This window comes from Amphibalanus amphitrite, unplaced genomic scaffold (genome assembly GCF_019059575.1).
Source record: "Amphibalanus amphitrite isolate SeventyFive unplaced genomic scaffold, NRLGWU_Aamphi_draft 000948F_arrow, whole genome shotgun sequence".
Classification (NCBI taxonomy): domain Eukaryota; kingdom Metazoa; phylum Arthropoda; class Thecostraca; order Balanomorpha; family Balanidae; genus Amphibalanus; species Amphibalanus amphitrite.
The window spans coordinates 149241-216629 of NW_024882442.1; the positions used below are offsets into that span (position 1 = coordinate 149241).

Here is a 67389-nt window from a genome sequence, read left to right on the forward strand (position 1 = left end):
TTGCTACATATGATATGATATACCAGCTCATGATCAGTGACGCATTCTGGGCAATATGTTCTAAAATGAAGTAACTGAAGTTACAGCTTAAAAGCTTAAAAAAACAGCTTAAAAAAACACAGACACATTCGATAGCTTATGAGAATAACATGCCTTGTGTGCTTAATGCAGGAAAATATTTTTTCACTTTTTTAGAAACAGCAAGAGTTGTCAACAAGCCATGTCAACTATCTAAACAATTTTTATGGAAACTGCTCTAGCTAGCTTAAAGTTCCACAACGTTTCCGGAGCACCGTACCCAAACTCAGTTCATGTTACAAGAAAAAACAGTAATAATGCCTCCTAATTTTGAATGAAATATAGGTATGAGTAATTTGATTTGGAAAGCAACAAATTTCCGCACATCATTTTAGCAAAATTACTATTTTCTTCAGCCATCAGGTTACACAAAACTATAGTAAACTTTATGATCTAGTTTACACAAAACCAAAGCCCCGATTTTAACAAATGTAGATAAAATTTAAACAATTTTGAAAAATGTATCGTGGAGAAAATGAAAAGTGTAGATTTGTAAAGCCGGGATATTTCAATTTCACGGATTAGGCACTTAAAGAAATATCTTCACCTTTCTTTGAGCCACCAGCCTTCACCCAAGTTTTACACGAATGTAGTGAAGCAGACAATGTGGCAACTCAAAATTGTGATGGTTTGAGATAATTATGACGGTAAAAGAAAAAGCAACACAAGGTTCCTTACCCTCGTTTTTTTCACATGGGTTCAGATGAGGCTTCAACTGTTGCCGACCTGGGGACTTGAGCTTTCCAAAACTCAATTTCTAAGGGCACTGAGCAGTGTTTGGCTTTCACACGAATGCGATAGTAAGTTATATGAAGTTGACAAAGCAAGCAAAGCAAAGCATGATGCCCCGCGCGTCCGCCCGCGACCACGCCCCGCGTCCGACTCCCGACCGCCGCGTGACCCCAGGCGCCCGGCGGTCACGTGACCTACCGGCCGGGACTGCAAACGGCCTTCACCACCATTCTTGTATGACGTCATATCCTACTGAGGTGCTGATTGGTCGGAATTAGATACCTGAAGGTAATTATCTGCCGTAGTTATTTTTGTTTCATTGTTTTGCGTGTTTTCTTATATGAAATGTAATTAAAAAATTTGTCATATTTTAATCACCATTAAAACATAACTGAATAGGTATAAAAGAGAACTCGATATATACTTTCCTTGTTTTTAAGAATTCCGGAATTAGATACCCGAGGGAGCAAAGAGGGAGCAAGTTGCCACGCTGATTTAATACCTCATAGTCGAAAGGTGGGCTACTAGAACTAAAAATTGCTGTGTTTGTAAATAAATAAGTGATTTGAGGGCAAAAAATGCCCGGATTTAAACTTCTAAAATTATTTTGAACATAAAATATTTCAGTTTGAGGGATGTTAAGGCCTCTAAGGGTAGGTACTTTTTAGGTATCAAATAAGTTCCTCTGCGAAAGTTCCGTCGTGAAAACGGCCTATATGAACAATAAATGCACACACTAAAATCGTTATTACTGATAGGCTCATCCAATCAAGTTTCGATAAACCCGTTCATCATCATCTCCTGCGGTTTCGAACACGCCTGTTAGGTGGCTTCTGCTCATACTTTGTGTTGCGGTGGTGGTGCGTCGGGCCGCGCGCTCTGACTTCGGCCAAGCAAAATGCGTCAGCTGATCATTGTCATTTCTGCCACTTTCGTGTGGTGAGATGGGGTCATAACTTAAGAGACGGCTGTTTCATATCAATTATTTTATATAAAATCATATTTTAAACCATAAATTAATGTTCGACAGCCAAATTAAAGAAACAATACCTACCAATACAGGCTTATTGTTTAAGTTCGACATTGTGTTGTCTACGATTAGACAGCTGATAACTCATTCCCGTACGTCGTAACTCTATAATGACCTTTGCTTATTGTCACATGTGCGCCGCATTCGCGATTGTTGCCGACGCCTGTTTGCAGGTCAGCCCACTACAGTTGTTATACATATCGAAAAACCGATAAACTTTTAGGCGAAAATAGCACTATTCCAGGCCCATTTTTGATTTTTTTTGCGATATTAGATAAAAACAGAAGCTTCTTATCCTAGGAAAAATAAAATGGGAAATCATTGGAAGGTGGCACACTACCTTTAAGTTGTTGGTACATTATTCTGCTGCCTGCAATCACATATTATCCCATCTCGTGCACGGTCTCCGAGTGTCACCCCCCCCCCCCCCCATCGGTCGGCGGCGGCCGGGCAGATGTTTCTCGCCACATCGACAGCGACGATCGATACCGACCGACGCCCGACGAATGAACGGCCCATAACGGCACCGACGGGGCGGCGACGTCGGAAGGAAAGCAGGCCGGATTTCTCGGAGTTGAGAGGGAAACCACCCTCTCGGTGTGAACTGTGTGGATGCACCCTTCGGGGTTATACTTCCAGAGCTGTGTGTTAGCCCTACAGGAGCTCTGTCGTGCATACGCGCCTCTCCCCTTCCCCTCCCCGAGTGTATTCTTTCACTTAGTGATCCCCCTCTCCCGCATCGTCCCCCATCCCGGTCTGGCCTGCCCCTCTCCCCACGGAGGGACGTCACTTTTCGTGTGAAACTCTCCTCAGTACCTTATCAGATTGTGGAAAGCGGCGTCATGGCTGGTTACTAGAGCCCTCAGACGCCTATGGGGGACTCCTTTTGAAGTGCAATTCTTAGGCACGGTGACTCAAAGTTCACATGAATATGTTAACGACTAAAAACACGAGAGGGCTGCGGGCTGGATTTCTTCAATCGCAGCGCGGAATATGCCTTAGTCAGCCACTTACCATGTCCCAGCTTATCAATCGCGGTAAGCGGCTTATCAGTGCGTTCAGAGGGGAGAATATCCTTCGGCACCTGATGCATTATCAGCAGCCGTGCAGAGCAGAACATTAAAGGGACCCTCCCACCTTCAAAAAAGTTAATGAATTGGCATGAAAATGATGTCGCTCGGTTCAGAAAGAGCAAAAACGAATATCTACCAAATTTCATCGAAAAATATTCACCGGTTTTCAAGATATTAGACTTTTACTTTTGTTTACTTTTTGGGATCTCCGCTGTTCCTAGCGACTTTATTTGAAAGTGCGGCATTTATTGCGCGCAAAGCAGCATATACCACCGCGTGCTACAAAACGTTTTAGTCAAACATTTAACGGACGTTCGAAAGCCTGATGACGTCATCAGATTCCCGTAATGGTTAAGAGATAGGGACCAAGCTGGTCCCACCCTGCAAGTAAAGGGAAGAAATTTCTTGAGCACCATAAAGCTGCGGGGGTTGCGACAAGGATAAATGGTGGTTTCTGAGCCTGGCCGCAAACTTGGCTATCTCAACTCAAAACTAATGTTAAGGTGGGAGGGTCCCTTTAAAGAGTGCGCTTACTAAAATGATTTTTGCTGATAAAAATGAGTTGTTTTGAAAAAGCACTTCGCATTATTTCATGACACTTTCCATAGGTATACCTACCGTCATTTACACATATGCCATAGCCCTCGCCGGCCGAGGGGGGGGGGGGGGTGCCGCCCCCCATAGGTTTTTTTCACGATAGCTCCGAACACGCTGGCGATAGAGAGCTGAAACTTGGCATACCCGACCTTTGATTCAAGCCGGATCTTTTGACATCAACCGCATTTTCGGGTCAGGTCAGGTCACTGACCTATGACGTCATAAGTGAGCCTCTGCACGGTCTTCAGATGTCGCAACTTCGCAACGCCCTCATTGCCAGAGGAGCTTTCACAGGGAAATGAACCTTGCAGGATCTAGTATACATTACGAGTCTCACAACATGTATATCTCTGATTTTTCCTAAAGGTCATATGAGGTCAGGTCATTTTCGTGACCTAACCATTATATAAGTCGATGGGGACAATGAAAACTGCTATTCCGGCGCCGAGAGCGATCTCCAACTATCTCAAGCACACAGAATCGTGATTTGATGCACTTCTTGCAAGGTTAGATACGTCACTTTTGCAATGCTGACCTTGTGTGACGTCATTTATGACGTCATCAAGGTTATATTAGTTTTTCGTCTACAGTCAATAACTCCCGATCAAATTGAGCTAGCGAGTCGGGAAAGCAACCAATGGACTCAGGAAGACCAGCCAAATCGAATGATATGCGACATGACCTCTTTCGACCAACTTAATGACCTGGGGGCGCTGACCTGATCTTGACCTGAGGTCAATGCCCTAAGTTGACCTAACCCAAGCAAAAAGTATATCATTCGACGCGCCTGAGGGAGGCGAACACGATGCTGCCAAAATTGGCGCTCTGCGGCCGTTTTTTGTGAAGTTATTCACCAAAAACTGAACCGTACCTTGGGCACTTGACCTGACCTCAGAGGTCACCGGTTGACCTTGAAACCGGCATGACCTTAAAATCGGATACCAATCTCTGCGTCTCGTAACGGCGCACACGCTCGTTTTTTTCGCGACTCGCTAGTTCCACCAGGGGCGAAATGGCGAGGGGGCCGGTCGTACCCACCCCCCCCCCCCTCGGCCGGCGCGTATGTAGAAAACCAATAGGTCCGGCGAGGGATAAGTCCTCGTTTTTAGTTATGGACGAAGAGGCCTAGGAACAATCTAAAATAGGCATAGACCCAACTAAAAGTACTGTAGCTGCTCATTATACGTACGTACTGTTTCCATGCATTATGGCTATACTCCGTGCAGCTTCCATTGACGGCTGCCCTGAAATCAACATCACCCCTCAACCATTTGCCATTCAGACGCGGCTTCTCAACAAATTGCCTTAATTTTCTATGTTTTTTTTTCTTAGTGTACGTACTGTCCAGCTGTGTCGACTCTCGCTCTGCCGTCGGCGGTCGTTCGTCGCCATCGACGCAGAGTCGACGCATCGTCCGACCGGCCGACAGAGCCTCTCAGCCGCAGCTGTGGACCTGATTACTGAGGCGGCCCGGCCGCCGACACCGCAGGAGGTGACGGTCAGCGGCTCTAAGGGACAAGACAAAGAGCACTGACCGGGGATAGCGGCAGGACAGAGAGCACTGACCGCGGACAGCAGCAGGACAGAGAGCACTGAGCGAGGACAGTAGCAGGACAGAGAGCACTGACCGCGGACAGCAGCAGGACAGACAGCACTGACCGAGGACAGTAGCAAGGCAGAGAGCACTGAGCGAGGACAGCAGCAGGACAGAGAGCACTGACCTAGGACAGTAGCAGGACAGAGAGCACTGACTGAGGACAGCAGCAGGACAGAGAGCACTGACCGCGGACAGCAGCAGGACAGAGAGCACTGACTGAGGACAGTAGCAGGACAGAGAGCACTGCACTGGCCGAGGACAGCAGCAGGACAGAGAGCACTGACTGAGGACAGTAGCAGGACAGAGAGCACTGCACTGGCCGAGGACAGTAGCAGGACAGAGAGCACTGAGCGAGGACACTACAGCAGGACAGAGAGCACTGAGCGAGGACAGTAGCAGGACAGAGAGCACTGACTGAGGATAGCGGCAGGACAGAGAGCACTGACCGAGGACAGTAGCAGGACAGAGAGCACTGACTGAGGATAGCGGCAGGACAGAGAGCACTGACCGAGGACAGTAGCAGGACAGAGAGCACTGACTGAGGACAGTAGCAGGACAGAGAGCACTGCACTGGCCGAGGACAGCAGCAGGACAGAGAGCACTGACTGAGAACAGTAGCAGGACAGAGAGCACTGCACTGGCCGAGGACAGTAGCAGGACAGAGAGCACTGAGCGAGGACACTACAGCAGGACAGAGAGCACTGACCGAGGACAGCAGCAGGACAGAGAGCACTGACCGCGGACAGCAGCAGGACAGAGAGCACTGCACTGACCGAGGACACTACAGCAGGTCACGGGGACACGACAGCAGATGTAAGCTCCATGTTTATCATTCAGCGGTTCACCACATGAGTAGCCTGCTAAATGAAGTACTTTACGATATGCTCGTATACCTAATATGTTCGTATATTCTTACTTTAACTATGTTTCAAGGCTACTGTAGCGAAACCTGGCCCAATTTAGAGTAGTTGAAAACGAAAATGGGATATCTTACGTTGATCACAATGAAGCAAAGTTCGGCTTTCTTTCCATGGTTCTCCTATAGCCCTGTTATTAGTGCCTACGGCTTTTTGAATATGGTACTTATTCTCGTCAGCCAATTGTGGTTTTTGCTTGTCTGCACGGTGATGAAAGCTTATGACAGCAGATGTCGAGTCTGCTTTCATGTTTGATATATGCTAATCCTAATTATTTGGGATTGAAACGTCGTAAACGGATTACTGAATAGCCCAGATGTTCAATTTAATAACTATTTCATTTGCATGTTTAGTAGCCTGGACTAGCCCTGCAGGGATGGAATGTGCATTGGGACTACGCCCAAACTACTGTTTTAGGCGGAATTGCCAGCACTGACCAAAGTACATTTAAATCCTTTTTTATTCACCGATGAGGCAGCAAAATGATCTAGTTATCCAACATAACATATTCATTTAGTATTGATTGTAATGTCACCATAGTATACCTAAGGAAAGTCCATCCTAAAACAGGCACTTGCATATGAAGTGACGAAGTATGTTGAGTTATTACATAAAATTCGTAAGCCCATTCAATACCCATTCTTTAGTGAAGCACATTCCACACCATTCACCGATCTCACTTCACTTACAGAAGAGCCAACAGACTGCAGTTTTAAACTAGGCTCCCCGTCCCCAGCAGCGAAGCATTCTGTCTGCTTTGGACGTTCTTCCGTCCCACTAGTACCACTGGGAACGATTCCCGCTCACACTCTAAATCCCAAACTTGACCCGTTTCTCCAGCTGTCTGAGAACATGTCAGCGGCACAACTTAGGAGGCAGATCTCTCGGCAATTTATCGTGGATAGCGCAGTCTCTCTCAGGGTGGGAAGTTCTCTACACGACTGCAAACTTCCATTTAGTGCCAGTCGCCAGAGTAGGCTATAAACAATCCTAACTCACATGCAGGATGGTAACACAGTCGAAATTATTTTAAGTTGAGCATCTTAGATAATACTCACTGCCTTTGGTTTGTGGAATAGCCACACATGTGCGGACTGCGGATCGGACTGAAAACGAAAATAAGTAGCAATACCTCAATAAAAACCTTCCTTTCAAATTTAAATATTTCATTAGTTTTTATGAATGCAGTCACAAACTCTTCGACCTCTCCTTTTACCTAGCTTCGAATATAGGGTGTTTCACTAAAAGTGTCAAAAAGTAAAAGGCCCTTATGCACATAATAACAATGTTTTCTATGGACATTTGCACATCATTCCATCCGCGATTGTTGGACATTTGAATATATGAAAATGATATCACCGTCACTCAAACCTATTCCACATATCCGCCGCTTCTTTTGATGCACCGTTTCGGCACGTGTCCGGAGGTGCCTCACAGCCCGTTTTCATCTTCAGCGTCCAGACTGTCGGCAAAGCCTTGCATTGTGCTCTTCAGCTCCAAAAGTGATGCGACTTAAGTCTTCCTCAGCTCTGCGAGAGCTACTGACCAAAACCAGAAGGCTAGCGGTGACAGATCGGGGCCTCGCGCTGGCCAGGGGCGGGCGGTGAGGCAGCTGATTATTCGGTCCGGGAACGGAACTTCTGGTCCAGCCAGTTCTTACAGTGGTTGTTTCTGATAAATTGGGGGCTTGGCTATTTCTGATGTTTAAATAAGCTTCTTGTTATCTTAAAAGGCCCTAAAAAGACCCTGACCTTTTCAAAGATTTCCGCCGAGAGGTGGGGGCGACCCGCCTTTTTTGGACTGGAACCGGCATCAAAGGAACCCTTTTAAACCTCTCAAGAAGCCCTTTGAAACTTTTATAATCTGGGTCGTAGCGAGGTGAGAGAGTGAAACGTTTCCTGAAAAGTCGGCGTACGGTTTCAATGTTTCTGACAGCACCAAATGTAAGTGTAATCCACCGCTCCCGTTGCGGTGTAAATAACCTGTTCTTGTTCTGCATAAGGAAAAAAAACGACTAGTAACTTTGGCCTCCTGCCCTCGCTCCGTATGAGTGTAAACTGTAAAATATATCTTAAGTGGCCAAAGCATAAATGTCCAAAAATTTGCAACAAAGCCACGTGCGCAACCACGTGCTTTGCGTATTTTATATATCTTTAATAAGCATTTTCTTTTTGACACTTTTAGTGAAACACCCTGTAGTTATGAGTTATGACACAGTGCTTGCAAATATTTGTAAGTTATCTTAAAAATACCTTGAAAATATATCTTGAAAATAAATGGTATATTCACTCAGTCGAGACATTCCGACCCATTCTACACCTGACTTTCATGCAAACATTCCGTTGCTAGTAAGTTCGTAACCACACCACTGGCGGTCGCAGGGGGGGGGGGGCCACGGGGGCCATGGCCCCCCCTTTGGTGCTGAAAGGTGGGGCCATACTATCCTTTGGCCCCACCTTTCAGATCGAACAAAAGTCCTAGAAAAGCTTTTCGTATGTTTCATTTTCTTTCTTGCGCCATCAAAGGACGTAAATTTCACTCATGATGAGTGGGCTCAGTTTCGCATTCTGTCAATTTGGCGGTCAGCGTCGCTGGCACCGGTTCACGAGTATGGCCGGATCTTATATGGAATATCAGCGCGGGTTTACTTGAGGCTCTCGTAGGCCCAGCATTCAGCAATGGCTGGCATGAGACCCTCTTCGGCAGTGGCGGGTGGGCCCTGCTAAAGGAGATTGGCTCCAAGACACTAAAGTAAGACCTCATGGGTTGGTGCTGTGCACCTCAGAAGCCCGGTGGTGACGCCGTATGCCGGCTTGGTTTCTTAAGGATTAGCGTGGAACCTCCGGGGCCTGCATAGAGTTTGCATGAGCTATGTAATCTCAGAGGCATGTGTGTAATGTGTACCTACACAGTGGCGGTCGCGGGGGGCCGGGGGGGGGCATCAGGGCCATGCCCCCAAAGGTCAATAAAGGGGGCCATCATATCATTTGCCCCCCCCCCCCTCAAACAACCAATGGGCCCCCATATAGGTGTATGGGGCCCTGGCAATTATTCGATCGTCACGAGGCTAAAAAAAAACCACGCCCAGCTATCAATATAGCTCCCACACCGGTCTTTGAACGTCCTACACTGACCTCTGAGGGAACTTCAGTGGCGGTCAAGCGCCCACGTTGACCGCTAAGAGCCTACATCAACCTCTGAGGCCCCACATCTGGCCTATGAGGGCCCCTAACCGGCCTCAGGGGTCCCAACCGGCGTCTGAGGGTCTCACACCGGTCTCTGGTGGCCTTATTTCTGTCTCTGGTGTCCCAAGACGAACCTTTAGGTGCCAATAAGGGCCCCGCACTGGCTGCTGAAGACCCGATGCCGGCCTCTAAGGGTCTGCATTGGCCTCTGAGGAGGGCCCATCTTGGCCTTTGAGGGCCCTCTGCTGGCCTCTGGGGTCCAACGACGGCTCATGCCGGTCTTTTAGGGCCCCACGCTGACCTCTGAGGGCCCATGCTGGCCTGTAATGAGTAAGGACCCACATTAGCCTCTGAGAGCCCAACTCGGTCTCTGATGGTCTCAAACTACTGGCCTTTGTAGTTTGCAGGCCCTGTACTGGTCTCTGAGGGCCCTAAACTAGTCTCTACATGAAAACATACATGGGTGGGTTTCCGAAGATCAGAGGGCTCACGCAGTCTCCGGCACAGCCTTACGTTGGTCCTGATCGAGATTGCTTTACGTCCTGATGGTCCCGCGCTGATTCCCTCATATTTCGAGGTCGGGACCCCATGAGCCGGTGTGGGTCCTGGGGCTGGCAGAGACTGATGAAGTCCTTAGGGCTCAGGGCCAGTCTTTTTAGCAGTAGGACTAGGCAGGTTGAGTGAGCCCCAACAGAGCCGTTGCGAAGCCCCGCAGGAGTCGCGCGCGGCCCTCAGATGCCAATTCCATGAAAGCTCGGAACCTGTGGGGGTCTCCAGAGGCCGGTGTACCTACTCTCTCCCGCCGCCACACAACTAGGTACCTATATGGGTAAATGTCATAGTCTAAAAATGCTCTCTGGGTTTCACATGCTTGTTCAAAGCAAGAGGTATCTGTACTTTTTAGCAAGATGTATCTGCACTTTTCCGAATTGTTTTATAGTGGTAAGATCATGAATCCGCGTGCCTAACCTTCCAGTATACCTATGCTACACCGATCCGTCGTCATGGACGGTGCAGCGGCCCGACCGGTGGGCACACCGTGAGACGGTAAATGGAACCGTTGATTTTGCCTTAAATTGAGCTCAAAGATTTCACGCAAGAATGAGATGGATGAAGCATAAGTAATGCCAACTGTGCGGCGCCTCGTGGACGTAAAAAATTAGCCGATCACCCCCCCCCCCCCTCCCGGTGATGGATAAATGTTATGTCCCGCGAGTGTGACTTTGGCCCCCCCTTTTGCTAGCGGCTGCGACCGCCAGTGAACCACACGACACAAAGATCCTCATCCTTCCAACTGTAATCCGAAGACTTGTATCTGCACTTTTGGCATTCCAGGGTGTCGACAGTGACGAGTTAATACATCACGACTGTCAGTTTCCAACACAGTACATTCAAGAAGTGTCATGCATTAAACGTGGCATCAGCAAACCTCACGTTTGCCGGCTGTCGAATTGACTGTGCTGACAAATAGGGATCAGCCTAGGCTTACGGAGATCGTAACTCATGGTACGAGTAAGATCAGAGCCATCGGTTATCCGCAGCATCACTGACCTTCTCGACGGTTTTCACCCAAGATTGACAAGCATACCACAAGCAAACTGAAGTATAAGACTTGGTCAATTGTCAGCTCAAATTCGGTGTTTGGAGCTTCCACTTAACTTTATCACCCACCGCCGCCCCTGATTGGCCGACGGGACCGTGACGACACTGGGCGCTGGGCTTGCAGCGGAGGCCGGCGGCTGCTCGAACACGGGCCAGTGACGGCCGCGCCGCCGAGGGGGGAGTGCGGGGAGGGCACGGACCTCGTGCGGCAGAGCACTGGGAAAATGTGAGCCCCAGTGTGACCAGTGTGGTGGGACGGGGTGCTGACGGAGAGGGCGAGAGAGCTGACGTGAGATGAAGGTGGTCGCGGATAACTGTAAGGTGAGTTGTACCTTCTTTTTAACTTCAACCAGCATGTCACCTCGGTTTATACGTTTTTTCCTAGCCAAGCTCACAACATTAGCATTCCCCATTTGTTAATATGTCAACATTTGATGTCAGTAACCAGGGTTCCAATGTTTAATATTCCTCTTTAATCCTTTAATCTTTAATCCTCAGGAGGACAGCTGAACACAATAGGCTGTTTTGGAGTAGCCTCTGGTTTCAATCGGGACTTTGGCTGAGCCAGTTCCAGCTCAATTATAGACCACTTACACTGGCTCAGCAGTCAGCATTCACTGAAATAATATTCCTTTCGTTCAGGTGTATATATATAACCTGCAATATAATCAGCTAATGCTTGCACAATGCACAATGTATAGTACATGTCACGGATGGAATGTCACAATGTGCACATGATGTGTCCGCTGCTATCATTTTCGGCCATTATACTGGCACTCCTAAATGCAACTTGCGCCAGGTCACTTCACTGTCGTACCTTTTCATCCTCGCTCTTACATTCACGGCTGGCGTGACCTGCTATTTTTGCACTGCATAGTGTTTCAACGAAAATCAGTGTGGCGTTATAAAGTGACCATCCCACCTTAAGTGACCATCCCACCTTAAGAAATAAGTGACTATTATCTGCGAAATAGAAGTCCGGTATTTGTATGCTTTCTCGATGCACGGAAGGCTTTTGACCGAGTCAACCACTGGAAGTTATTTGCTATACTTCTAGAGAGGAAAATTGATGTGAGTCTTGTGAAGTTTCTTTCTTCGTGGTACGAGACTCAACAATTTTATGTTTTATGGGGTGGCTTGTTATCCGAAGGGTTTACGGTGACAAACGGGGTAAGGCAAGGTGGGATATTATCTCCATATCTGTTTAATGCGTACACTGATGGTCTATCGACGCTTCTTGATCGGAGTGGTGTTGGGTGTCATTTTCAAGGTAGTGTAAATCATTTATATTATGCTGATGACATGGTCCTGCTATCCCCTTCATCATATGGACTGCAGAAAATGTTGAATGTCTGTGATTCCTATACAATTGAGCATGATATCAAATTCAACACTAGAAAGACTGTTTGCATGAAAATATGTCCTAAGTTATTTCGTGATCTCTATGTTCTTACTATCTCGCTTGGTGGCTGTGCTTTGAAATTCGTTGACTCTTACAAGTATCTTGGGTATCAACTCAGCAATGTGGGCTCTAGAGTCGATGACTTAGAAATCCGACAGCAATATCGTAATCTTTGTTGCCGTGCTAATACGATCAGTCGCAAATTTGCCATATGTTCATACTCGGTTAAGAAATATTTGTATGATGCCTATTGTTCAAATGTCAGTGGCATGCATTTGTGGCACTCGTTTCATGTGTCTGTTCTGAAGAAATTTAAAGTGTGTTTTAACAATGCTGCTAGGACGTTATTTGGCTACGACAGGTTCTGCAGTGCTTCGAACATGTTCGTTCAAGAATGCTTGCCCGGCTTTGATGCCTTGTGCCGAAAATCAGTGTGGAACTTTATGACGCGCCTTCAGTGTTCCTCTAATCAAATCATATTTACATTGTTCAACAGTGACCTGGCTGTGACTTCCTCGATAAGGAAGGCATGGCGGCAATGTCTGTATTTAAAGGGACCCTCCCACCTTCAAAAAAGTTTATGAATTGGCATGAAAGTGATGTCGCTCGGTTCAGAAAGAGCGAAAACGAATATCTACCAAATTTCACCGAAAAATATTCACCGGTTTTCAAGATATTAGACTTTTACTTTTGTTTACTTTTTTGGGATCTCCGCTGTTTCTAGCGACTTTATTTTAGAAGTGCGGCGTTTGCGGCAGATGTTGCGCGCAAATAGCATATATCACACCGCGTGCTACAAAACGTTTTAGTCAAACATTTAAAAATCGTTAGATCTCTGCGCTGACGTCACACATTCAGAGGGGTATTCCTAAGCATTAGCCCCTCTGAATCAAAATGCTGCAATTTTGAAATTCAATATTTCAGATTTAAGGCATTTCTCGATGTTGTGAGTGCCGAAACCGGTAATTGTGAGCCAGGGACCCCATTTTGGCTATCTCAACTCAAATCTAATGTTAAGGTGGGAGGGTCCCTTTAAGTTGAGGGTCTTATGACCTCTCATGATTCTTTATGGACCTAGAGTCTGCTAATAAAGGGATCTCTCTCTCTCTCTCTCTCTCTCTCTCTCTCTCTCTCTCTCTCTCTCTCTCTCTCTCTCTCTCTCTCTCTCTCTCTCTCTCTCTCTCTCTCTCTCTCTCTCTCTCTCTCTCTCTTAACATTACTTTTGAGTTGAGATAGCCAAATTGGGGTACCTGGCTTGCACTTACCGGTTTGGGCACTCACACAACATCGCACGACATCGAGAATTGCTTTAATTCGTAGATATTTAATTTCAAACTTACAGTTTTCAGATTCTAAGAGGCCAATGCATTTGAATGCCGCCTTAGAATTTGTGACGTCAGCGGAGATCTAACGATTTTTAAATCTTACACTAAAGCCATCGTTACAACGTGGTGGTATATACTGTTTTGCGCGTAACGTCTGCCGCACTTCGAGACTGCCAAATTATTGCTTCCAAATACCTAAGTCGCTAGGAACAGCGGATGCCCCAAAAAGTAAAGAAAGGTAAAAGTCTGATGTCTTGAAAATCAGTAAACATTTTTCGGTGAAATTTGGTTGATCTTTCCGAGCCTCGGGACATCGCTTTTATGCCAATTCATTAACTTTTTTGAAGGTGCGATTTAAGGCACGGCATAGCAGCTTCCAAGATTAGCAAGCTTACATATATACACCTGTTACCTCTGTTTATATATCACGTCAAACTTGTCCAGAGATTTACACATACAGTGACGACTGTAGGGGTTTAACGGGTAATTATATACCTTACCCTGCATAAATTATGCTGTAACGTTTTACCAGTTTGATGAAAATGTTATCAGTATTTATGAAATACAAAAGCCTTAACAGATCTGAGACACCCACTTACATTGTTCACAATTCATGGCGTGCCTCGGGGGGATCCGATGTAAGCTTTGTCATGCAAATGCTGTGAAATCATGAGGTCTATCTGGTTAATCCAGCGATTAATGACTCTCCTACGTAACTGTCAGGCAACATGGGAAGGACACGGCTAAAGTGACATACCGAGCACTTCACACTACTTGTAAATGCACGCGGTGGACGGTGGACGGTGGACGGTGGACGATGGACGGTGGACGGTGGACGGTGGACGGTGGACGGTGGACGGTGGACGGTGGACGGTGGACGGTGGACGGTGGACGGTGGACGGCGGAAGGTGATTTCTCGATGGGTATTCACTATTTCTCTGTCAATGGGACCGTGACATCGAGAGGTCACGCTGCAGGCTCCTGTCGAACAGACCCTCGGTCTCCAAACAAGACCCGATCCCTACGGCCGTCCTACGCACGCGCCGACCTTGATGGCTGAACTGATCGGGCAGGCCGGCGGGAGCGACGCAGCTCCTCGACATCACGCACTGAATACTGATGGTATCGGGGTAACGGATATCGCCCATCTTTGAGCCGAGAGCGGCCTGATAAGTCCACGACACGGTTGCCCTGCTCGAGGCATTGCAAACGGCCGAGTAGCTCAGGCTGTCGAACGGAACAGCTAGAGTACGATGTGAACGAGGACGGTACATGATTAATGAAGCATTATGTACGATCGGCTACATTTCTATGTAGTACTGGACTGCAGAGCAGAAGACAAGGTGCTGGTTGTAGGGTGCACTTTGTAGCGTTGCCTTTTTGTCACTGCACTGTAAACTCATTTTGACAAGGGGTTGTCGTACAACGAGCGTTTGTCAAAAATACTAATAAAGGTTATGTCGAACGACGAATATCTTGTCATAGTTGGTTGAATTCAACAGGGCAAATATTAGTATCAGCCCCAGCACCCAGTCGACCATTCATAAAATTGACGAGGATTATGGAGGCTATTGTGAAAACTACCAGGGTCTTATTCGTAATATGGAACATAGATTTGCTTATGATTTGTAATTTATATCCTTGTCGAAAGAACCAGCTACACCATTGCAACAATACTGATACATACTTATGTAATCTATGTCCTTGTCAAAGGTATCAGCTACACCTTTGCAACACGGACTTAGTTACGCTAGTTAGACGTGTTAGTAGTAACATATACAAAGCTGTTACTTGTTATATAGGTGGCGCCAAAAACGTTTCCGGCCGTTTCATTTTGAAAGTTTCAGTTGCGCGCCAACCGCCGTGCAGTGATGTGGCCTCCTGCGCACTTCCGTGAAAATGGTAGGTGATAACAGTGTTCGGTCGTTTTTGTCATTTTTTAATGAAATGTATGTCTTTCAACTGATAGTAATGCAGATTGAATCAGAGAAATTTGCTAAATAAGTGCGTGATGTATGGAAGCAAGCACAATGTGTTCTGCTCCAGGCCATATTGTTCTGCATATGCTATAATATAGCGATGCTTTCTTTCAGGCTTTCATCAGGAGCGAAAGCTCTAGCTTGCAAGCAAGGGTCGCTACACTGAAGACAGCAAACTGCAGAAACTCAAGAATTCTAAAAATAAAAAAGCACCTGAATTCCAAGGGGCTAATGAATTTGAATGCCCCTTAGATTTGAATGGGTACAGTGTACTCGGTAAGTGATGACGCTCATTGCTTTTTCGCATGCGCTATTGCCCTTGCCCCCATGGGTCATGAGTGTTATCAACATTGTGTGTGTAATGTGTATGTACCATTTTAAATACATGACCTACTTTCAGTAATGCTGTTTTGCTGTAATAATGAGACTGCAGAGCGGCGACCTGCGATTTGTGGAGAAAACTGACGAATACAAGGGAGGTCTTTGTAAAACGTTACAAACCTGAGACTAGTAGATTGCTTACAAGTACAGGTTTGCTGCACGTAGACATTACTATGCTTACTAAGATTTGCATTGATTTGACTTAACAAGTACACGGCTCAGCCCTGTTAAATGGAAACATACGCAGGTCTTTACCTGGTAGCCGCATGATTATAACTAGGAAAACAGTCGTTCACACAACAATGACAAAGCAAACTTTGGTAGCTAGTCTAACGAACTACATGTGAGTGGGTTGTAAGAAAAACTACCATGACAAACAATAGGGTCGTTCGATGACATGGCAAAGGGTGCGGGGATTTGCGCTAAATAATTTTCCTTGTAAAAGTAACACACGTTTGTTGAAATGAGTTTACAGTGTGGCGTAACCAGAGAGAGTCTGACAACAGTCTTGCTTTGAGCTTGTATTCATATTTACTGATATTAAAGTTTTATAGTACTTGTATTTGAGCAGCCCCTGCAGGTATGATTATCTACTGTTGATATTTCAGTGCTTTACTTTTGTCGAGCTCTGATTCTTTCGTAATCCCGAGGGTTTTTCCTCTTAGGACTTGCATCATGCACAATTGCACACCATACAGCATCAACCCGATATCGGGCATCTGATATCTATTGCTGAAGCCGGATTAAGTCTATTTAAGTGGTGGTCCAAAAATCATCGCCTAAACGGCTTTTAACGATGAGCCATCTCGGTTGATAATACCTATATATAGAACAGCTCCTCTAAGCGGCTCGGGCGACGATTAATGGCTCGATCTTGTGCTGACATCTGCTACAATACGATGCCGTTTATCCGTTCATATTCGGAAGGATTAGGAAAAACTGATGACTGTTGAGTATTTAGCATAATATGAAAGCTTATGATGACGCATTAATACCTCCTTAGAACAACATTAATTTATTGTTGACTGGCGCACTATTACATACACTCGCGTACACTCTTCTCAAATCACGAGACAGGTATTTTCTGAGTCTGCAGCCGTCTGACATTCTGCCCCTCTCCTGTCATTGTTTGGCGACCTCGCATCTATTTAACTCAATTCTTCATAGCGCCGAATTTCTACTATGCTCCCCCCCCCCCCTCCCCCACCGACGCGCCTGGAGCAATTGACGCACAGATAGTGCGGACCGGGCCCGAGAGGTGCTCGAGGGAGCCCTCCTTCACACGCACGGACTGTCGGCTCGCTTTGATCGCGTCGACTCCAGACAGGTCGCCGCACCCCGCGCTCAGCTCTCCACTGCGGGAGGACCTCTCGAGGGCCCTCGGAGACTTCCGGACTCGCCCGGGGCGCCGGGTCACGTGACCTGCTCTCTGCACCGGGAGGGAAGCGGGGGAGCTTATGTTGAGCTTGTAGAGCAGGTGAGGTGGCAGACACTCGGATTTGATCAATGGGAATACACTGTAAACCAAATTGACAAGTCTTGTGTAATATAACCAATAATCTCTTGGTATGCTTACCAACTGATACTTTTTAAACAAGCCGTTGTCTGGTGCATTGCTTGTCAGGTGACAACTACGAGTCAATAGTTACTATGCACACCAACTTCTCAGTATCCAGACCAACTCTACATTTGTTTCAACGTTTGTTTCTTAACCAGTTTTGGAAACTTGTTGCCGCATGGTTATTTAACCGGCGCCTAACTTGTACTGGTCAGCTGGTCAGCATACACATGGTCAGCTGCGCGGACTTGGCGGACCAATCAGCGGTCGCCGCCAGCCGTTAGCGGGCCCCGGCGCGGCGGTTTCGAACCAGCAGTTGTCGCGCGGCCGCCGTGCAGCCTGGAGCAGCGACGAGGGCTGTTCCAGCATTTGTGCAGTAAAAAGTGAAATCTGTAAACTGCGTGTTCGTACTGTGAGTGAGGCCCCCTCTGGCCTGCGGGACGCACTAATCGTGCCTATACCCGCGGTCGAGACGCCTCCCTTCCCCTGCGCGCGCAATGTAAGTGGACCAGACCTGTGCATGCACATGTGAGCAGATGTTTTGCGGTCGGTGTTTTTTTTTATATAAATACATTTATTTGCCTTTAATTCAACTCTTTGTATTTTTAACTTAACTGATGGACATATATGGGCTGTAAAAGCTAATCTGGTTGGCGATCATGATTTATTCGAATTATCTGCGTGATCGTGCAACTGCCATGATTGTTATGCTTAATGTTCAGGAAATATTCGTCATACGGGCATGTTATACTTCTGGCTTGATGCGGTGCACAAAACCATGTTCTTCCACATATAATTTTCGGAATTGTCTCCAGTCAATAGTATTAATTACGTGACCGTAATAAATACTAATGCTTCCAGAAACTTCCGAATGGATGTGTTGTATGCATTTATTCACATTCATAAATTATATAACCCATCAGTATTTCGTTTCTTGTCAGCGCAAGCCTTTGAGCATGAGCAATAACTGATGCCAGTCATGGTTTTGTGCACCACTTCCAGCCAAAAAATAACCTGTCCGTATAGAAAATATTTCCTGAATCAGTATCGTGGCAATTGAAAACGAACGCGAATCGTAAGTTCTTAAGGTTATCAAGTATCAACGCAAACAAAGCGATTGTAAGGAAGAGCAAGTTCGAACAGAGTGTTAGTACACTTACTTGTTGACAATTTGTAAGCTAGCAATGCCCAGTCAAAGGCTAGGCTAGTTCATCAACAAACCAGGGATTGGTGAACCGACAAGGAAACGACTATGCCTATCCAGAAGTTGGTAGGTCCACAAGGCCCAGACTAGTACTCAACAAGGTGACGCCTATGCGAATTGGAACCAAACTTGTAGACAAACTGTTAGTTTGTTGGCCAACAAGCCTGGGGTTGGTGAATCGACAAGGTATCGACAAGGTGACGCCTATGCGAATTGGAACCAAACTTGTAGACAAACTGTTAGTTTGATGGCCAACAAGCCTGGGGTTGGTGAATCGACAAGGTATCGACAAGGTGACGCCTATGCGAATTGGAACTAAACTTGTAACAAGGAGCCAACTTGTAGATTTGGTTTACAGTGTACCGGCACCAGCAGTTACTGTACCAGCCGCATCTTCATCAGATTACTATATTTATGAACTCACATATTATTGAAAAGTTGTTTAGCATACATGCATTGCACATGTGTAATGTACATTGTGTAATTACGAGCGAGCGAGCGCAGCGAGCGAAGCGAAGTCTTTTCAATATAACGGAAAAATCTCAGTATGAGCGGCCCGGCCCGGCCCGGCCTGTAACGCTTTTGAGAGGCTTATATCTCAGCAACCGCTGGACCGAATGGCCTGCGGTCTTTTTTGCTGGGTAGCCCCATCCCTTCTACCCCGTAATTAACTACTTTTGATACATCTCAGTTTGCATCTCAGTGACCGCCGTGGCACGTGCCACGTGAAAAGTCAAGGGTGTTCAAGCAGTTTTGCAAAAGTAATGATTTTGAGAGGCCCATATCTCAGCAGCGGCTTGAGCGATTGTCTTGCGGTCATTTTTATAGGGTAGCTGCATCCCTTCTACCAAAGGTCGGATACTCTTCATCTATGTGAGTGACCCCCACTGCACGTGCAAAATACAACAATAAGAGGTGCCAAATTTGTTCCCATTTCAGTAACTCGGTAATTACTGGGGCGATTTCGCTGAAACTTGGCATACAGTTAGGCACCCACCAGCCAATGCATTCTCATGTGTTGCGGTTAGGGTGCTACTGCACGTGCGCACGTGCAGGGGGCGTTTCCAGATCTCGAGAACGGCTGGGCCGATTGCGCTCAAATTTGGTACACGGTTGGGGACCAGTTAGTAGGGTGCCGTGCAAAAGTCATTTTGGACCCCGTTTGCACGTGCGCACGTGCAGAATGCCGCTTCCAGATCTCAGGAACGGCTGGGCCGATTGCGTTCAAATTTGGTACACCGCTAGCGACCGGTTAGAAGGGTGCTTTGCACAAGCCCGTTGGAAGTACCCTCTCGCCCTTCTGCACGTGCAGGGCTCACTATCTCGCTCGCTCGTTCTTCGTCCAACAGGCGTTTTACTGGTAATAATAAGAACGGAACTAGTTATAATTTCGACGCAATATTTAGCTAGGGGTGGGGATGATTCTCAATCAACTCAACCAGCTTTAGGTATTCGCCAGTTCACAAGCCCAGTCACCGCGACTCCTGTGCCTATGCCGGGTGAGCTGTGCTCGTTCGATGCACAACGATCACGACCGGTCCCCGGCTGCCGACCCTGCTTTGTATAGGTACCGCTGTTCCCGGGACCTGAGCCCGTATCGGACACAATCCGCTGTCCAGCCGCCCCACGATACCGCCGGCTCACCGCGGTCGGGTCTATGAGGTAGGTGGAGGAGATATGTCGCACAAGGAGGGACTACATGTAGCTCAAGAGGGGGGGGGTGCATGTCGCACAAGGAGGAATCCTGTCGCACAGGGGGGGGGGGGGGGCTCGGCGCTTAGTAACCGACTGGGAACTTCATGCGACAAGCAACTGACCGATAGTGACTAAAATAAAACCGGTGACTGCATCCAAAAACTGCATTCCGAGTCCTGATACCACTGTAAAGGGCTGTGAGTCACAAGTTAAAATGTAGGCATGCCGTACAGTTTTTGATGGTATGCACGATAAAGTGGATCCTGCATTGTTTGGGACAATTTAGAGATTAAAAAATGTTACTTACCACATGTCGTGAATATCAGCACAGTAATGAAGCTGCACGGCAGCACTCTTTATCAAAGCATCATCAAAGCATGATTGTGGACTGGTGGTGCCAATCGGAACTTGGACCTTCGGAATTCCGTTTTTCCAATGTCCACTTCGGAACCTGGTTTGACAAAGGCAGCAGGCCTTGGACAACATTGGACAATCACATGCTACACCTCACATGCTAGTTTTTTATAGGTATATAAAGTAATCGTGTGTAGCATATATTGGCGAAAAGAAAGCCCACCTCAGCGCTCGATATGATAAACATTTTCGGGCTGGTGTTGGTACATTAAAAGCAAATAAAATGACAATGGTTGGTGTTAATTATTGTATAATTTATGGAAAGTCTTGGACAAATGGCTGGCTTGAACAATGAACATTTTTGGACGGAGGGTCGAAAAAATGCCTTAGGACGACCATTGGACATACATTTTCTGCAATAGGCATCATATTGTGGAATTCCTTTCGCGACATAACAATGTTATTTGCGTTGCATTGATCAAATAGGTACTTAGAATTGTACATAACACATCCTGAACAAGACTAAATGACCAAATCTACAATAAGAAGAATGTTTGCAATTTACAAGGTATATGCTGCATGTGCAATATGACAGTACGTTATGTCACCAGTCTTTTATGCCAATCGAGGTGAGCGAATCGCTGTTGGCAGTGTCACAAAACTGATCGGCACGGGCCTGTCAATGAAGCAGGAGATAGAGAGGCATTCGTCCGTCTACGAACCAGGGTGGAGGGTAAGCTTGGGGACCTGTAGACGATGCTCGAATGGGAATATGAAAGCCGAGCATTACAAAAGCATAATACATACAACAAAATCCGGTTAATGTGGATAGAGGCATAGAAGTCAGTCGAATGATATGATAATAGTTGTGATGACTTTGTTCAGCCGGTCCGATCCGACATCTACATATATCATATAGCCAATGTCCACCGATAATCAATGTAAGTCGGCCACCCGCCAGCCTACCTCCCCAGCCTCCCGTTTCCGATTTGCGTGTGTCGGCTGTATAACGCAGGCTGCCGTCTGATCGGATAGTTAATCACAGACGCACACAATAGAGGGTCGGTTTGACGGCGCGAGTGGTTCCGGTCCGACGAGTGGACCATTAATCCCGACCCGGCGCCGATCTGTGGCGGGACGCTGAAATCCTCCCCTCCCCCTTTTCTCCTTTCCCTCCCCTCCCCTCGTCCTACCATCCCCTTTTACTTTATTTACTTTATGTGGGAGGGGATTGTATGTGTGTAGGGGGAGGGCAGAGCGGGTTGAATGCCTGAGGGGGTGGGATGGGAAATTTTATTGCGACTGCAGCCTTAATGTGGGCCTCGGCCTGTGGTTGTTATGAAATAAATAAACAAATAAACAAAATCCCCGTCAGCAGTGGCTGTGGAGCAGGAGACCAGGCTTCGAACGCAGAACACACAGAAGAGCTGCTGCTTTGCGAGCACCATGCTGCAATTCAGGTTTCGGTTGTCCATCAGCTCATTGTTTACGAGTACTGCAGCAGTGGCACTAGAATGCAATCATTTGCAGTTATGGGATGATGATTGTCCTCGCTGACAGCGTGCTCAAGGAAAACGCTTGGATGGAATATCTGTTCTTGTGTAACTATTTGATTGTTAATTTGTTGTATGTAACGCTTCCATAGCAACCATGAATCATCTGACTTTGAAAAGTTGTCGTCAATATTGCAGATGTAGCAAGCAACACTGATCCTAACTGAATACCAGGGCATGTTTTCTGCTAGTGTGATAAGAGCAAAAGCTGTCTCAAATGACGATTGACTTTATGTCCTTACACACACAAGAATCTATCAGCACAGCTGCAATAAACGATGTTTTACAGCGTGAGCCAAGGACGACTGAGCTGGTTTTCATCCCCCTCGTTCACTGTGGACGAAGGCCGAGCCTTTTCATCTGCACCTCCTACAACAAGCTGTCTGACAGAGTCGAGGGTAGCTCGGTCCTTCTCTCTGTATGTATGTGTGGGTGTGCTGATGTGAGTGTGAGTGGGTGTAGGTGTGTGTATTTGGGCTAATGCGGGGCTCGCGTGCTGTCCCACTACCACCCACCGTCTCTGACTGCCACCGGCTGAATAAGACGTCTGATAGGAAGGACGGGAGGTAGCAGAACATTTACGGCACCAGGCGGCACGGAACCGAAACAACGAAAGAAGTGCACGGGCTTCAGACAGAAAATAGGAAATCCATTGTTACTCTCGTATAGATAGGATATAGGTAAATGTACCTAGATCGTGTGATATATCGTGATCATATACCTAGGTCGTACTGGTCGTACTCACGTAGCAGCCCATAAGGCCATCTATCGAAAAAAATCATTAGATTTCAAGTGGTCGAAAAACGGTTTCCAAACGTTTGGATATGTGAGACGGGGTCGATACGAGTATGTGCATCGCTGGCTGTCATGAACCCAAATGCACATGAGTTGGGTGGAGGGCCACGTCTGTCACAGCTGGGCTTGGCCTTGTTGTCAACTACTGTCGTTAGCATGTCCTGCTCACAGAATCCGTCACGTCAGCTAATTCCTTGAACGCCGCAGTGTGGCTGGTGAACACGGCTCCGGCGGTGCAGTGCACGTGTTGACGACATGCACATTGTATGCTAATACTGGCGCATTCCAGCCGCTCACGTGTCCATGAAACAATGCCTCTGTGAGACTATCATGACTGGACACGGACAGTGGACACCTCTCCTTCCGACCCTCCCGAGAGCCGCGAAACTAAAACCTTCTAACCAGCAATGTGTCTTAACCAGCAGTTTAGCATAGAACAAGTAAGGTCCACACCCAATTTCGAATGTCAGAATGCAGCGTTAACCAGCACGTCTCATTTCTCAGGGAGGCTGGTTAATGGTTTAACTGATCAATGAATTATTAAGAGCTCTACCGAGGAATGATTTTTTTTTTTTTAGCTTTATGTTACCTATTTGAGTTTTATTTTTTATTTAACTCCTCAATTTTATTGAGAAGGTTACCGTAGCTTTTGAATAGATTATTTGGTGTTTCCCTTAATCTGAGAGCATAATAATCATTTACGTACACATGGTTCATTTATCCTCCCCAAAGCATAGCGATTCTGGCTGGTTCAATCTGTTCATTTGGCATTTAAAACTGCTATCTTTCTTAGCACCTTCATGGAAGCTCCGAAACAGAGTGAAAATTGCAATCGTGGCCATTGTACGGCATGAGCTGAGTCATCCTTCTGTAATATAAAACTCCTGTGAACATGTAATTGTCTAAAGACTTTTCAGTTAACACACAAACCACCATAGGAATAAAAACTTCAAACTTGGCCGGCGGACACAATACGGCTAACTTTGTAAAAGACGTAGGTATAATTATGTACCTTAGTTGTTGTTGTTGTTTTTAGGTGCCATACTTCACCAAAAACGAAGTAATTCACGATTAAATTAGCTCTGCATTAGCTCATTTACACATCTGGTAAAAAGCGGTGGCGTCAGCATTATCTGCAGGTCACAGCAGTGCTTACCCAGCAGTCTAATTATCCCAACTACCAGCCTCGATCAGGCAGTGCCATTAACGTTAATATTGTAGCGTTGCACAGTCGTCCCGGCACCAAGGTGAGCTATGTCTTCGATTAGACAGCGCGGAGCCGTGCTGAAAACACCATCCATCCTGCCGGTGGTCGCCGCTGTCGGTCTGTCCCGGTCGATGGTGATCACATTCCGTCCCGCGGACGACCTCGTGTCGGCACAATCAACACTCCGGAGTTTTTATACAGGATAGAGGACAACAAGAGTACGAGGAACCAATGTAAAAACTCCGAGTGGTGCGGCTCTTGTCATGCAGGTGTCACTCTAATCTACTCTAATCAGGCTTTGATAGAGAGGGTGAACACAAAAATCACTTCATTACAGCATGAGCCTGCAAAAAGCGCCAAACCCCCATTCTATTGCAGTATGCTCCTGCGGTGTAACATAATGCCTAAGAACTGATGTTTGAACTGATGGAGCATGTTTGATGCTCCATCGATCCAAGCTGGAGCATCAAACATAGCGACGAACCCAATGAGACGTGGAAGCCGAGTTTTTTGGGTCCATACAAACCGCGCAGTATGTGGGACTGCATCCCGCTGCGCCCCTGAATGAAACCGATGCCGCGGACGAAAGGAACTCGTTGACGCGACAGAATCCTGCATTGACAGCAGCGGCGGACTCAGCACTCTCGAAATGGAAGGCTGCCGACGGTTCTTTATCGGCCTATATCCGATAGCGGCACGAATGATCCCACGTCAGTAGCTATAAGGGAAAGAGACGAATGTAGCGTGTCTGAGATATGACTATGGAGGTACTTCAAGTACAAAGGTCTGTCGACGGCTAGCATAAGTGTGATCTTAGGTGACCAACAGAGGGTTCTATGCAATTTTCACTTTCCCTTATCATCCTATATTTACAAGAATTACGGGGTTTGTCGGTGGCAATGACACCCAAAGACCGTGCTTCAATGGCTCCAGCATATGTGTCGCACTGCTCTATCCCCAACTGACGCTGTCCCATCTGTGTTTCCCAGGCGCGCTGCGGGGCGGTGTGATGCCTGCTCCCGTCTGGGTCGGACTGCTGCCGTTGGCGGCGCTGCTGTCCCTCTCCGCCGGGCTCTGTCCGCCGCGCTGCGTCTGTGACGACACCGCCCTGCAGGCCGACTGCTCCGGCGCCCAGCTGGACAGCTTCCCCATCTCTCTGAACCCGCGCCTGCGGACACTGCTGCTGGCCAAGAACGGCATCCTCAGACTGGATCGCAGCATGATGGTCTCCTCCTATAAGGAACTCGAGCACCTGGACCTGAGCGATAACCGGCTAGAGAGCGTGGAACCGGGCAGTTTCGCGCAGCAGGGCCGACTGCACGAGCTGCGACTGGGTAACAACCGGCTGGCGCAGCTGGAGGGCAGCGAGCTGCAGGGGCTGCTCCAGCTGCGCGTGCTGGATCTCAGCGGTAATCAGCTGCAGGAGCTGCCGGCCGGCCTGCTGGAGCCGGTGTCGCTGCTGGAGGAGCTCAATCTGGCCGAGAACCAGTTGCAGTGGCTGCCGGCGGCGAGTGTGGCCGGCGCCGTCAGTCTGCGCCGACTGAGACTGGCCGATAATCAGCTGCAGCAGCTGCCGGCCGCGGCGCTGGCGCAGCTGCCGCAGCTGCTCTCGCTGGACCTCTCGTTTAACCAGCTGCGGCGGCTGCGCGCAGGGGAGCTGGCTCAGACCCGGGCCGGTCTGGTACAGCTGAATCTGGAGGGGAACCGGCTGGAACAGCTGGAGGAGGGCGCGTTCGACGGTCTGGGCCAGCTGCGGCGGCTGGTTCTCTCTCAGACCGGGCTGCGCCAGCTGGAAGGCGTGCTGTCGGCCTCACTGACCAGTCTGGAGGAGCTGTATCTGAACCGCAACCCGCTGAGCTCGCTGGGCGCTGCGCCGCTGCGTCTGGTGCCCGGCCTGCGCCTGCTCTCCGTCAGCTCGTGCCATCTGCTGGGCTCCGTGGACGCTGACGCGTTCAGCGGGTCCTCCAGCCTGGAGGAGCTGCTGCTGGAGGACAACCAGCAGCTGTCGCAGCTCCCCTCGGGGGTGTTCTTGCCGCCGCCGCGTCTGCGCCGCCTCAGCCTGCGCGGCTGCGCGCTCACCTCCCTCCCTGCCGACGTCTACCCCTGGCGAACGGTGCGCGCCGACCTCTCCGAGAACCCGTGGCGGTGCGACTGCGAGCTGCGCTGGCTGGCGGAGCTGCCGGCCAACGTCAGCACGGAGGGTGCTGTGTGCTCCGCGCCCGCGCCCCTCCGTGGGCACCCCGTGCGCGAACTGACGGTCGGCCAGCTGGGCTGTGAGAGCCGCAGTGACGCCGCGGAGATGGCGCTTACGATCGCCCTACCGTGTGTTCTGGCCTCGCTGACGCTGGCGCTGACGGCAGTGCTCGTCTGGAGGAGCCGACGCCGGCTCGGGAAGCGGCTGGACGTGTTTGGCTGGCGGACACGGCTGTCTCTGAGGCCGAGCAAGCCGCCGCCGCCGCCCGTCGGGGCCACCTCGACGTACTACTACAGGGAAAGGTTCAGCTCGGGTGGCGACGGCAGTGGCAGACTGGTGCCCGTCACAGAACTGTGAGAGAACACCGCGCTCAGAGGGACTGGAACAGTGATCAGCGATCTGGGTCGGAACTCAGGCAGTGGATCTGTGTATCAAAAGGTCGCTTGATTGGGTGAAATTTGTCATTTTTATTGACAATGTATCGGAGCAAGTGACCTAATCATCCTTAGAGGGCGACCCTTTGATCTTTTATACATGCTAGCGACTTACGAGTAGTCGGCGCCTGGCTCACTGCCCAGTGGATGTTTGGACTGACTTTGTGGTGATCTTTTAGTGATGTGCTGGTGACCTGGTGGTGATGTGTCTTGTGCTGTCCCGTCAGCAGCCACAAGTGAGAGGACCGACCTTTGGTAGACCAACGTAATGAGCTAGAGTGTGATGCTGGTGAATTTCGTTTATAGTTGACTCGCGCTATCGAATTATTAAGAATGAAGGCTCAGCTCATAATTCTAGCTTCAATAATGTGAGCAATCTTAACTTTTATGATGCAATTTATAATAGCCAGCTGAAAGTCGGGCCAGAAAGGAAACCATTAAAAGCCATTATAACTATCGAAAAGTGATGATGGATGAGATCTGAGCTAGAGCTTCAAACAACAAATGAAATAGAAGTCGTCTAACACTGCAGGCGCGTTCTGAGTCATCAAATGTACCCGGCAGCTGAGGCAAGTAGCGATATCGCGTCCCCATGGTATCAGTGAAGGACGTGGGGACGATCTCCAACTTGGTGATCTGTATGATATTGATACGGACAAGTGGCCAGTGAGTGTTGTGATACGATCTCTGAATCAGTTCCGTGAACTTGTATCGATAAGCATCTGATGAGTGGTGTGGGCGCAGTACGCTAGGTTAGCTTGTGCGTGATTTAAGCCAACGTGTTTTTATGTCCGTGGGCGCCGTTTTATTTTACAAAGATGTCGCAACGTCCCCGGAAGTGTTTTGAAATCTGTCGTAAATAAGTAACATCCATCCCTCAAAGTGTCTCTATTCTGATCTGGAAAATTTGGTCCATTAATTCAGCGGTTACTTATTGGCGTGATACATGTGTCCATGAGAGTCCAATGCGGATGTCTCAGCGAGTCTAAGAATGCATCGCAGTCAGTCTGAGTTGGACAAATGCCAGCCTGGCTCTAATTACTCTGGTGCTCGAGCACATAGGCATGACATGCATGCAGCCAGGCACTATGAAGGTTAGAAAATGGATGAACAAACGAACTCTAAGTCGTATGACTCCAAGGGCGTGATAGAAGTTCGTAAAATCGGAGACATTTGCTAGCAATACCTATGTTATGAAAAGTGCATGGCATGCAACGCTCCTTGCATGGTAAAGTGAGGACGATTGGTGAGCAGCTCATGCTACCCATCCCTCGTCATTAGCCGCGTTTACATAGGGCTAGTTGCCAGATAGTGGAATTCCACTAACGAGACATTTTTTCCACTAACGAGACATTTCAGGCACCTTCAGATAATTCTGACGACCTATCCGGCCAGAAGGACCAAACCGATTGACAAAAATAAATACATCGTGGCGGATGAACACTAAAGAGGTACTTCAGGCCTAGACATAGTATAGATGTCGCAACTCGCGGCCTTCCCGGCAGTAAGGGCGAGGTATAGATGACGCTTCTGCAGCAAGTCACTGGAACGTGCGAGTCGTGGAATGGAACGGAAGATACGGAACGGGGGCTTCTTAACGGAAGCTTATTCGTTTTATTTTCATTTAAGAATTGATTTCGTGCGCTAGGGAAAGAACATTGTCTTCTTTTTTCTTACGTCTGCACCCCCCCCCCGTCCCTTCCATCCTTTGAATCAGCCAGTGTGCAGCAAGAGGGTTCATCGGAGAAAAACAACAAAGAGCAATCCTCCCTGAGCCTGTCAGGTCAGAAATAACCTGAGCATAGGCGGCGGAATGGGAAGGGCACCGGGGCACCGTGCCCCCCTTTGATTTTGGCATTTTAACATTAGCCCTATGGGCGCTGCATGGAAAGAATGGGACCAAAAGTCGGCGGTGCCCCCCCCCCCTTAATTGAAGGTGCTCCGCGGCTACTGAACCTGATGACCGTTCGTTATGCCCTACTGCCCACGCTTCTTAAAATTTCAGTAGTAGTCAGTTATCTGGCCAATGTTTCCGTATAGGGGTTGGCAAACACAACTGAGCCTCGTGAGTGGGATGAGTACTGGACACAGAAGTGGACAATCTGTTGGCAAGGAGCCCGCAAGGATAATATCTCGAAACTCAGGACTACGTATACAAACACTTTAAAAGCATCTAAATCTATACTATAATCGAAAGCCGCATTGTTGTGAACTACCGGCACGTGCGTCCAATCACCATCAAGAACGGAAGTCCGACCTACAGCAAGCACGACAGTCCGATCATAGATGTATTGAAAAATAACTAGCAACTTTAAACATCGCCTTCCTCAGCCACGCTCTACACCGCATCACATAAGAAAACCGCCAATATCGATTACAAAACACACATAAAGGAATTTCGTAGGTAGAGATCAGAGGAATACTTCACCTCCTTTATCTGGCGCGTCAATAGGTATAAAGTAATCTTTGGCGTCTACGCACTAGCAACATCTATAATGCAAACAGCAGTTCAGAAACCATCCACTAAAATTGCAACAAGGCAAGGGTTGGTCAAAATAAATTATAGTCACCGTGATAAATAGCAAACGAAATACAGAACAAGCAAGCACAACAAAGCATTCCACACTCGTTTAGACTGTACCTACAATATGCCTACATAAGACATTGCAGCAGTGTACAAGGGAAACATTCTTTAACCCTATTCCTGGCGGGGGGCCTCAGGAGCCCCCCCCCCTGAGGTTTTTTGGTTATATCTCCCAAACGCGTTGAGCTAGGAAGCTCAAATTTTCTGACTTTTCCTAAAAGGCTTCTACGCAACATGTCTGAAAATTTTGAGTTGATCTGACCTCAGGTCAGGTCACCAGAGGCGGTTTGGTGACGCTACCTCAGAAAAGTTTGCAATCACGCCAGAGCTAGAGTTTTTGACCGATCAATTTCTTCTCTTCAGGGTTTAGTTAGGGTACCAGTATGTGCAATTTGTATATCTCGGAATTTTGATATCGGTGACCTAAGGTCAGGTCAATTTCGCGACCTCCCCATTATAAGTCAATGGGGGAAAAATCAACTCCCTGTTTTTACCACTAAAACGGGTCGGAATGGCCCCATATACCATACATGACTTCATATACGATCAACCTTCACTACCTTCAGGTCTGTTTTGCTGTTGGGCAGCTGTGAGGTCATGTGACGTCATCAAAGGTCACCAAAGGTTTTTGGCCAATAACTCCGTACAGGAACAAGATACAGACGCGTGGATGGTCTCATTGTGTTCAGCTCGTCAAGACGCATCGAATGATATACATGATGACCTCGAGGTCACGTGACCTGAGGTCAACCTTTGACCTTGACCTTTCGAGGTCAACATATATATATCATTCGATGCGGATTGACGAGAGGATCACGATTATGCCCTTAGTTTTTTCCTATCTTGACTAATTCGAAAGTTATTCGAGAAAAACTCTCTCCATATCTAGTGCCGCCATTTTGACTTTTTCGACCCCTGTGACGTCATCTTTGACCTGACCTGAAAATGACCTTAGTAAAAATTGTAGATCTTGGCCGTGCGTATCCGATGCCGTTTACCGCTTGTCGCTATCTTGCTTCGTTCTCGAGATCTCAGGGGGGGGCCGAATCGGCCCCCCCCCCCGCCAGTTTCTTGTCCCGGCGGAGCCCGCCAGGAATAGGGTTAAAGATGCTAACGTGAGGAGTTTTAAAAGTTTGGTGAACATAGTTACGAGTCACTGCACAAGAAATGTCGCGGTCGCCAGCCGGCCCAGGCGAAAGAGTCGACGGAGACGGCGTCAAACAAACCCGAGAGGGGGTAGTTTCATCCGCATCAGCGGAGGCGCTCTCTCTGTTAAGGTCGTCAGTTACCAGCCGCAGCACCCTGCTGGCGATTTGATAGCTGCTCTCATTCTCAGCTGGCTGAGCGCCATGTGCCGGGTCATCCGGCTCCATGATTTCCCCTTTCATTAGCAGCTGCTGTTGTAGTTATTGTTGTTGCGTTCCTTTCAGCTGCTGCCGCAGCATAGCCGTATGGTTCTGGATGGTTCTCACGGCGGCAGCCAGGGTCACCAAATCCGTCTCCCCGTAGCCACACCAGACTCGGGAAAATGTACCGAGATGTACCGAGCCAATGTTGCAGCACTCGCGGCATTCATCGGTAGGACTCCGCCCAACCCAATGTCGGCACTGGCAGGAGCCCGACCAGTGGTCCAAGCGAAACTGATGAAAATCGACAGCTGATGAGCGGTCCTCCACTGACGCCGGACGGGTGGCGACGGCGCGGCCGGTCCTGGAGCTGGAACAGCAGAATGGACCGGATAGACGGCGGTCGACCCATATCGACCGGTACCATCCGTCCGGCCAGCTCCTCCAACACCGCTCTTAGGGCGAATAGCTGTTGTTGTTGTTGTGCTGTCCCTCCAGGCTCTGGTGAGCTGTAGCCTTAACGGCTCTGGAGGTACCTGGCGACCCTCGCCAGGGCCGCCACCGCGTCGTCTCGTCGCACGTCGCTCAGGCTCGGGAAGATGGTGCCGAAGATGCGGAGCCGGGCGTTCATCAGCGCCGGGCACCGCAGAAGGACATGGTCCGGGGTGTCGGCCTCTTCGCCGCAGGCGCGGCACCATCCTGCCCGGCATCCCCGATCACTGCACTGGGCGCACTCCGGCGATGGGTGCCGCCCGATTCTGTGCAGGTACTGGGCTGACCCGGACCAGTGTCCTGCTCGTAGTTGGTGGGTCTCCACTGCGTCCAGCCTGTTGGGTCCACGAACCGGCGGCGGGGGACGCCCCTCCATCAGCGGGGCGAATAGCTCGCCGCGCGTGCTAGAGCAGAGGGCGCCTGCCGCGACACGCACCTCTCGGATGTCGCGGTTCGGGGGGGGGGTGGCCCCTCCTCCTCCATCTAGCACACCATCGGTGGCGGAGCTGTCTGACCAGATCAAGCTCGCCTCAGACGGGAGCTCCGCCAGACGACTTTCCGCCGCCTTGGCTCGCCAGCCGTCGCGCCCAAACTCGCTTCAGGCCGTGAGTCTATAGCCGGCGCGGTGGCGTGGCTTCGCCATGGTAGCCTTGGGCGGGTTATCCTCAGAGAACGCATTCGCATTGGCGAGGAGCCGAGCAGCGCCACGAGTCCTGAAAAGACCAAACAATATCAATAGACAATCAAAACTGTAAAAAATTGGCATTAACTGCGCAACTGATGTTTGCTTGTTTGTTTGTTTATTAGGGTTTACGGGCGCTGCGGTGGTCATTTTGCACCCATGAAGCTGTTCTGGTGAACCTGCGCAACTGAGCAGTGATCATGCTATAACTTATGTTTGGCGTAGTACCAGGGTTCCACCTAAAATTTCGGCGCACGTCAGGTGTAACGTCACATGCGACAAATTCAGCGCATGTCAGTTGGGCAAACTAAGGCTGATGGAATAATATAAAACGAGGGCACCAAAAATTGATCCTAAATGACCATACTTGGACATTATTGCAGACCCTCTCTGTATCACCAATTGTCAGAAAACAAGCGGTTTCAAGGAGCGTTAGAGAGTCATGAAGCCAGGATAAAACACAGTGCTATTTTCTAAAAACAGTTTTTACATGATAGAGTTAGGCAACTCTCTCCCTCTCTCTCCGTTTACCATTCGCAAGGCCAAAAAGGCCAATTGGTTTTGAAAGACATTGGATTACAAGCTGAGAATTTTTTACTTTATCATAAAATCTTAAACCTGCGTGTAGATAAAGTCTGAACGGTGGTTTGTAGGCTGATAGGTTGGAGGTTGAAGGTTAGTAGGGAAGGTAAGGTCAGGATGATTTCTGCTTTTTATTTTCATTGGACTTCAGTCTTCATCAACACACGCATCAAAAATATCATCTATTTGAGCATCTTCAAGCCTCAATATACAAGTTGTACCACAAAAAATTAAAAATTGATGTCATGCCAACATATGGTCATGATTTTTACCACCAGAATTGAATTAAATGCCTATTGATGCTTTACCTAATATTTTGAAGCCTGAAATCTGATTAACCAAACATTTTTTTCTTGTGTTGGCAGTCTAAAATTTGGCTGGCTTGAGCGCGATGCTATTGCTCTAGCAGAATCTCAAACGGATGTCTACCAAGTGCCACTCCCAAGAAAGTTTTTCAAGATTCTAAAACCACAAACTTTGTTGCTGCCTGATCGTGTGATGGTAAATCAAATGATAGCACTCCGTCTGAGGCCAGTTTTACAAACAGAAAATAGCCACCTGCCGGATTATTTTGCCTAAAGGCTAATTCACATATGGAGTGTAGGTAAATGGTGAAGCCCTCACTGCTTACATGCCTATCGCGTTTACCCTCTGTATGTTGTACCTACGTGGAATGGATATATGAGGAGAAAAATTCCAGGCAGCTATTTTTGTTGGTAAATCGGGTAAAGTAAAACTGGCCTCTGAACGAAAATTTGGACTGAGTGAGATGTCGGCTCTTTGGTGGTTTGGATAGGAGTTGATGATTTTAATTGAAAGGTTAAAAGGAAAGGGCAGGGGCGCGGGAACTACTTTCCGACTGGGGGGCACACCATAATAGAGATCAACCTAGGGTATCCCCAAATCTAGTTTTCTCACCGGTTTTAGGCCACTTATTTTTCACCCCTCGGCTTTTTCAACAAAAAAAGAAAACATTTGCAAAAAAAAGTGTGGTATTCCGTCTCAAAGATGTGGGGGCACCGCCCCCACGGCCCCAGAGTTGGGGGGGCAAGCTGCCCCCACTGCCCCCCCGGCTCTCGCGCCTATGGGAAAGGGTTTCAAGACAATCGGCATGACAAACCAACACCTTACCTGCAGTTCAAGTTTGTCGATTTCTTCATCAAAATCTAGTCTTCGTCTAGTCCACAAATTAAGATAAAATTACTGGATAGGTACAACTTCTTCTTCTTCTTCTTCTTCTGCACCTCACCTGCCACCCCCTACACTTCTACCTTATTCTGATAAATATCTTTACATAATTTTCACAAGAATGCCACTCAACGGGGTAGATCTAAAAGAGTGCAGGGCTTAAGTTTTGAGCTAGGACGCGTGTATATCACACCACGGTGAGATTTACATAATGCATCGCACTGTAGTGTAAACCTCACCCGGGTGTGATTTACACAATACACTACTCCTGTGTATATCACACCACGCGGAGTGTGATTTACACAGTGGGCCGGCAATGCGTAAATCACACCGGGGTGTGATATACACAATGTGCTCCTAGTGTGTAAATCACACCCGGGTGTCAGACCACGCAGCACCTGGGTGTGATTTACACAGTAGGCCTAGCCAATGTGTAAATCTCACCGTGGTGTGATATACACTGTGTGCTCGGTAGTGGGTAAATCACACCTGGGTGTCAAACCACGCAGCACCTGGGTGAGATTTACACAGTAGGCACGGTAACAAGACACTTAACCAAACCTTAGACCTGACCTGACCTAACCTAACCTAACCTAACCTAACCTAACCTAACCTAACCTAACCTAACCTAACCTAACCTAACCTAACCTAACCGGACCTACTGATTTTTGCCTACCCGTGGATGAGGAAGAAGGTACTCGCATGAAGAGATTGCAAGCAATGGTAAGTCAAATATTTTTAGGTTAAGTGGTTGTGCATCAGGCTTCAGGCCTTCGGCCTGAAGCCAGATACACAACCACTTAACCTAAAAATATTTGACTTACCATTGCCTGTAATCTCTCCTAAGGCATTGCCTTCGGCACTGCACCGCTTCGCCACGAGCATTCAGACGTCGCTTTCCATATTGTATTGGTGCTTTTAAACTTGTCGGTCGGCAGCGAACCCACCGCTACCAAGGAAAAGCGAAAATGCGGGAAAAAGCGCCCGCACCGACGGGACTCGAACCCGCAACATTCGTATCATCGTGCAAGCACCTTCACCACTAGGCCAGGCGGTCAGCTGATTCCGGGAGAGAGGACGCCCGGAATCCCGCCGGAATATTCGTAGTGCTTAGTCTGATCTGACCAATGGGCGAGCAGAGTCACTGCTCTGACCAATGGACGTTCAGCGTTGCTATGACGTCACATCGTGGTGAGATATACACACAGCTGCCCTCTCTGTGTATTCCTCACCCGGGTGTGATTTACACTACGTAGTAGATTTTGTGTATATAACACCGGGGTGGGTGTGATTTACACAAATGGCCGGTATTGTGTAAATCTCACCGTGGTGTGATATACACGGTCCCTTTGAGCTACAGAGTTCTCAGTGATTTTGAGACACCCAATATGTCTTTGGCACGCCGTATTTGTCTCTCACCGCTTGCGAATTCGGCGATATGATTGGTCGAAGGCCGAGGCTATGGGTCCAAGAAAAGGCCAAGATTCCTGCCAAGATCCTTACAGATAGCCAAGACCGATGACTGACGTGACTGACGGCATGTTACTGCCCTTGGCATATTGCCAATGCACTGCTCCGTCATATCGGCAGTGATGTCAACAGTCATATCGGAAGTAATATGGTAGCTAAACGCAAAAACCATTTGGTGTATGGCTACCATACTTTTCCGATAACGAGACATTCTAGATCAATCTCTCTACTGTTGGCGACATCTGCTGAGAAATCCCAAGACCGAACGCAAGCACATAAAAGTAATGCACTCTAAGGATGCGTTCGAAATCTGGGAAGTGACGGATTTCATTCCTCAATGCCTGTCCCAGCCCAGCCTAATCCCCATGCTGTTCGTTCCGCCATCTATTGCCATGTTTTGCATTCGCACTTCATGAATTGACCACCCCGCCAAGAAGGTTGGTATCAAGTTGGTATAGGTGTCGCATTGCTCTGGTCGATCAAGCTGACCGCTGAGCCAACTGTCTGGAGAGTGGAGCCGATCCAAAAAACGCAGAAATTCAAAAGACCGACTCCAAAGCAATGGCAGCATGCATATCAAAAGAGCGTCATTCTGTCATGATTGCGTCAGAAGCAAACATAATGGCAAGAGTTTCTTGTGTGTCGGTAGGCGCGTGTGGAGCCGCTGGACCGACCGGGGACGTACCCAAGGGGGGACGGACGGGGTGCGCCTCCCCCCTAGGGGTTTTCAGGGCCCATGCTGGCAGAAGGCCAACGTTGGCCAAAATCACGTCGGAGACGAACGAAATTCATGGGAATCCCCCAAAAAATCACGTCAGGACTCAGGACAATCAAGGCTCTCCGACTCGCCTGCCACCTAGGGCCCTTCAATTTACTGCGTGGGGCCTCCTGTGAATAACCGCTAGTGTCTGTGTCTGACCACTAGGACCCTGGACCCCTCTGACTCCTCGGGTAGAGGGCCCTCTGTAGGTAGGAGGCTCTCTCTACGGGATTCCTCCGCTCCCCCCCCCCTCGGCCAAATTCTAGGTTATACGTGCCTGCGCTAAGCCGGGGTCGGAGAGAGGAGTTGACGACCGAATGACAAGGAGTACTCGTCCTGAAAGTTGTGGTGCTGTGGGGCTGTTCACCACATATCAGTGACTGGATTTAACGGTAATCAGAAATGGAGAATATCAACCTGGTGCGTGTTCCAAAAATTCAATCAGTTCGATCCAAACGGCCCCAAGTAAAAGAATTAATTAAAAGAGCGGGTTGTTATATTTAAATTACCAAAACGAAGTCAAAAACCAAAACAGCGAATCAGACAATGGAGCGACGAAGAGACGAGAATGAAATCCAAGTTTGCCAAATATGCCCTGTCTAATTAAAAGTTCTAAATCCCGGACAGAACGGGCCTAATGGAGCCAGACGTGACGCGTCTGCTCGGGTCAAGAGCTCGGCCTAGAAGTCCCTGGGAGCGCGCGGCCCGACGCAGCGGGCCGGGCCCAGACATGCGCAGAAGCACTCGGACACCACGTGGCTGCCGATCGGAGCGCGGATTGGTCACTGGCCGACGCACTGCGGCAGCGCAGGCCGCAGCCACGCGGTCGCATCGTGATGGGACAAAGTTCACGAACAGACACGTCCTGGGCCGCCCCCCAGCGCCGGGGCGGGGTAGCGACGTCACAAGTCGGCGCGCGAATCGGTCTGCGCCGGGAACTCCCGTGCCGGCCGGCGACACACGTGGTTACCACAGTACTCACCGCCTCAGCGCGGAGCGCATACACGATAAGCCAAAACAATCACTTTTCACATCACTCGGTGCGCGACGTGATCGACACTTCACTGCGCGACGCAATAATCACTACACGGTACGGCGCAACGCAATTGTCACTGCACGGTCCTCCGCGACGCAAGAATCACTACACCGCGCGACGCAGTTATCACTTCACTGTCGGCGCCACGCGATCAGGATCGTCCTCGAACGCACGTACGCGGGCGCACTCAAAAGTATCGGAAGTCCGGTTGCGGCCGGAAGTGCACGCGGCGGCCGCTGCGGGTGTGCACCGGCGCAGCCGCGGACGGCTTGTCGTCCTCGTCCGGCGATGCGGAAGACGTCACTCCAGGTCTTGAAGTCCTCTTGCTGGACGGTCTTGTAGTCGTTGGCGTCTGTGTCGGCTCGTCGGGCGCCCCAGTGGCGAGGGGCCCGAGCGAGGTCGACGGTGACGGCTGCTGCTCCGGAGCCGTAGGCTCGGTACTGCTCGGACCAAGCGTGTCCGCAGATGGCGGCATGTGTGCCGGTTTGAGTCTGTCGACGCTTACAGTGTCGTGGGCGCCAGTCGGCAGCTCCAACGTGAACACTTTAGGGCTGCGTCTGATGACTCGCATGGGGCCGCGGTACGGGGACTCCAGAGAGTGCCGCACGCGGTCAACGCGTACCCACACGTGTGTGCATGTCATGAGATCGGGTGGCACGTGCGTCGGTGGTGTGCGGGCGTGGTTCGAGCCCTGTGAGAGTGTGACGAAATCGATTTCTGACATACGCTTTGCCAGTTCTTGGACGTACTTTGTCCCGACGGGGACCTTCTCGACGGCGCAGCGGGGAAACAGCACCTGCGCGCCTGTGACGGCAGTGAATGCCGAAAAACCTGACTCTGCTGGCATAGCTCTTATACCTAGCAAAACTACTGGTAGCGCGCGCAGCCACTCTTGCCTGCGCGCCCGGATGGCTGCTTTGAGCGTTCGGTGGACTCTTTCCACCATCCCATTACATGTCGGATGATAAGCAGTGGTTCGGAGGCGATGGAAACCTATCATTGAAGACAAGTGTGAAAACAGTTCTGACTCGAATTGGGAACCGCGGTCCGTGACTACATGCAGTGGCACTCCGAACCGGGACACCCAAGTGTCGAGGAAAGCAGAGGCTACACTTTCCGCGGTGATCGAGACCAACGGCACGGCCTCGACCCAACGCGTGGCGCGATCGATGCATGTCAACAAATAACGAAATGGTGCGGTGAAGGGGTGCCCGTGAGGTACTGACGGGGGCAGCGGCCCGACTATGTCTATATGTACAGTTTCGAACCGCTGTGAGGGCACGTCAAACCGACCGGGCGGAGAACGAGTGTGCCTGTGCACCTTGGCTTCCTGGCATGCTCCACACTCCTTCACCCATCGCGCAATGTCACGGCGCATATCATGCCAGAAATAGCGTGAGCTGATGAGGCGGGTGGTGCCTTTCCTACCCGGGTGCGACAGGCCGTGGAAACGATCAAACACGGCGCGCCTGCATGCCTCTGGTACGTACGGGCGTGGATGTGGTCCAGTGTTTTCACACAGGACTGTGATGTCGCCAGACAGTGTTACTGGCTCCAATCGGGAGGTGTCCTGCGGGTTTGAGCGCGATCCTGGACCTGACTCGGAATGCTGGTGCTCTGTATCGGCATTGTCGGTGTCTCTCCTTTTCCTGTTTCTGAGCCGCCGCGATAAAATGGAGGTCACATGCATCGAGGGACACTGCATTTACCGGGCGACTGAGGCAGTCCGCCACCACGTTGTCACTGCCACGAATGTACGAGACCTCCGTGATGTATTCCGTGACGACACACCAGTGGCGCTGTTGGCGGTCAGACTTAGCCGTGTGCGGGCTGTGAAAAGCGCGCACTAGTGGCTTGTGGTCTGTTCGGAGGGTAACGTGGCGGCCTTCGATCATGTCACGAAAATGGAGTGTGGCCAGATAAGCCGCGAGTAGCTCTCTGTCATACGCGGCGTACTTCTGTTGGGCCTGACTGAGCTTCCGTGAAAAGAAGCCAATGGGAACGGGTACTCCGTCCACAATCTGATGGAGCGCGGCACCCACCGCGACTTGTGATGCGTCAGTAACGAGCTCGTACTGCTCGCAGTGTGGCACTGGGTGTGGAAGAGTGCAGGCGCCGGCCAGCGCTGCTTTACTGTCACTGAACGCCTGAGTCTGTTCCTCTGTCCACGTCAGTTCTTTGCTTTTTGGGTTGAGTCGAATCAGTTCGGTCAGGTGGAACGTGACATCGGCGAATCGCGGAATCATACGCCGGTAGAAGCCGATGAGTCCCAGATAGCGACGCAGTGACTCTGAGTCATGCGGTAGAGGGAGGTCCAGAATCTCCTTCACTCTGGCCTTGGGAGGTGTGACACCTGTGCTGGTGACGTCATGACCGAGGAAGATGAGTGACTTCTTCATGAACTCGCATTTCTCCAGTGAGATGCGAAGCTTGTGCTCAGCCAGCTTGCTGAACACGAGGCGCAAATCTTTCTCATGCTGCTCCTGGTTCTCGGAAAATACCAGAATATCGTCGAGATAGACGAATACGCACGGCACGTCTCGGAAGACGCCGTCCATGACCCTCTGGAATGTGGCACCTGCGTTGCGAAGCCCCATTGGTATGAAGGCGTATTCGTACAAGCCGAAGGGCGTGGTGACGGCCGTCTTCTCTGAGTCAGCGGGGTTCATAGGCACCTGGTGATATGCACGGAGCAGATCGATTTTGCTGAACCACTGAGCGTTGTGGAGCTTGGTTGGGAGGCTCTGAATGTGCGGCAGTGGGTAGCGGTCCGGTTTGGTTACGGCGTTGAGCGCGCGGTAATCACCGGTGACACGCCACTCACCAGGGGTACTCTTCGGAACCATGTGAATGGGTGAGGCCCACGGGGACCTAGAGGGACGAATCACTCCTGTTTTGAGCAGCACATCGAGTGCTTGCTTTGCTGCGGTTAGTTTGTCGGGCGGCAGCTTGCGTGGGCTGGCGAACGTGGGTGGAGCGCTGCCGGTGTCGATGAAGTGAGTGGTTTTGATTGGCGAGTCTGTGTAATCCGGCTGGCTAGGGCTGAGAACAGCGGGGTGATCCTCTAGGATGGGCCGCACTGCCTCAGGCACCTGAGCGAGATCATTTATCACCAAATGAACAGACTCCCCGGTCGTCGGTACACCGGGAGCAGAGAGCAGAGTGGTGGAGTCGCGGAGAACTTGGGAACCACAATCGACAACCAACGAGTTGTGAGCGAGAAAATCGTTACCGAGTAGTGGCTCTGTCACTTCAGCCACTACAAATGTCCATGTGTATCTGCGTCTGAGTGTGGGGAGGACAATGTCGAGAGTGGCCTCGCCATGCACGCGCAGTGGCTGCCCGCTGGCAGTCGTGATCGAAACAGCGGACGGGTGAATTAGAGTTCCATTCACATAGGAGGGTGGAACCAGGGATACACCAGCGCCAGTATCCACGATGAATTTCAGGGGCTGATCATTCACCTTGGCTGTGACCCTAAGGAGCGGCAGGCCGAGGGCTGCGTTTACGGCCTGCTCCTCTCGTTTCCCGACTCTGAGGCTGCACGGGAGGGAGATGCAGCTCGTGAGGACGGCTGCATGGTCAGATCAGCAGCTTTGTCGGGCCAGTGACACCATGGCTTGCAAGTGCGTGCTCTGCTGCCGAAAAACAGGTGAGCACGGCACACTTTCGGCTTCTGGTCAGGGTGGAACGGCGTGAGACCGAAAGACGCCCTTGAATCACGAGCATCACGAGCAGGGGAGTGTGTGGCGGCTCGGCTCTGCGGCTGAGTGGCCCTGTGGTACCTTGGGTGCTGCTGAGCCACAAGGAACGCCTGTGAGTCAGACTGTGGGTCCTGATCCTGACAGTGAACCATGTTAGCAGCTGAGTTTTGCACAAGAGGCATCAGTTCGTCCGCGAGTTTGCCCAACTGCGACAATGAGAGCTCGCGCTGAGAAGCCAGGGCCGTAGCAATGCCTGTGGGTAGCGACTGGATAAATTTGTGCCGAACGAGATCGTCTCCGACACCAACTTTGTCGGCCACCTCTCTGAGTTCGCTTAGAAAGAGTGAGGGCCGGCCCGTCAGACGCGTTTTGCTGATCAGTTTCTCAAACATCTCTGGCTTTGTCTTTTCGTACATGTCAGTGACGGCTGTCTGTAGCTCAGAGAAATTTTTGTTGCTCAAGACAGCACGCGGAATGTGCGAGATGGTTTCCGGAGGCAGGGCAGAGAGAACGTGGTAGAATTTGGTCTGCGAGTTGGTGATTTTGGCAATGTTAAATTGAGCGTCCATAATAGCAAACCAGCCGTCAACCGCGGTGTCCATAAAAACCGGCGGCTTGATCGAGACATGATGGACCGGCTCAGCATGAGCGGGTTCCATCGTGCCCTCGTTCGTCATGATCGTTAAAGTATAGCCGGTGTTTGCAATGCACTGAACAATTAAAATTTAAAACACCGAGTGCAAAATCCGAAAGAGCCAATGGAACGCCGAAATAAAATCACCGAGACGATAAATGCCTAACTAATCACACGGCGGAGAGATGGCACAGAAACCATCATGGAAAAGTGGCGCAGAAGCCACTGTGGAGCGACGGAATAGCAATCCATGTGGGGGAATAATATAATATAATTGATTCGGGAATGAGCGGAGGCGACAACCCGAAAGTATGGAAAGATCGAACAAGAATCACGTCGGCGGTCACCAATATGTGGTGCTGTGGGGCTGTTCACCACATATCAGTGACTGGATTTAACGGTAATCAGAAATGGAGAATATCAACCTGGTGCGTGTTCCAAAAATTCAATCAGTTCGATCCAAACGGCCCCAAGTAAAAGAATTAATTAAAAGAGCGGGTTGTTATATTTAAATTACCAAAACGAAGTCAAAAACCAAAACAGCGAATCAGACAATGGAGCGACGAAGAGACGAGAATGAAATCCAAGTTTGCCAAATATGCCCTGTCTAATTAAAAGTTCTAAATCCCGGACAGAACGGGCCTAATGGAGCCAGACGTGACGCGTCTGCTCGGGTCAAGAGCTCGGCCTAGAAGTCCCTGGGAGCGCGCGGCCCGACGCAGCGGGCCGGGCCCAGACATGCGCAGAAGCACTCGGACACCACGTGGCTGCCGATCGGAGCGCGGATTGGTCACTGGCCGACGCACTGCGGCAGCGCAGGCCGCAGCCACGCGGTCGCATCGTGATGGGACAAAGTTCACGAACAGACACGTCCTGGGCCGCCCCCCAGCGCCGGGGCGGGGTAGCGACGTCACAAGTCGGCGCGCGAATCGGTCTGCGCCGGGAACTCCCGTGCCGGCCGGCGACACACGTGGTTACCACAAAGTAAACATTTGTAATATAAACAATCCAAAGCTGTTCAGTATTTATATCATTCGAGAGCAGTGCCTTCAATTTGGATACACTTAGCATTCATTTCCCACACCCGTGTACACTCCACGAAGGCTTCTCCGCTGCGGACTCCCGCTTCCGCCGATGCGTCAGTTCTGTTATGGTCGGTAGTGGCGATTAACACGGCGATATCCTTGGAGCGACACAGGACGACCGAAACACGATGGCGGCGACCATGGAACTGTTTATTTTTTATGTGCTTCCATATGACCGGGGGGTGAGACCAAATGAAGGGAAAGGAAGACGTGCCCCATCACAACACCCCCCCCCCCTCAAGACGCATGCGTCGGTACAAGATACGTATTGCGTCTAACACATAAACAAAAATGTACACCACACACGGTGTGGACGCACGAACTCAGTCGTACGTCTGGTCCGCCCTGCGCACGGTCAGTCGGGCCGGACGGCGACGGCGGCGCGTCCCACGGCGCACTGAGCTGGGGTCGTCGGCGCTGTTCCGCAGCACCGGTGGTGCCGGCTGTCCGCCCGCCGGCGCAGCGGCGGCGGTCTCCTCCGTGCCGTCGGGTGCCGAGCTCGGAGCGAGCTGCTGCCGGCGCCCGGGTGCAGGTGTGGCGGCGCCCTCCGAGATGAGAGATCTCTGGGGTCGCAGATAGCGCTGGTTCCGCCAGTAGACTCGGCCACTGGGCAGCCGGACCAGGTAGTCGCGCCGCTGTCCGACCGCCGTGATGACGCCGACGCGGTCCCACAGCCCCGACCGCGGGTCTTGGACGAGCACACGCCGACCCATGGTGAGCGCGCTGTGCTGGCGGGCTGTCGTGTCGTACCGCTCGGCTGTTTCCTGTTGCTGCGCGGCGGCCCTGGCGTCACAGTCGTCCGCCGCCCGCTGCCAGCAGTCGGCGAAGGCCCGGTGGTGCGCCGGCACTGCCGATCTCAGCGGGTGGCCGAACAGGACCTGAGCCGGAGAGCGGCCGTCGGCGCGCGGCGTGTTGCGCAGCCCCAGCAGCCCCTGCGCGTAGGCGTCCGTGTCGAGCTCGCCGCTGCTGGTCGCCTTCTGGATGAGCCGTTTGGCGGCCTTGACCGCCGACTCGGCGTGCCCATTAGACTGAGGGTAGTGCGGTGTAGAGATCTGGTGCTCCACTCCCCAGCGGCGCAGAAACTCTCGGGTGAGCCGGGCGGTGAACTGGTGTCCACCGTCTGTCCGGAGGGTGGTGGGCACGCCGGTGGCCGCGAATATCTGGCGCAGGCTGCAGACCAGGTCTCTGGCAGTCGCCTCGCCGGCCACGTGCGACACAAACGGCCACCCGGACAGCCGGTCCGCGTATACCAGGAACGTGCGGCCGGCCCAGGCGAAGTAGTCAGCGGAGACAGCCTCAAGCACTCGTGATGGCGTCTTTTCCGGCATCAGCGGCTCCTTCTGCTGACTGGGCAGGTACTGCTGGCAGGCCGGGCACGCTCCGACATGGTTCGCAATGTCACTGTCCAGGAACGGCCAGTAGACTACCTGCCGCGCGCGGCGTTTGGTGCGCTCGACGCCCTGGTGACTGGCGTGCAGGCGCTCGAGCGTGGCGCGCCGCAGACTGGGCGGTATCACGAGCCGCTGGCCGCACACCACCAGGCCGTCGTCCACGGCCAGCCGGTCCCGAACTCCCCAGTACGGTCGGAGGCGCGGGTCCAGCTGTGACCGGTGCTCTGGAAACCCGTTCAGGATCAGGTCAGTGACTGCGATGAGCTCCGGGTCGGCGGCGGCGGCGGCGCGCACCTCTGTCAGCGCCGCGTCTTTGAACGGGCTGGGACCGTCGTCCGCCCCGTCGGTGGCCAGCCGTGAGAGCACGCTGGCGAGCTGATGGCTGGCGTCCCTCTCGGCTTCCTCGTCCTCAGGCGCCGGGTCATCCACCGGCGCGCGCGACAGCGCGTCCGGGATGGCGTGCAGCTTGCCTTGCCGCCAGATGGCGAGCAGGTTGAACGGCGCCAGCCGTTCTCGTAGCCGCTGGAGCCGCGGATTTTCGATCTCCGCAAGGCTCTTACTGTTGAGGATCGGGATGAGCGGCCGGTGATCGGTCAGGACTTCAAACCGCTGCATCCCGCCGAGATAGATGCTGCATTTCTTGCAGGCCCAGGCCAGGGCCAGCAGCTCCAACTCGATCACGGCGTACCGCGACTCGGCGTCCGATAGGAAGCGTGAGCCGCACTGGATCAGTCGCCACCGGCCTGCGGCGTCTTGCTGCAGCAGGCAGTAGCCCAGGCCGCCGGAGCGAGCGGCGTCAGTCTCAAGGACTGTGCGGCGGCGAGGGTCGAAGAAGTCGAGCACGGGAGGCGACGTGAGTGCCATCTTCACCGCGCTGAACGCCTGCTCGTGCGCTGGCGTCCACAGCCACGCGTTCCGCGGCCGCAGCAGCTGTCTCAGCGGCTAGGCGGCGGCGGCGACCTCTGGGGAGAAGGCGCCGAGCTGGGTCACCAGGCCGAGGAACGACCGTAGGTCGGTGATGTTGCCCGGCCTGGGGAAGGCCTGGATGGCACGGACTTTCTTGCCGTCGGCGGTATAGCCAGCCGAATTGATGCGAAAGCCGCAGAATTCGACCTCGTCTTCCGCGAACTGACATTTGTCCGGGTTGAGTGTGATACCGTGCTGGTCACACCTTAGCAGAATCTGCCGCACGTGCTGCAGGTGGGCGGCGTAGTCAGCGTCATAGGCCAGGACGTCGTCCACGACCTTACACGTGCGCGGGATGTCGCCGAGCGCGGCGTCACCGCGCTGGTTGTACACGTCGCCAGAGCTGACGATTCCCATTGGAGCCCTCAGGTACCGGTAGCGGCCCCACGGCGTGATAAAACACGTCAGGTCTCGTCTCTGTCTTCTGGCCGGATGGGGACCTGGTGGTACCCCGCCTTGCTGTCCAGCTTGGTGAAGTACGCAGCGCCGGGTGAGACGAAGGCGAGTGCGTCTTGAGGCGAGCGGACCGGGTACGTCGGTCGCTTCACGAACCGGTTCAGTTTCGTGAAGTCCACGGTCAGCCGACAGCCGGACACTGTGCCGTCTGACGACCCCTTGGCCACAGGAACGATCGGATGACACCAGTCTGTGGGGTGCTCCACCGGCTCGATGATGTCCTTTTCCATCAGCTCGTCGAGTTGCAGTCGCACGTCCTCTCGCCAACAGAACGGGATATTCCGGGCGGTGGTCACAGCGTGAGGGACGGCGTCGTCCGTCAGCTCGATCTTCATCGGCTCCCCCGTCATCTTCCGCAGGGTCGACTCCGTATCGAAGACCCTCGGGAACTCGGCTTTCAATCTGTCGAAATCTGCCCGCCGCTGCCGTGCGGAGGGGGTGCCACCGGCGGCCGGGCGGCGGCGCGCGCGTAGGGCCGGGCGGCGGCGCCCGCCCGGTCGGGTCGGCGCCGGCCGAGCTGGCGGCCGGCCGGTCGGCGGCAGAGACGCGGCTTATGTCCCGGGTCTCCTCAGGTGCCGCCGTCGTGCCGCTGCAGCGCCGTAGTGCGGGCTGTCTGCCGGCGGCGGGGGCCTCAGGCGGCTCGCCGGGCGGCGGCGGCTCCGGTGCCCCACCGTCCGTCCCAGTCTCGGCTGCCGAGCCGCGCTGGCAAATCTGCCGGGGAAAGCTCGCCGGTAGAATTCCCAGGCCGATACAATCGTGCCACGACAGCAGTGGTGAGTGCAGTGCTCGCAGAACGGACACCTGCACGGTCTGTATGACGTCACCGAGCTGCAGGGTGAGGGCGCACGTGCCCACACAGTCCAGCCGGCGGCTGTCGGCGGCCCACAGCACAGCCGTGGAGGGCGTGAGGTCCGCTCTGCTCACTCCCATGGACTCGGCTTGTTGCAGTGAGAGGGCTGATATCTCGGCGCCTGTGTCGGGCGTCCATACGGTCGTCCGCCTGACTCCGTTTGGCAGGTGCAGCTGTAGCCGGACCTGCGGCGACCGGTGGGCCGTCACAATGTTGAGGCGCGCGCCCGGCGTCCGGGCTGCCGGCGGCGCTGACTGCTGCCGGTTCCCCGTGTCTCTCGTGGTTGCATTCGCTGCCAGCACCGAAACCTGCCGGTGCGACGCGTCGGCAGCCGTGCTGACACGGCGGCGGCTGATTGCGCTACGGTGGCGCCGGCCCCTCCCCTGGCGGCTGCTGCTCGCGCTACGGAAGCGCCAGTCCTGTCCCTGGTGGCTGCGCTCGGAACTAGGCGTCTGCCGGCGCCGCTCTTCAGTGCCCGCGGCATGCCGACAGACCGAGGAAAAGTGGTCCCGTTCGTGGCCATCGGTGGCAGGTGCGACCCAGGGCGGGGCAGGCACGACCGTCCGTGTGCTGCGCGGCACCGCAGCGGTCACACCGCCGGGTCTGGTCGGCCGAGCGCGAGTCCGCGCCGCTCGGCCGACCGCGCTGTCGCCGGTACTCGGAGAGCCGGCGCAGAGACGGCTCGCCCGGGCCACGGATCGCCGAGCTGTTGAGACGGGCGCTCTCGGACGCCCGGCACAGGTCGGCGGCCATCTGGAAGGTCAGATCGGGCAGTTCCAGCATGCGGCGTCTGGCCTCGTCATCACTGGTGCCCACCACCAGATGGTCTCGGAACCTATCATCGGTGCAGTTCGGGCAAAAATCACAGCAGGACGCTATCTCCTTCAGGGCGCAGATAAAATCGTCCACTGACTCGCCTGGCTCCAGCATCCGCATGTTAAACTCGCAGCGGTCGATCACCACGTTCCGCTGCCGCCGAAGGTGGGTGTGCATGGCGGTGATTACATCGGCCATGGACGCCTCGGCCGGGATGGGCAGGCCAAACCGGACCACGCGGGCCCAGTCGTCGTCGAGAACAGCGAGCAGGGCGGCCCGCTGCTCAGCCTCGGTGAGATCGTGGACGCCGGTGAGGAGGCAGTAGCCGGAGAACTTCTCTTTCCAGGCCTCAAACTCCTTGAGGGTAGCGGTAGCCGCCAGCCGGGGCGTGGGCGTGCCGGCGGCGGGCATGCGTGCACGCGGCCGGGCGCCGGAATCGGGCCCCGCGGCTGCCTGGGCGGGTGCCGTGGCGTCCTGCACGGCCGTCGGGCCGGGAAGCACCCGCTCCAACAGCGCCGCCATCCGCTCCTCACGTCGCGCTGCCGCTGCAGCCAGCTCCAATTGCTGCTGCAGCATGCCCCGAAGTAGCTCCATCTCAGACGGCTTCTCGGCGGCGGCGGCCGACTGCGCCTCATCGCCGCCCGCCATCTTGGACGCGCGCGCCGCACACAGATGTCACTCGCGACTGGCGACACGAGCATGAATCAGAGATTATCCCAGCCGCTCGCCAGGTTTCGTGCCCCACCCCACGCCAGCCCGTCACCGACTTCAGTCGGCTGGGCGGCCCATCTTCCGCGATAGTCCTGAGGGCTTGCCCTCGGGGAGCGCGTGCGCCTTGGCGAAGAGCTTCGCTACCAGCACGTCTCGCCGGGCGGCCAGCGGGCACCGGCATCAGTCCGGACTTCACCATCACTGCGTGGGCTGGGATAAACAAGGGGCAGCCGGTGATATACGGGTCACCGCCTGCATCTCCCTTTGGAGGAGTTCCACGTGGGATTGTGGCGTCACCGGGAGCCAGGTGGCGGCCGCGTGCACCAGCACTCCACGGACGTATCCAGACGCTACAGCGCAGAGCTGTCGTTCCTCTAGTCCCCAGCGCCGCGCTGTCAGCTTGCGAAGCTGCTGGATCCGGGGCGCACTCGGGAGCGGAGACTGCGGCAATGGGCCCCGAAGTGAAGGAGCAGGTTGAGGGGGTGGCTCCGAGTAGTTTGAGACGGTCGGCTGCTGGAACCGACTTTCCGTCGACTTTGATGGCACAGTCCACGGCGTCCGCGGCGCTCTAGGAGACGACGAGCAGCTGCGTATTTCACCCGCTACCAGCATCTTGGACTGTTTTGCCCAGCGCAACACAGCGTACGTCGCCTGCCGCGTCCGGCCCCAGTTCAGTATCGTCTGTTTCCATTAACACTCTGAAATGACAAAATAATTAGCCATTAAAATCAAAGTTCAGCACTGACGAAGTTTAACCAAACTTGCCATTTCAACATAACACAGTGAGCTGTCAGAATGCTGTTCTTTTGTGCTTTGACACAGTTGCAAAATAGGTACCTTCATACGTATATCATAGAAGTAATTACTGGTTATTATTATTGGAGGATTTTTTTGCAGCATTCTCGTCAAGTAAAATACATTATCTTCTTTAAAAGGACCATAGTGTGAGGTGTAAATACAGTCTGTAAGGTTGTCCAGACTAATTGTGCCCCTATTTGTACGGTCTGGGCTGGAGCATGTACTGTTGGCATGTTTGCACGTCCACTTTGGATTAATCTGGCATGCTAAGCGAATGCGATGGCAGCGCCTTGCATTGCTTGCATGCGGTGGTTGGCATTGTTGGGAGGTGTTCTGACTATCTGTTTGTCCCGCTTTGCCCACAGCGTCGACTGGGTTGAATATACTTGTATTTCTGAGTGAACAGTTTCTCACATTTGGAGGCAGCCATTCAACCCAGTCTGGAACCCACTCTTGCTTCCGAAGACGCTTGAGGTGGCAGAATTCCAGCAAGTCAATGAGTTTTTGTGATAGCGTGGATGAAAAAGTTCAAGCACTCTCTTTAAAGTAGCGGCCAAGGAGCCACGGACACAGGACATGGCGTGTGCCCCTGTTAAGCCAGACAGATTTAATGGTTCTGGTGATGTGGAAAGATTCTTGGCCCATTTTGAAGTGTTGTCAAAAGCCAATGAGTGGTCAGAACAAAAGCAGTTCCTGCAGCTCCCTGCCTGCCTGACTGGACCAGCTTTTGATTTTTATCGCCAGTTGCCTGCCATGGAGTGTACTGACATTCACACACTGAAAAAGGCGCTCAAAGCTGAGTATCATACACCAGCTCTCCCTACAGATTATGCCATCATGCTGTCCAAGCGTTCACGCATGCCTGGAGAAACTGTCATGCAGTATGGCGAGGCTTTGAAGAGCCTTGGCAGGAAAGCATATGCTCCCTTCAGTGAAGAACAGTTGGGAACTGTTTGTCGCTCCACATTTCTGAACAATGTTGATGAAGCTATGAGAGTGCAGTTACTACTGACCCTGAAGGAAACAGAAAGTTACAGGGACCTACTGCAAAGAGCTCGACAGCTGGAGCAGGTAATGGGACCTCGTGTACGTCATATTGAGGAACAGTCTCAAGAGCACCGCCTGGAGGATGAGGTATCCAAGCTGTCCCTGGTTGTGGCGAATCTGGAGAAGAAGGTGGATGCACTCCAGGCAGGACGACAGGAAAGGACTCACAGACGTTCACCGCCGGGGCCGTGTCCGAACTGTGGCCTGGAGGGACACTGGCGTAGGGAATGTACCAAGCCCAGTAAGGATCGACAGCAGACAAGTGCTGCAGAGGTTATTTGCTTCAAATGCAATACGCCTGGACATTTTGCTAAGGGTTGCGCGGCCCATTTTCAGTAGGCGCGGCTGGCGGGGGTGGGCGGAGAGTGATTCGTACCTCTGTACGTCCACTTTACCCCGAGTCGGCCGCGCCTTGCAGCTGGAGCGCGGATTACCTGAACGGTGATGTTGTGTCGTCCTCCGTATGGAGGCCGGCCGCGGCGGCCCGCGGCTCGTCGGTGCGTGGATCTTAGAGCCGGCCCGCTCCGGCCGGCGGCTCGTCGGCGCTGGAGTCCAGTAGCGCGCCTGCTGCGGCCGGCGGCTCGTCGGTGCGTGAATCCTGGAGCGCGCTCGCTACGGCCGTCAGCTCGTCGGCGCTGGAACCCTGGAGTCCGCCCGCTGCGGCCGGCGGCTCGTCGGCGTTGGAGTCCAGTGGCGCACCTGCTACGCTCGACTACTCGTCGGCACCGGACCTCCGTGGTGCGCCCGCTGCGGCCGGCGGCTCGTCCGCGCTGGAGTCCAGAAGCGCGCCTGCTGCGCTCGGCTGCTCGTCGGCGCCGGACCCCGGTGGCGCGCCTGCTGCGGCTGGCGGCTCATCGATGCTGGAACCCTGGAGCCCGCCCGCTGCGGCTGGCGGCTCATCGATGCTGGAACCCTGGAGTCCGCCTGCTGCGGCCGGCGGCTCGTCGGCGCTTGAGTCCAGTGGCGCGCCTGCTACGCTCGACTGCTCGTCGGCGCCGGACCCCCGTAGCGCGCCTGCTGCGGCCGGCGGCTCAACGGCGCTGGAGCCTCGGGGCGCGCCTGCCGCGGCCGGCGGCTCGGCGCTGGAACCTCGGGGCCCGCCTGCTGCGCTCGGCTGCTCGTCGGCACCGGACCCCCGTGGCGCGCCTGCTGCGGCCGGCGGCTCATCGGCGCTGGAGTCCAGTAGCGCGCCTGCTGCGCTCGGCCGCTCGTCGGCGCCGGACCCCGGTGGCGCGCCTGCTGCGGCTGGCGGCTCATCGATGCTGGAACCCTGGAGTCCGCCCGCTGCGGCCGGTGGCTCATCGGCGCTGGAGTCCTGCTGCGCTCGGCCGCTCGTCGGCGCCGGACCCCGGTGGCGCGCCTGCTGCGGCTGGCGGCTCATCGATGCTGGAACCCTGGAGTCCGCCCGCTGCGGCCGGCGGCTCGTCGGCGCTGGAGTCCAAAAGCGCGCCTGCTGCGCTCGGCTGCTCGTCGGCGCCGTACCCCCGTGGCGCGCCTGCTGCGGCCGGCGGCTCATCGATGCTGGAACCCTGGAGTCCGCCCGCTGCGGCCGGCGGCTCGTCGGCGTTGGGGTCCAGTGGCGCACCTGCTACGCTCGACTACTCGTCGGCACCGGATCCCCGTGGCGCGCCCGCTGCGGCCGGCGGCTCGTCGGCGCTTGAGTCCAGTGGCGCGCCTGCTACGCTCGACTGCTCGTCGGCGCCGGACCCCCGTAGCGCGCCTGCTGCGGCCGGCGGCTCATCGGCGCTGGAGCCTCGGGGCGCGCCTGCCGCGGCCGGCGGCTCGGCGCTGGAACCTCGGGGCCCGCCTGCTGCGCTCGGCCGCTCGTCGGCACCGGACCCCCGTGGCGCGCCCGCTGCGGCCGGCGGCTCGTCGGCGCTGGAGTCCGGTGGCGCACCTGCTACGCTCGACTACTCGTCGGCGCCGGACCCCGGTGGCGCGCCTGCTGCGGCTGGCGGCTCATCGATGCTGGAACCCTGGAGCCCGCCTGCTGCGGCTGGCGGCTCATCGATGCTGGAACCCTGGAGCCCGCCCGCTGCGGCCGGCGGCTCGTCGGCGCTGGAGTCCGGTGGCGGGCCTGCTGCGCTCGGCTGCTCGTCGGCGCCGGAACCCCGTAGCGCGCCTGCTGCGGCTCCAGCCGAGGCTGTACAAATAGGGGCACAATTAGTCTGGACAACCTTACAGACTGTATTTACACCTCACACTATGGTCCTTTTAAAGAAGATAATGTATTTTACTTGACGAGAATGCTGTAAAAAAAACCTCCAATAATAATAACCAGTAATTACTTCTATGATATACGTATGAAGGTACCTATTTTGCAACTGTGTCAAAGCACATGTAAAACAACCATTCCCGCAATTGCTCCTTCTCAGTGGAATTGGGAGTGGAAAATTGGGCTTGAAAACTGGAGGTGAGAGTGGAAAATGATTTGCATTTGGATGTCGTTTCCCACCCACATCTACAAATTTTGGGACACTGCGCAGCAGTCAATGCACATTATGGTTCAATCGCAAGCCTTGCTTTAATCAACAAAAGAAAATTATTTGTTCTATCATGCATCATGAATTAACGAAATTTTTGTTCATATTTTTTTACCTTTTCTCATAATTTCATGCACACCTTAAAATCATGAAACTGTAGCAAGCAACTGATTTGAAGATAGAAAAGTCCTTGCTACATTTCTCGACATTATCAAAACATCTTTTTCCAAACATAGGACCTATCAACATCCTGGAAATATGAGACTTAGCAATACCTATTGAGGTATATTGAGGTTCCATACCCTTGACAAGGCAAATGCACCAGCTTTTAAACCAAAACAACTTTACCAACTTTTAAATAAATTTGTGACTTCCATTGATACTCCCTTACAAAAAATCATTGTTGTTGCCTGCTGGATCGAACAGCGAAAGAGCCCCCTCGCCCCTTCCGTGAGACCTGCACAAACTTACCAGGAGTCTGCAGTCAGAACACGACACCGTGACCGTAATCATATATTGAAAAAGGGCATAGCGTATAGAAGAGTAGCAACTAGCGTCTCACTGACCTTAGGCCAAAATATTTCTCTTCATGACATCCACACAAGGCCAATGCAATGTATGTAGATAGGCATATCAATACAGAAATGATATATCCAAATATGTCTTTGCCGCGTCATAGTTGTAACGCACTACGGGGATCTCCAGAGATCTGATTGGCTAATATTAGCCAATCAGTAGCATATGTTACTGGAAACTGTCATAGTGGAAGTAAATTGGTAGCTGTTTCAGCTACCAAATTGATGAAGGAAATAGGGAAAATTGCTTATTTTACACGAACACCAGTCATACGCTAATCAAAGTAGAGCTAATGAGAATGGCATTATCCCACGAAGGAAAGCCAATTTGCCACGTAAGCCACCATGAATAGATTTGCTGAGCTTGTCATCACGTGTTTTTAACAAAAAAAAGTCAATGAAATCATGTAATTTACGAATTTCTAGCACTCACATGCATATTTTCGTCTGCACACCGAATTGCGTCCAGGATATTAGCCATGGCGTATTTCTCGTGAACCCTCTGTTAGTGGAAATTCCACTATCTGGCAACTAGCCCTATGTAAACGCGGCTATTGTGTTGAAATCAGGATAGTGAATGCATATTGCATGTCATGTTTCCTACGGCTCACAGCACGGCTTTTCAGCAGGTGTCAATACATACCAACTATCATTTGTCTCGTCTGTCTTTAATCCATAGTTACAATTTCTGCGTCAGTTTTTTATCAGAAAGGAAGGCTCACACAAACACAACATACATAGGTCAAAAGACGTCCTTACTAAGCGCCTCACTTGAAAACGTAGCATAAATGCTTGCTGTCTGAAAGAAAGAATTAAGATATTCAGATAATGGCAATGATTAAAACTTTCCTCTTGAAATAGCTTACGTTATAAAGCAGCTAACGTTGCGTACAATTTTGATCATATCATCCTTATTAAATGCATAGGTGCTCTGAATGGTAGAACGCTTTCCCTTGTTATTGGTCCTAAAGAAGACATCATTTTTCATCCCGTATTTCAAACTTTGGAAGACTAACTACATTATAGCCTTAATTCGTGTGTTAATTGCGCTCCCAGCATGTTAAAGACATCCAACAAATTCACTGGCGGTCGCAGCCGCTAGCAAAAGGGGGGGCCAAAGTCACACTCGCGGGACATAACATTTATCCGTCACCGGGAGGGGGTGATCGGCTAATTTTTTACGTCCACGAGGCGCCGCACAGTTGGCATTACTTATGCTTCATCCATCTCATTCTTGCGTGAAATCTTTGAGCTCAATTTAAGGCAAAATCACTAGTTCCATTTACCGTCTCACGGTGTGCCCACCGGTCGGGCCGCTGCACCGTCCATGACGACGGATCGGTGTAGCATAGGTATACTGGAAGGTCAGGCACGCGGATTCATGACCTTACCACTATAAAACAATTCGGAAAAGTACAGATACATCTTGCTAAAAAGTACAGATACCTCTTGCTTTGAACAAGCATGTGAAACCCAGAGGGCATTTTTAGACTATGACATTTACCCATATAGGTACGGTTCTCCAGGGTATTAGTCGTTGGTCGCTCGGCGAGCGGGAGGGCAACCAGTTCCGCCCCTGTATTGCGTGCCCCTTTGCTCCGCCCAGTTACGCACGAGCGTACTCCACGCCGCGTAGTAGCGTGGGGAGGGGAGGGTTAGAATGGTGGCATGTGTAGAGGCTAGAACCGGTTTCCACCGCCATGCCACCGCCCAGCGACATGGAGCGGGGTCGGTGACCAGGGCGCAGGGAAAGGTCAGAGGTCAGCTATAACGTAGAACTTTGTGTCTCTCTCCCCTCCGCGTGTAACGACCGCACGACAGCGGCCGGCCGCCGATCAGGCTAGACATGTCAAGGTCACCCGCAATCAACGGGCTCAGAGGGTTGGTCGAGTGCGCGTCCGTGGCTGACGACAGTCTCGATCATGTGCTATGGTGCCGATAGACTAGCGTGGGTAACAAGTTTTTGTTCAGGCTGCTGGGGTGTGTCATCTTGATATGATGCTTTGTAACATGTATGATACGCAACCTCGCTGGCAGTGGCCGAGAGGGGGAGGGGAGGCGGGTGCCGCCTCCACATGCTTATTTTTGTTGATAGCTGCGAGAGTTGAAATTTGGCAAGCCTGACCTTTGGTTCAAGCTGAATTTTTATGACAGCAGCTGTATTTTCACCCTCGCCCATATTGGTGTTTTGCCAGCGTCTATCGTAAAGAGGGGGAGGAGGGTCCGTTGGACCCCTTTGCCGTTCAGCCCCTAATCGAGCTAGAGCTTCGCGGAAAAAGAGCGTGTTGCCCGTGACGAGAGGAGGCCGATGATACCCAATTTTAACCCTCGCCGGCACAGGGGGGGGGTGATGCAACCCCCTTAAGGTTTTTCGCGAATAACTCGCGTAACAAGCAGCCGATAGCAACGAAACTTTCAGTACCCTTGCATTGATCAATTTTACACCTACCCTGAAAATTTTTTTGACCCTGACCCAAATGACCTTTGACCTGTGACCTCTTTTCCGAGACCATGTTTGGCCGGAATCGCGATTCGGCGTATGTCGGCTCGCATTAGCCGCGCGTTTGCAGTCTTTTCGTGGTTTCAAGCGTTCAAACATGTGATATGATGTTGCCCCCATGCATTAGGGAGGGTGTCAAGGTCACCTGAAGGTTAGGTCAGGTCATTGACCTTTGATGACCTCGGTTCACTTTTTCGAGTTTTACATGTTTCTAGGTCAGTTTTTTAGCTGAATTCGAATTTAGCAACCATATGAACATTTACGAAGTAGTTTTGGTGCCTTCGTAACATGTTACGAAGCTGTCAGAGGCGGTTGCCAACTACTACGAATACCCTTACTGGTTGACCTGACCTGACCTGACCCGACCTGGCCTTAATGCATGAAGACATCATCTGTGATCAAAACTAACATGATATTCGTGATCAGCACCCCGAAAAAAAACCATAGCAGCCACACTTTACGACGTTCTAACAGGTCCCGATTTTTCCGACTTTTGAGTCGTTGACCTGACCTGCAAGGTCAACCAATGACCTAGGACCTTAAAATTGGGTATCATCGGCTTCCTCTCGTCACGGGCAACACGCTCGTTTTTTCTGCGAAGCTCTAGCTCGATCAGGGGCGAAACGGCAAGGGGGGGGGGGTCCAACGGACCCCCCCCCCCCCCTTATACGTTCGCGGCTGGAAAAACACCAATACGGGCGAGGGTTAAGGTCCTAGGTCATTGGTTGACAGGTCAATATAACTCAAAAGTCGGGGAATCGGGACCTGTTAGAGCTTCGTAAAGTGAAGCTATTATAGGGTTTGGCGGGGTGCTGATCACGAAATTCAAGTTAGTTTTGATCACAGATGATGTTTTCGTGCATTTAGGCCAGGTCGGGTTAGGTCAGGTCAGGTCAGGTCACATGTTACGAGTGAACCAAAACTACTTCTTAAATGTTCAAACGGTTTCTAAATGCGAAATCAACTCCAAAATCTACCCTAGAAACATGTAGAACTCGAAAGAGTGAACAAAGGTCATCAAAGGTCAGTGACCTGACTGATCTTCACGTGACCTTGATGCCCACTAGAATCCATGCGATCAACATCCTTTCACATGTTTGATCGCTTAAAGCCACAAAAGACAATAAAACGCGTTCTACTCGAAATACGCCAAAACGCGATTCCGGCCAAACATGGTCTCGGAAAACAGGTTACAAGTCAAAGGTCTTTTGAGTCAGGGTCATGCAATTTATAGGGTAGGCGTAATATTGAATACCTCGAGGGTACTAAAAGTTTCGCCACAATCAGCCGCTTTTTGCGCGAGTTATTTGCGAAAAACTGAGGGTAGGAGGTCTGTTCGACACCCTCCTACAAGTGCGAAGGTTAAGGTCAGGCCGTTGACCAATGGCGTCAAAAGTGAACCTCTGTAAGGCCCCAAAATGTCGCGACGTCGCAGCACCCTTCGTGCCAGGGGACTTTTCAACGGGGAATGAAACTTATATGATCTAGTACTATCTCCCAGAGGCCTCACAACTTGTATGTAGCTATCTCGTATTTTTCTTAAGAGTCACCTGAAGTCAGGCCGGTCACGCAACCTCACGATTATTAATCAATTGGGAAATACGAAAACTGTTATTTTGGCGTCGGGAGCCATCTAAAGTTGTCTCAAGCGCACGAATTCGCGATTTTATACAATTTTTGCGAGCCCCAGCATTCACTTTTCCATTCTTAAAGTTAGGCGACTTTATTTATGACGTCACTAAGGTCACAGGAGATTTCACCAAAAAGTCCCGATCAAATTGAGCTAGCGAGTCGGGAAGCCACCAGTGGACTTGTAAGGACCTACCGCATCGAAGAAGCGATATGACCTCCTTGAGTCAGCCTCGTGGCCTGAGTGGCTCTGCTCAATTAGGGGCAAAAAGACGGAGAGGGGTCGTAATCGCCCCCCCCCCCCCTCGGCCGGGGTATATGCAGAAAACCCAAAATTCCGTTGAAGGTTAAGCACTGAAGTGATATATTATGATGCGAGAAGGTATAGGTAAAAACAAGTATGCACACGAGCGGATGTGAATTAAACTGTGTTTGAGGTATGCCCTTTTTATTATACATTCGATTTGCTTTAGTCATTGGTAAGAACAGATACAACCAAGAAGAGCGCCCCTGAAGAAAAGGTGGCGCACCGGACGGGTGCGATTTTAAGGTCCAAGGTCAGTCGGGGACCTCTAAGTTCGGATCAAGCGCTGCATGTTAGGGTTCAAACTTAATAAAAAAAGAAATGGGAGCAAACAAGCATCCCGATTTTGGCAGCATCGTCATGCTTTGTCACGGCACTCATCCACTCCCTCGGCCGAAATATTAGTTCCTTTTTGTATGAGTTCTGGCATAATCCCGCACATTATGCTGCATGTTGTTTGCCATGAAAAAAGCATGTTCAACTACGTTCTACGCAGTACGCACTAACCTAACCACCATCCCATCATCCACCACTAGCCACCATCCCGTTCTGTGATCCGTTCCACCCCACACGAATCAGCCGAGATACTAGTCAGTCGGGCTAGCGCTATCCTCCCCTCCCTTCCTGACTGCACAGCGCTAAAACCCAGAGCCGAGACTTCCCGAGCGCGACCTCTGACCCCACGCGGTCCGAAGGGTCGGCCGAAGCCTAAGGGCGCACCGCGCGCCGGCCACCCGGATAGCCTCTGCCGAGTCTCCCTTCCATACACCGTTTACTACGCGCTCGATTCATTCATGATTCTGTGTTTCCGCGTCCCTCTCGCTAGGTGGCACCATGGATGTCATAGGCGACCCCAGGAAGATTGCGGCCAGAATACCCCAAACGGCAGAAAATGAGGTTTTTGGTGGATATCTCGGAAAGTATTTGGCATACAACGATGAAATTTCACAGTCTCGTGGTAAATGTGCATACACATAATCCGGGTTGATACTTATGCATTTAAACATTATATAGGACCAGATATGTCCGAAAAAGCAAAACCAACAAGACTTTTACTGGAGAGCCGTACCTAGTTGTGTGGCGGCGGGAGAGAGTAGGTACACCGGCCTCTGGAGACCCCCACAGGTTCCGAGCTTTCAGAATTGGCATCTGAGGGCCGCGCGCGACTCCTGCGGGGCTTCGCAACGGCTCTGTTGGGGCTCACTCAACCTGCCTAGTCCTACTGCTAAAAAGACTGGCCCTGAGCCCTAAGGACTTCATCAGTCTCTGCCAGCCCCAGGACCCACACCGGCTCATGGGGTCCCGACCTCGAAATATGAGGGAATCAGCGCGGGACCATCAGGACGTAAAGCAATCTCGATCAGGACCAACGTAAGGCTGTGCCGGAGACTGCGTGAGCCCTCTGATCTTCAGAAACCCACCCAATATGTATGTTTTCATGTAGAGGCTAGTTTAGAGCCCTCAGAGACCAGTACAGGGCCTGCAAACTACAAAGGCCAGTAGTTTGAGACCATCAGAGACCGAGTTGGGCTCTCAGAGGCTAATGTGGGTCCTTACTCATTACAGGCCAGCATGGGCCCTCAGAGGTCAGCGTGGGGCCCTAAAAGACCGGCATGAGCCGTCGTTGGACCCCAGAGGCCAGCAGAGGGCCCTCAAAGGCCAAGATGGGCCCTCCTCAGAGGCCAATGCAGACCCTTAGAGGCCGGCATCGGGTCTTCAGCAGCCAGTGCGGGGCCCTTATTGGCACCTAAAGGTTCGTCTTGGGACACCAGAGACAGAAATAAGGCCACCGGAGACCGGTGTGAGACCCTCAGACGCCGGTTGGGACCCCTGAGGCCGGTTAGGGGCCCTCATAGGCCAGATGTGGGGCCTCAGAGGTTGATGTAGGCTCTTAGCGGTCAACGTGGGCGCTTGACCGCCACTGAAGTTCCCTCAGAGGTCAGTGTAGGACGTTCAAAGACCGGTGTGGGAGCTATATTAATAGCTGGGCGTGTTTTTTTTTTTAGCCTCGTGACGATCGAATAATTGCCAGGGCCCCATACACCTATATGGGGGCCCATTGGTTGTTTGAGGGGGGGGGGGGGGCAAATGATATGATGGCCCCCTTTATTGACCTTTGGGGGCATGGCCCTGATGCCCCCCCCCCGGCCCCCCGCGACCGCCACTGTGTACACATTACACACATGCCTCTGAGATTATATACTAGCTCATGCAAACTCTATGCAGGCCCCGGAGGTCCCACGCTAATCCTTAAGAAACCAAGCCGGCATACGGCGTCACCACCGGGCTTCTGAGGTGCACAGCACCAACCCATGAGGTCTTACTTTAGTGTCTTGGAGCCAATCTCCTTTAGCAGGGCCCACCCGCCACTGCCGAAGAGGGTCTCATGCCAGCCATTGCTGAATGCTGGGCCTACGAGAGCCTCAAGTAAACCCACGCTGATATTCCATATAAGATCCGGCCATACTTGTGAACCGGTGCCAGCGACGCTGACCGCCAAATTGACAGAATGCGAAACTGAGCCCACTCATGAGTGAAATTTACGTCCTTTGATGGCGCAAGAAATAAAATGAAACATACGAAAAGCTTTTCTAGGACTTTTGTTCGATCTGAAAGGTGGGGCCAAAAGATAGTATGGCCCCACCTTTCAGCACCAAAGGGGGGGCCATGGCCCCCGTGGCCCCCCCCTGCGACCGCCAGTGAACAAATTATCAACGCTGCGATCGCGTCCAGTTAGTTTCCGTAAATGGCCCCAACTGTCGGTGCCAGCGAGCAGTCATCACGCGAGGGGAGAAGCCACTGGCGGAGCCTCCCTGAATGGCCGGCTAGAGTGCTTCTGAGCTGATATTAATGCCGCCAACGCGCCACTAAACTGCAGAACTTGCCGTTCTGACTTACATACAGTCTGTCTGTCCATGATTACTACTCGTTAGCACCACTGTAATGGAGAATATGCACATACTCGAGCAGCTGAGTGGCCGGGCGGTGGATTGTGGACGGACGGCATGCAGCTAGATTCCCCATCTGATATATAATTCAGCGCTGCCGGCTGCACAAGTGCACATGGGCAGTGACAGGACGGGTCGTACAGTACGTGCTGGAATTGTGCTCAATCTCCGGTCGGCATATGCCAACGATACTCGGCGTTTAGCCGCTAAGGCTTATAACCATGCTCATCAACACACTCGGCAAACAATGAATTTTGTTAGCGAGCGAAGAGGCTTTACGGTTTCGGGTTTCAGGGAGACAGTGTGTCAAAGGCTATTCGTCGCAACACAGTAATAATTTGTTAAGCTTTATGTGAGGCTAATTACAATGAAAAAACTTGCCTCGTCACTAAAATTCAGTGGGCCGGATTGGGTTACAATCATCTCGGAATAGGTGGTTCAACAAACACTCGGGTTACGCACGTCAATCTGACGTCACCTCGCGCACCCCAACCGTGAATACCTACTGGGCGCCGATTGGCGGACACACCCGTGCCTGGTGCCGACTGAACGAGGCACGGCCGCACGGGCAGCGCTTCAGGCTGCAATTGTCGCGGACTAGGTACTTCAACAAAGACTCGAGCATAGCCAGAACCTGGTCAGTCCATTTTTACCCATGCCACTGACTTTGGCTTCGTAAAGGAAAAAGAAAGCACGTGAAATTTGTCGAAAAAGCAAAGGATGCGCGGTACCAATTTTAGATGTCCGTCAAGACAGCCCATATTCAGCCCAGATTCAGCCCGGATTCAGCCCAGATTCGGGACACCTCCGATCAAGCTGAAACTCGCACACAATGTAGGCCATGACATGCCCAATCCACAGTCCAAGTCATTCGGTGGCACTCCCAGCCGTTTGACCTACAGAGGTCAGCAAAGGTCACGTGGCCCAAATTTGCACAGCAGATTGTGGCCCACCCAGTAGAGCTAGAGCGCTAAAAATGGCACCATTCGACTCGCCAGCATCTAATCTTACTCTGTAGGTCAAACGGCTGGGAGTGCCACCGAATGACTTGGACTGTGGATTGGGCATGTCATGGCCTACATTGTGTGCGAGTTTCAGCTTGATCGGAGGTGTCCCGAATCTGGGCTGAATCCGGGCTGCGACGTATTGAGTGTCGTTTATTTGCACATTTTGACCTGCCGAGGTCAAACGGGGTCACATATCGAAAAGCGGTTTTTAAGGAAAGTTACTACGGCCTATGGGCTACCCGATGATGTGCTCTGATTTGGAATTCGGTCAATCCATCTACTCGAAAACTGCTGTGCAAGTGTATTTTCGACATAGCCCACAAATGACCTTAGGTCATCGCATGACCTTGAGAGGTCAAATGAGTGTTGGGAAAGTAAGATTAGATGCTGGCGAGTCGATTGGTGCCATTTTTAGCGCTCTAGCTCTACTGGGTGGGCCACAATCTGCTGTGCAAATTTGGGCCACGTGACCTTTGCTGACCTCTGTAGGTCAAACGGCTGGGAGTGCCACCGAATGACTTAGACTGTGGATTGGGGATGTCATGGCCTACTTTGTGTGCGAGTTTCAGCTTGATCGGAGGTGTCCCGAATCTGGGCTGAATCCGGGCTGCGACGTATTGAGTGTCGTTTATTTGCACATTTTGACCTGCCGAGGTCAAACGGGGTCACATATCGAAAAGCGGTTTTTAAGGAAAGTTACTACGGCCTATGGGCTACCCGATGACGTGCTCTGATTTGGAATTCGGTCAATCCATCTACTCGAAAACTGCTGTGCAAGTGTATTTTCGACAGAGCCCACAAATGACCTTAGGTCATCGCATGACCTTGAGAGGTCAAATGAGTGTTGGGAAAGTAAGATTAGATGCTGGCGAGTCGATTGGTGCCATTTTTAGCGCTCTAGCTCTACTGGGTGGGCCACAATTTGCTGTGCAAATTTGGGCCACGTGACCTTTGCTGACCTCTGTAGGTCAAACGGCTGGGAGTGCCACCGAATGACTTAGACTGTGGATTGGGGATGTCATGGCCTACATTGTGTGCGAGTTTCAGCTTGATCGGAGGTGTCCCGAATCTGGGCTGAATCCGGGCTGCGACGTATTGAGTGTCGTTTATTTGCACATTTTGACCTGCCGAGGTCAAACGGGGTCACATATCGAAAAGCGGTTTTCAAGGAAAGTTACTACGGCCTATGGGCTACCCGATGATGTGCTTTGATTTGGAATTCGGTCAATCCATCTAACTGCTGTGCAAGTGTATTTTCGACATAGCCCACAAATGACCTTAGGTCATCGCATGACCTTGAGAGGTCAAATGAGTGTTGGGAAAGTAAGATTAGATGCTTGCAAGTCGATTGGTGCCATTTTTAGCGCTCTAGCTCTACTGGGTGGGCCACAATCTGCTGTGCAAATTTGGGCCACGTGACCTTTGCTGACCTCTGTAGGTCAAACGGCTGAGAGTGCCACCGAATGACTTGGACTGTGGATTGGGCATGTCATGGCCTACATTGTGTGCGAGTTTCAGCTTGATCGGAGGTGTCCCGAATCTGGGCTGAATCCGGGCTGCGACGTATTGAGTGTCGTTTATTTGCACATTTTGACCTGCCGAGGTCAAACGGGGTCACATATCGAAAAGCGGTTTTCAAGGAAAGTTACTACGGCCTATGGGCTACCCGATGATGTGCTTTGATTTGGAATTCGGTCAATCCATCTACTCGAAAACTGCTGTGCAAGTGTATTTTCGACATAGCCCACAAATGACCTTAGGTCATTGCATGACCTTGAGAGGTCAAATGAGTATTGGGAAAGTAAGATTAGATGCTTGCGAGTCGATTGGTGCCATTTTTAGCGCTCTAGCTTTACTGGGTGGGCCACAATCTGCTGTGCAAATTTGGGCCACGTGACCTTTGCTGACCTCTGTAGGTCAAACGGCTGAGAGTGCCACCGAATGACTTGGACTGTGGATTGGGCATGTCATGGCCTACATTGTGTGCGAGTTTCAGCTTGATCGGAGGTGTCCCGAATCTGGGCTGAATCCGGGCTGCGACGTATTGAGTGTCGTTTATTTGCAAATTTTGACCTGCCGAGGTCAAACCGAGGTCACATATCGAAAAGCGGTTTTCAAGGAAAGTTACTACGGCCTATGGGCTACCCGATGATGTGCTTTGATTTGGAATTCGGTCAATCCATCTACTCGAAAACTGCTGTGCAAGTGTATTTTCGACATAGCCCACAAATGACCTTAGGTCATCGCATGACCTTGAGAGGTCAAATGAGTATTGGGAAAGTAAGATTAGATGCTTGCGAGTCGATTGGTGCCATTTTTAGCGCTCTAGCTCTACTGGGTGGGCCACAATCTGCTGTGCAAATTTGGGCCACGTGACCTTTGCTGACCTCTGTAGGTCAAACGGCTGAGAGTGCCACCGAATGACTTAGACTGTGGATTGGGCATGTCATGGCCTACATTGTGTGCGAGTTTCAGCTTGATCGGATGTGTCCCGAATCTGGGCTGAATCCGGGCTGCGACGTATTGAGTGTCGTTTATTTGCACATTTTGACCTGCCGAGGTCAAACGGGGTCACATATCGAAAAGCGGTTTTCAAGGAAAGTTACTACGCCCTATGGGCTACCCGGTGATGTGCTTTGATTTGGAATTCGGTCAATCCATCTACTCGAAAACTGCTGTGCAAGTGTATTTTCGACATAGCCCACAAATGACCTTAGGTCATCGCATGACCTTGAGAGGTCAAATGAGTGTTGGGAAAGTAAGATTAGATGCTGGCGAGTCGATTGGTGCCATTTTTAGCGCTCTAGCTCTACTGGGTGGGCCACAATCTGCTGTGCAAATTTGGGCCACGTGACCTTTGCTGACCTCTGTAGGTCAAACGGCTGGGAGTGCCACCGAATGACTTGGACTGTGGATTGGGCATGTCATGGCCTACATTGTGTGCGAGTTTCATCTTGATCGGAGGTGTCCCGAATCTGGGCTGAATCCGGGCTGCGACGTATTGAGTGTCGTTTATTTGCACATTTTGACCTGCCGAGGTCAAACGGGGTCACATATCGAAAAGCGATTTTCAAGGAAAGTTACTACGGCCTATGGGCTACCCGATGATGTGCTTTGATTTGGAATTCGGTCAATCCATCTACTCGAAAACTGCTGTGCAAGTGTATTTTCGACATAGCCCACAAATGACCTTAGGTCATCGCATGACCTTGAGAGGTCAAATGAGTGTTGGGAAAGTAAGATTAGATGCTTGCGAGTCGATTGGTGCCATTTTAGCGCTCTAGCTCTACTGAGTGGGCCACAATTTGCTGTGCAAATTTGGGCCACGTGACCTTTGCTGACCTCTGTAGGTCAAACGGCTGAGAGTGCCACCGAATGACTTGGACTGTGGATTGGGCATGTCATGGCCTACATTGTGTGCGAGTTTCAGCTTGATCGGAGGTGTCCCGAATCTGGGCTGAATCCGGGCTGCGACGTATTGAGTGTCGTTTATTTGCACATTTTGACCTGCCGAGGTCAAACAGGGTCACATATCGAAAAGCGGTTTTCAAGGAAAGTTACTACGGCCTATGGGCTACCCGATGATGTGCTTTGATTTGGAATTCGGTCAATCCATCTACTCGAAAACTGCTGTGCAAATGTATTTTCGACATAGCCCACAAATGACCTTAGGTCATTGCATGACCTTGAGAGGTCAAATGAGTGTTGGGAAAGTAAGATTAGATGCTGGCGAGTCGATTGGTGCCATTTTTAGCGTTCTAGCTCTACTGGGTGGGCCACAATCTGCTGTGCAAATTTGGGCCACGTGACCTTTGCTGACCTCTGTAGGTCAAACGGCTGGGAGTGCCACCGAATGACTTGGACTGTGGATTGGGCATGTCATGGCCTACATTGTGTGCGAGTTTCAGCTTGATCGGAGGTGTCCCGAATCTGGGCTGAATCCGGGCTGAATCTGGGCTGAATATGGGCTGTCTTGATCAACATCAATTTTAGTCTCGTTCTCGGCAAGCAGACACATCGCTCCAACCAAACCCCACGAATGTAACATTCGTGGGTTCTCCAGTCATGAATTTAGATTCGGGGTGGATATAACTAGCGCCACCGTTGCCGATTTACTGGAAATGGGTTGTGAGGACAGCACCAGATCATTCCATTGGTATTCCACAGTGGAATGGAATGGCGCTAGCCGACTCCGCTCCACCGGAGACGAATGAGGCGCGGACGTCGGCCCAGACGTGACGATCCGCCACGGAGAGATTGGAAGTCTGGTAGAAACGGCCGACAATGCGTCCCGCGCCTCGAGGTTTGCATTTTGTGCGCCGGGCTCGGCGCGGGGAAGCCGTAACTGCCGCTTTGGCGGTAATATGCGCCGGAATTGGATCCGCCCCGGGGGACGCTGCCGGCAGCAGAGCGCCGAGGTAAGTGGTGGGTCTGCTGTTTGTTTGCCGAACGCTTTATTCCCGGGCGGAAGCATTTTAGTTGAACCCGTACCAAACATTGAAATAGAATCCGGGGCTCACTCAAATGCTCGCTTGTTGGATATGCCTGAAGTGTTTTGCAAAGAACATGCAAACGTTTCGGAAGCAGTTCTGTTTCTGACAAACACATGAGCCACAGACTTCTCTATATAGAGAAGTCTGTGCATGAGCCGATGGTAATATTTTGACAGGATTGCTTGGGACCAGGGATGCGGAGCCGTGGAAATTTCAGACGGCTCCGGCTCCGGCTCCGGCTCCGGAGAAAAAAATCGGCTCCGGCTCCGGCTCCGGCTCCGGGTGAAATGTTATGGCGGCTCCGGCTCCGGCTCCGGCTCCGAGTAAAATGGTCCGGCTCCGGCGGCTCCGGCTCCGGCGGCTCCGGCTCCGACTCAGTACATCCCCTACGCAATCAATTAAATACGGGTGGAAGAAAAATTGGATTGGTTATACGCGTTACTCTTTGCCATGACCGGCTCACCGCGTCCCCGCGCAAACGCACCTCGGAGAGAACTGGCAGAACCAAGGCCCTATATACCAGAACAAAGGGCTAGGAAGCGATGGCATTGGAAACGCAGTCGCCGCGAATCGGAGTTCAGTGAACCATCGTAAGCTGACACCCGTCTCGGCTGCATTGGGGGGTGAGGGGTGGGGGGTGTGTGGGATGAGACGGTGCTGGGAGTCGCAGTCCACTGCACTGGTTTGAAAACAATGGCCGTCACCTGATGACTGGTCCTCATGTTCTGGGGATGCAGTAGACGTGGGGGGGGGGGAGAGCAAACAGGAAGTTGTTTGCGTACTGTGGGATACTGGGGATATTCGGATTTTTTCATTCACTTGATGGCCCATGACGTAAGTACCATATGTTTTACTGCCTTGTACTGTCAAACCGAACTAGGTCAATTATTTTTTTTCCTCTTCAAAAATAAAAAGGAGCCGGAGTCGCCCCCTTTTTTGGCGGCTCCGGCTCCGGCTCCGGCTCCGGGCTATATTGTTTCACGGCTCCGGCTCCGGCTCCGGCTCCGGGCAAAATATGCCGGCTCCGGCGGCTCCGGCTCCGACTCCGGCTCCGGCTCCGCATCCCTGCTTGGGACACTGCTATCGAATGGGAATTCAATAAATTTTCCAATGTAACTTTGATTTCATTTACTGCGACACGCATCTAATCGACAAATGAGCGGAAGAGGGTTTGATGAAAGGTGGCCTTACTATTGTTAGGTATAAATCATAACGTGTCGGTATGCATGTTAGGTCATCATCAGAACAGATATGTGAATTATCCTACTATGTTTGTTTCAGGATATGCATATGTAGTTCGTAGGCTCCGCATCGAGGCGATGAAACTGAAGCAACAAATGGACCTTCGGATTTTTGTGGTCAAAGTAAGTCATTCGCGAGTTGACTAAGCGTGCGTTCGGCATCCGGATAATCAGGGAAAATTTTTCGAGATCACCGGGATCATTCGGTGTTTTAAGCTGACACCGTGCACAACGGTTATGACAACTAGTAGAGGAGCCATTAGTGAAGCAAAATCAATCTAAAAATGTGCCTAATTGCATCAATACCAAATAATCATACCGGTGATCCAGGATAATTATCCCTCATTTTCCGGCTGCCGAACGTAAGGTAAGTGTTGTCATGTGAGAAGCGTATTACGCAGTACATGCATATGAAAAGCGGTGTATCGTAGTCCGTAAGATAACTCCACCGTTTGCACGCTTTATAATAACGCCAGGCGCATGCTGCACCGCATCACACCGCATTGCCCTGAAGTGTCACTTCTGTCCAACAGATGTCTCTCAAATCGAGCGCCTGACGCATGCTGCACCGCATTACCTTGAAGTGTCACTTCTGTCCAACAGATGTCTCTAAAATCGAGCGCCTGACGCATACTGCACCGCAATGCTTGGTAGTTCGTAAAGTGACCGATAGATGTCTCTCTTATTGAGCGTCTGATGTCTTTGTACCGCAGTGCATG

At 51.7% G+C, this 67389-nt stretch overlaps 2 protein-coding genes and 1 long non-coding RNA gene across 3 annotated transcripts; 1 reads left to right on the forward strand and 2 right to left on the reverse strand.

Moving 5' to 3' along the window:
* Positions 1 to 10870: 10870 nt before the first annotated feature.
* On the forward strand, positions 10871 to 27774 carry LOC122368449 (TLR4 interactor with leucine rich repeats-like). Its single transcript, XM_043342384.1, has 2 exons — positions 10871 to 11132; positions 25254 to 27774. Exon 2 carries the CDS (start codon positions 25274 to 25276, stop codon positions 26813 to 26815), a length of 1542 nt encoding a protein of 513 aa, XP_043198319.1. The 5' UTR covers positions 10871 to 11132; positions 25254 to 25273; the 3' UTR covers positions 26816 to 27774.
* Positions 27775 to 29166: 1392 nt separating this feature from the next.
* On the reverse strand, positions 29167 to 33745 carry LOC122368451. Its single transcript, XR_006254242.1, has 2 exons — positions 33710 to 33745; positions 29167 to 32027 (listed from the first exon to the last, which is right to left on the reverse strand). It is a non-coding gene; the product is annotated as an uncharacterized LOC122368451 (long non-coding RNA).
* A 12034-nt stretch (positions 33746 to 45779) lies between these two features.
* Positions 45780 to 50212, reverse strand: LOC122368450. Its single transcript, XM_043342385.1, has 2 exons — positions 49925 to 50212; positions 45780 to 48343 (listed from the first exon to the last, which is right to left on the reverse strand). Exon 2 carries the CDS (start codon positions 47580 to 47582, stop codon positions 46587 to 46589), a length of 996 nt encoding a protein of 331 aa, XP_043198320.1. The 5' UTR covers positions 47583 to 48343; positions 49925 to 50212; the 3' UTR covers positions 45780 to 46586.
* Positions 50213 to 67389: the final 17177 nt, after the last annotated feature.

Excerpts from the sequence above, each read along its gene's own strand:
- LOC122368449 (XM_043342384.1), top strand. The coding sequence starts at position 25,274 with ATGCCTGCTCCCGTCTGGGTCGGACTGCTGCCGTTGGCGGCGCTGCTG.
- LOC122368450 (XM_043342385.1), bottom strand. The coding sequence starts at position 47,582 with ATGGCGGGCGGCGATGAGGCGCAGTCGGCCGCCGCCGCCGAGAAGCCG.